This window comes from Typha angustifolia, chromosome 1 (assembly GCF_048772165.1).
Source record: "Typha angustifolia cultivar Huaian chromosome 1, ASM4877216v1, whole genome shotgun sequence".
Lineage (NCBI taxonomy): Eukaryota > Viridiplantae > Streptophyta > Magnoliopsida > Poales > Typhaceae > Typha > Typha angustifolia.
The window spans coordinates 10,007,660-10,063,513 of record NC_133239.1 but is presented as its reverse complement, the minus strand read 5'-3'; the positions used below and the strand labels follow the sequence as shown (position 1 = coordinate 10,063,513).

The window sequence follows — 55,854 nt, the reverse complement described above, 5'->3', positions numbered from 1 at the left end:
GTTCGATACGTCTTTAGAGAAGCTAATTGTACCGCTAATTGGCTAGCAAATCATGGTAGAACTATAAATCGTGGTTGTATTTAAGACGGGGGCTTTTTTTTTTTTTCTAATCTTTCACAGCTTTTGGTCTCATATTCTAATAGGGGATTTTGTAACTCGGGCTAGGCCTAATCCTATTCATATAGAGAAATTATTAGGGATTTATGGAAATAAATTAGCTATTAATCAGATGATGTCGAGATTCGAACCTAGAACATGAGATGACAGTCACATAGAAAGTAAAATTGAAATTGATTTTGGAATGAATTTTTGTGGATCCAATAAGGAAGGATAGATAGTGTTTTAACTGATTTTGGATTAGGCCCAACCCAAGTTATGCTACAAATTTGTAGGCCCAAACCTGATCCAATATGTTTGAATTTATACTATTGTTTGGTTAGGAGTATTGAGTAATATAATATTAAAAAATTTTAAGCTACTAGTTTAGCTCAATGGCGAGTCTTACCAACTAATGGCGGAGGTCATAATATTAAGTCCCTCGGTAGATATTAGGGTTAATATTTGATGGGTCTTTTTTCGGACCGTTGATTGCATCTTAGCTGTGACCCGATCTTCTTATGTTTTTTTACTTTAGATAAATTTAAACTAATTAATTCTGAACAAATCAGTATTTAAGAATGAATTCCCTTAGGGATACTAAAATTATCTTTTAAAATATTTAAAATAAATATCTAAAATACATGTCTTTCTTTCTCCCTTTCTCTTAACTTCTAAGCTGTGCTTGCCTAAATTTCCATCACAAAATCCAAATTAACATTTCTCTAAAAAAAAGAATTTTAGTAGATTTGGTTAGTGTCGTTCTAGGTTAGAAAGTGTCTGGAGGGTCTATTAGTAATTTCTAGTGGAGTTAGATAAATTATATACTAGGGTTAAAGGTGGTTAGCCAAGGTAATAATAAAGTGCTATAAAAATGGTTATTATAGGAAAAATAGAGGAATTGGATTATAAAACGATTCAGTATATATTGGCTCCACTCGTGATATTGGGTTCATTGGGATGAGCCTATTTATCCAGTTGATTTTCGTTTGAAGAAATAAAAAGATTTTGTGCGTTTGAACGCGTTCAAACGAGCCATGCGAATGCCTGCATGTGTTCACAAAAACAGAGAACGCAAATTGTGCGTTCAAACGCCTGCACACGTTTGCAATGACAGAGAACTGTAATTCTACGTTTGAACGCGATAAGGCGCGTTCGAACGTACAACGACAAAAATTGTTGGTTTATTAGGATTTTTAACTTATAAATCAAATAATCTGCATGTGGATATGATTTGCTAGTATTTTTACTCCTATAAATATGAGTAGATATGTGTTGATAATAATCATAGAATAAATCTAAGTTCGGCTAAATATTTCTTTTTATTTTTATCTTTTTCATATAGCTATTAGATCGTCATTATCTTTCTAAGAGTAAATCATAATCGTAAAAGCCTTCTTAGTTTTCAAACTCTCGCCACCATATGTTCCTCTAGCAGCTATCTTACCTTACTCTACCACCATTCTTGATCGTCTGTCACCCTCCGATGACTGCTGCAACTTTGAATATTTACTGTTTTATCCCATTCTAACCTTGTTCTACTATTTTATTTATATATTTTTATCGTGACATGCGATTTACATGAAAGGAAAACCAATCTATAACTCGTGAAGCTACCACCATGTAAATTTTCACAATTTTTTTTACTTCTTGATCTGTCCAAATCTAGTTTGTAATAGCAACTGAGTCACTAACTAGTCGGACTCTGTTATGGTCCGACGTCTGCTTCTCGATCTAGATTGATTGTAGGAAAGTAGCTCGCACAGTAGAGGAAGAATATTCACTAGATATTATTCTGTAGTCAAAATATTACGAAACTAAGGGTGGTCGATCCGTAGCTTTCTTATCTAGGTTTTTGGTATTTATGCCCTTTGCATATTTTGACTGAAACTGAGACAAAAATACACAAAAGTGGGGGGATGATGGTGGTGGTAATGATAAGGTTAGGGATGATAATGTCGATGAGGGTGAATGTTTTGTGGAGTTTAGATGATAAAGATGGAGGGTGAGAAGGGGCCGAGATCCCAAGGAGGGGGGAGGACTCGACAGACGAGGGAGGTTAGAAGATCACCGTCGTCAAGATAGCGCACAGTTAGGGCTTGGATGAAGAAGGAGAGATTAGGGTAGAGAGACAAGAGAGAGGATAGAACTCAATACTCATTCATCATAATCTTTTTGGTTGCCATCCATACCTTAATAGACTAACCAAATAAGCCAAAAAAGACAATTATTAACCCTAGAAATAATGAATTCTCACCAATCGCATTCAAACAGGGTCGAGCGCGTTCGAACGCATATTTCGCGTTTTTTGTCAATGCGAATGTATGTAGATGTTTGCACGCGGGCGTTCAAATGGAGTTTGCACGTTTGAATGCACAAATTGTGTTCTTTGTCGATGTGAACGCTTGTAGGTGTTCACAAGGGAGTTCGAACGCATCTCGTTCTGCGTTCGAATGCGACATACAAAATCCTTCTTTTTCTGAAATAAATAACTAAACACAATAAGAAAAGACTCTCATAGGGTGTTTCCATGCTCGAGACGACTTGGTGATGTCCGAATTACATCAGACTCGGCCATGAAGAGTACCTTTATTAGTGGGCTCAGACTTGACATTTAGGCTGTGGTCATGGTTTTGAGGCCTACTACTTCTAAAGAGGCATTCTCTTGGCAGTTCTGGTGGAGTTCAAATTGGAGCAGCTGAACTAGATTCGTAAGGAGAAGAAGGAAGATGGCCCGAGCTTACAACCTATTAGAGATTGCACCTACCTCGCTCTAGTTTGCACAGATGGCTTAGCCCAACTGCTAATAGATCTTACGTCGCTTTCTGCCCAATGACTTGGAGGAGCGTAGAAAGGCTTGTGTTTTTACTGTGATAACTATTTTACCCTAGCCATAAATACAAGTGTTAGCCAACCCACATTATGTTCTTAGGTGGTCTTGAAGAAGAAGACCAGAGTCTTCCAATTGATATGACAAGTTGTACAAGTACAAGAACGCGAGAGATTGCCACCTTGATAACAAGGTGTTAGAAGCGTGGTGGATTGATATGATCTGACTATGTGGGTCGAGTAAGTTGAGTTGAGTCTAGTTAGTCTAATTTACTTATTGCCTTAATTTTAAATTGAAGTGGATAATCCGCATCTATAAATGGGTTGACTATTATCGTGGAATGATTATTGAGTTTAGTCAACTTTATTATTTGTCTATATTTTTTTATTGTAGCCGTTATATTGTCCTTATCTTTGTAGAAGTAGACCATAACTCTAGATCCATTTAAAGCACCTGAAACCCTAGCCAACATCTTCCTCCACGAGCCACGCTACCTTGCTGTCCACCACCACCTTTGGCCGCCTGCCACCCTCCAACAATTGCTGCAAAGTCAAATATTTACAATTTGGTCCAAACTCGACATTTCCTCACTATTTTATCTTTAACTTTTCACCTTGAGCTCGGATTGACGTGAAACTAAAGTCATTAGATTCGTATTCGTGAGCCTACCGCCCATAAAAATCTCACAATTTTATTACGTCTGAATCAGTCCAAATCTAATTCGTAACATTCATTTTAAGTTTGCAATAATTTTTGGCCTAATACAATAAACTAACACAAACCTAAAAAACTTTAAATGAGTTTACATAAATGATCAGATTTCGGTCGTTTATTGACCCATTTAACCTGCTATATTAAATAGGTTTTGTTCATGTTTGTTCTTTCAACCCGTTAAGCTTAAGATCAATCTATCATCGTTAAACTTGGGTCGTGTCAACATATAACCTATTAATATTTAACTGATTTGATCTATTTATTAAACAAATTATATGAGCTATCTTATAACGGGCTTTTTTTGCAACTTAATTGCTTTTCTCTTTTAAATTGGAAGTATGAGATTTAAAATCCTTTGCGTGTATAGGCTTTTTTTTATTCTAAAATATAACTCCTTATTCTAGAATAACAATTAAATATTAAAAAATTCTATTATAAAATATAAATATTATTTATTAAAATTATATTTTATATTACAACCTAATTACTAATTTACTCTTGAAATTTATCGCAGTAATCTATTTTATATTAAATTAAAAAACATTTATTATAATTTTATAAAAAAGAAAAAATATTTTTCCTTGCGAAAAAGGCATAATTAGAAGAGTATAGCAATCAGGAAAATTCTAAAGCCTTGTTTACTTTAAGAATAATGTTAATTTTATCATTTTCAAAATGAGATTTTTATTCTAGGAATAATTATTTCTGTGTTTACTTATATTCTAGAATAAAAGTGTAATAGTTATTTTTGATGTGATAAAGTGAAGGAAAAGATGAGGAAAATGTGTTTTATTTTTTATGAAATTACTATGGATATCCTTTGATTTGATATAAAGTAGGTTAATGGGATAGATATCAAAGATAATTTAGTAATTAGGTTAGTATATAGTATAAGCTGTAATTTTGATGAATAGTATTTGTATTATAGAATATGATTATTATGTTGTTCTGTTGTTATTCTGGAATAAGAAATTATGTTTTAGAATAAGAAAAAATTATTCCTAAAGTGAATAAGGGCTACTATAGTAGTATCTTGATAGGAGTTACACAAAGGAGACCAGTGGACAAGTAATCAAACTTAGCAACTGAGAATGATGCACTCTGATCAAGTGGCTTAACAGGAGATGAGTAGTCCACACAATATATGAAAGATAAAGGATAAACACCAAAATCCATTGGATTAGTATATTAGTTGCATTTGAGTATTCAAGACACTTGTACCATTATAGAGATTTCCAAAACAATATAAAGTATAACTATACAACAAAACTAGGATATGGAATGATAAATTGCAAGAAAACCCTAGAAAATCGTCATAGTAATCATCAAACTTATAAACAAAAAAAGCTTATCCAAAACATAAATTCATTTATGACAAGCATATTGTAGCCATGATAAAATTTTTTGAGAAGCAAGATGGGATCAAGCGAAACCCCCTAGAGTAAAATGGTATTGTGGTTGGTCTCCTTCGTTCCTTTCCGCGTGCATAGCGACGCGACATTAGTAGCCCCGTTGGCCGGCAACCACTCGAAGATCCCACCAAAGTGCTCTATCCTATTGGATTCCACCAACCTCCTCCCTCATCTCCTCTGTCATACACTGGCTGCCAGCACCGGAGAAGTGACAACGCCAACAAGCAAGAATCCATCTTAAGAGCCTGATAATATTAAACAGGCAATTTGGACCCAAAAAATATCTTTGGCCGCTAGTGTCACCAATGCTGTTATCGAAAGCCAATGCTGTCCTTCCTTTCCTTCCCTGACTATCGAAAGCCATGAAAGTCCCGCATGTAGAAAAAAGTTTAGTCGCCGCGGCATGATCACCACCCAGAACAAGCCAAATTCTATTCTGAATTAAAAATAATAATTACATCCTTAATTTAAAATACATATATTGACATTATTTATAAATGAAAAAAAACATTATTTCTAAACTATGTTGATTTCAGAAAATTAGTTTATTGAAATCTGTCACTTTATTTCAACCAAATAAGTGCACAATATTTTTTTTAGGCTAAGTTGCTCCAAAATAGGCGAAGCCAAAGCAACGGCCAACTTGTGGATTGATCTCAGTGGCGGTTCAATTTCCCAAAAACACCCTTACCTTTTAGCTTTTATTCCTTTCTCGTCCTTCCCCAGCCTCGGACTCTCTCCAATCCGACTCCATCCACCTCCTTCTCCCCCATTTCGCATTAAAATAAAACCCTAGCTCTCCTCTCTTCTCCTCCTCCCTCGCAGGGAACCAACGGCGAAAGATGTACGCCGACCAGATCGCCACGGGCCGCAAGAGATCCATCAGGGACCGCCTCGACGGTGATCTGCCCGACGACTTGGGCCGGAGTAGAGCTGGGAGCGGGAAAAGGTCCGAACTTTTGTCTCTCTCCATCTATGCACTTCAATTCCTCGCTTAGGGTTTCGGATAGAGTTTTTTCTTTAGTTCATGAAGTAGCCCTTTTATGTATGGTTAAAAGGTTAGATTTGATCAGTTAGGAATAGTCAAGAATGTGGAAGATTGCTTAGTGACATGCACGGAGATGAATATTTCCGTCATCCAAAAGATAGTTCAGGGCGTTAAGTGATTTTCTTCCTCCCATACTTTCTTTTCACATTTAATGTCAATAAATGAGGTTCCTTTACTTTAGCTTGGTTCTGATTGCACGGTCTTGACACTTTTGGATCTGTCAAGAAAAATATTAGATTTAGGATTGGTCTACTATGTTTAAGTATGTTTACTATCCTGATATTTCCTTAACGTGAATATTATTTTACTAATTGGTTGGGGTACTTCTTAGTGATCAAATGATACATAAGAATGCATTGTTGATGTTCTTATATTAGCGAAGTGCTGGACATCTCAGTGTTAGTTCCATTTCCTACATAATTATCATTTTTTGATGTTCAGTTGTATGGGATAATAGAAACATAACAGTTGAAGTTTAAACACTGAAAGCTGTTATTATGTTGAATATTAATGCTTTAAGGGTTGCGAAGCAGTGTGATAAGAACACACCTTAGAAGCTCCTTTCTCTCCTCTTCGGTTTTTCATATGTTTCTATTATGTTTAAATGTGTGGACTGTAGAGATTGGCCTTTCTAGAAGGAGTTTTTTTTTTGGTAACCTTCAAGGAATCTACAGTTATATAGTTGGCCATGACCATGAGATAGAGACATCAAATGTGGAAAATCTAGTTTTATCTTTATTGAAATAAGTAGTACCTTGGTTAGTTGCTCTATATATTTCTCTTGTGGTGGGTAGAAATATGAGTTTAGATCCTCCCTAGTAATCAGGGATGTCTAGAGACTCCATCTAACAGCACCTCTATTTCTGCTACATGAGTGCGAGCTATGATAATGAGTAAGTGTGATGGGGTTGTCAGATGAAGTTTGACCTCTTCATATGAATGAAAATTTAGTTGGCAGCTCACTTTATCCTTTTATGTATTGTTTTACTAGGTGCTCGTCTGTATGAACTCGTTTATCCTTCACTCTTTGGTAATTGAAGGTCCTTTTTGGTGCAACTATTGATAGCCCTAGGCAAAAGAGCAAGAAATAATTTGGCTAAGTGATGTTGCTTGTTCCACTCAGTTGCCTGTGTTGCTGGCACTTCCATAGGCTAAGTTCTCATCTTATTGAAAGAATGCACTTATGCACATCTCTGATAATTTGTAAGTGGGTGGAGGCATGCAATGTGCCTAACATTTGGTTTTATTGTATTATAAACTTAAATCTCATAAAATTTATGGGCTGCTGGTATGTTGTCTCCTTTACTCTCCATTTCTTTATGTTTTTTTAATGGATATCTCTCTTCAATTTGCTCATCCATTCTCACTTATCGTCCAACTCTTTGGTTCTGCAATTAAGATCACGATAATAGAAAACAATGACTGTCAAACTAGTTGCTCTTTTACTTTTCAATTTATTATGATATGCTTTTGAAAGGACTCCTTTTCTTTTGTTTCTGTAGAAGCTAGGCTATTGGAGGTGTAAATCTATTAAAAGAAAAAGTGGACAAGAATGTAGTCTTAGATGTTTGCTGTAGTATTGACCTTCAATCTGCTTAACTTTGTTTTACAACAGAAAAGTTTAAGCTAAGTTTCTACTGCACTAGAGATTTCTGGAATATCTTTTAAATTTTTTAAGAGTGTCTTTTGATAGTCTTTGACTGTACCTTTCTCTATTCCTCTATGGTTTGATTCTTGATCGATTATATCTATCTTTCACATCTTTCACATCATACGCTATATCCTTCACTTGAAATGGTAATGTGGCAATTTGGGAATACTGGCCAGTTATAGATGCTATACTTGACTACCTTTTTGACTTTAATTAATTTTATTGTCCTGCAGGCAACGCCAGAGTGATGACAAGTGGAAACATGATCTCTATCAGGAGGATGGAGAACCTCAAGCTTCAAGTATAGATTGTTGAAGTATCTTCAATCATGATGAGAAATATGTCTCTATTTATTATGATTCCCTAATGACTTTTAATGTCTATGGCTCTATCTTAAGAATCCATTGGACCAAGAGATTTACGATTGAAGCTTCAGAGGAAAGGCTCACAGCAAGTAAATAGTGGTGGAAGGGCTCGAGGAGTCCGAGATCTTCGTGAGAAGTTATCAGGTACAATGCACACTCAACCGCCAAGTAAGGATATCACAAAAGCTAAGTCAGCATCACAGGTTGCCAAACCATTGAGATATGATCCTCCTATTGAAGCACCTATAGTAGAATCTAAAAAAATCTCCAAACCGACTTCTTCTAAGAAGTCTCAGCAGAAGGTAGTAACTTCTCTGTAGACAAATATTGCACAGTTTCCACTCTTGGTACTTCTATTTTTTGTATGGATTTGCATTACCATGAGCTTTAGCACTATAACTGTTGGCTAATGCTCACTGTAGATAAAATTACAATTGATTTGTTCTTTTTTAATCTTTGAACTTTTTTGCTTGCTTATTTTTTTAGGTATGATTACATTGATTTGCACTGTTTTGGAAGAGATTTACTATACACTATTTCTGTATGGTAACCCGTAGTGCAGTATATATATATACACGTGGTGCTAAATTGGCTTTCGCCCAGAGCGCTGTAAGCTCTTCTATATGGAAGATATTAATGTTTATGTAACCGGATGACAAAAAATTATGTACGTATAGGTGTGTAACATGTGTTCTAGCAATCACATAGGATCATGGTTGACACATTCTCCCATTAGTAGAGGTGGTAAATAGGTTAAAGAGGGCATACATTAACTATCCAAACTTAATTTCCCTTCACCAACAGTAACAATTTTAAAGAGACAACACAGTTTATTGAACGATACCTAGTTAATATTTGTAATTGTGATATTCATAAGCCCTTGATTCTCCTGATCTCAGTTCTATCTTCTTCCTGAGAAATCTCAGATGATATCAAACTCCGGTTATATTTCTTGTAGATGTCCTTATCCTTCTATAAGGGTAAGTGAAGAAATTACATAGCGCTTGATTTGAAATTGTTAAAGGTGGATTCTCTTTGCATAGGATGAATTTGTCATTGTGCAAGCATTTGTAGGATACTAGGATCACAAGTGTAATCCATTTGCAGGATCACACTTGTAGTACAGTTATGGGAAGCAGCCTTTCTAGCCAGGAAGGAAAACTAAATAAATTAGACTTGATATCTGATGTAATCCTAATTGGAGGAGCTTGAATGAAAAGTAAAGCCTTTATACTATAGAAGTCATGCTTATGTGAGGCTTGTAAAAGTGTAGATAGTGATAGTCTGGGATGGCTAGAGATTTAGCAGGAAAAAGGAAACTGAAATTTTTTATTGTTGGAAGAGACCTTTGAATATTACCTTAATCAGGTTAGAGTTCCTTGTTTAGCTTCATGTGTTGGAATAACTTGTATAAGATGGACCAAATAGTTGATTTACTCTAGTTGGACAAGAAAATCTGGAAATTCAGTCCGAGCAGGGCTTTCCAGATCATTGCCGTCTTTGCGATTTTTGACTCAATTTGACATCATAAGCTTTGTATGTCGAAAACATTTGTCTAGTAGACATACCTCACAATGATGGGACAATCCATAAATCAGCAGCCAATCATTTTGTGGCGATATAATTGCTTAACTTATCAGGCAACTTCATTTCCCTTTGTTTGATATATTGTATAGAGTATTAAAAGAATAGGCAAATGTTTTGCTGAAGCCCACAATGTTGCTGGCTTGCTGCACTATTTTAGCTTTGGAGCAAATTAAGAAACTAGAAATCTTTTTTCAAGAATATTATGGCTTCATCGTTGGTATATTTTAGTGCTTTTCGGAATAAAGCTCCAAAGTTCAAGTACTATAAGAACCAGTGAAATAGTATGCATAAGATGCTGAATTTTTTCTCATCGTTGGCTTTTGTTTTTTAATTGTGCCAGGATTAAGTTATGTCCTTCCATTAGAATAATGGTCATAGCGTACTCTTTATTATACATGTGCATACACCTGTCAGTGTGGATTAGATCTTGTAGTTTCTCAGAAACTATTCTTATCCTTGCTATAGTTCAACATGTTCGGATATCTAGTAAATGAGTTTGTTCTGTATGATCTGTCAGTTTTAGCATTATCCATTTTAAGGTCAAATTACAGAGGATGGACTATTTAGTCCTTCCTGGAACTCTTACTTTGCAATTACTTATTTATGGTTATGGAAATATTATGTATTCTCTTACAAGTACTTGCTATCCTATTTCCTTTTGGAAGCTTCTGAAGTATTTAAAATCTCAACATCTTCTTTTACACTGTGCAGCCTGAATCATCGGTTGATGGTTTCCTGAGGTCTCTAGGCCTTGAGAAGTATCTAATAATTTTCCAGGCAGAGGAGGTCTGGCTATTTTGTGATATATGCTCTTTCCTCTCCAGCATTATTTAGCTTTTGTTGTGTGACTATTTACAAACCTGATGCATTATCAGGTTGACATGACAGCTCTGATGCACATGACAGATGAGGATCTCAAGGCTCTAGGAGTTCCAATGGTATGCTTGTACCTCTTGAAATCTTCATTTTGCTTCCCTTAGGATCCCAAACAATGCTATATTGCAGCCAGTGAATTGAGTTTTAATGAAATACTTTTGCATAGCTTAACTCCCTTTCACCTTACCAAAGATTTCATGTAGTGGAACATTTTCTCCATCGCTTAGTATGTACATATATTTATATACATTTTCTAGGTAATCGGCCAGATAAGATTAATTTCAAAAATGACCTCTAGACCTACATTTCTATGAGATTATGAGATTAATTTTAATGAAGAATCACCCTGTTATGTGTTTGCTACTTGCAACCCAGAATTTTCGTGCTGGGGCCACTATAAAGTTTGGTTTCTTGTTCCAGTTTGACTGGTGGGGAACAACGTGGTTCAACATGCCTCAAACACTTCTTTCTAAATGTCCTTTTTAATTCACAATTATTATATAAAGCTAGCAGATGTGCTTTAACAAAAATACACTCTCATTTGATACTCTTACTTTTTCATTAGTTTATGCTGGTTGTTTTGCCAGTGCACTGTCAATTGAGAAGGTCCAGTTTTCCCATTTCATCTCAAGAGTTTTGCACAAATTAGACGGAATTTGTATTAGACATGGATATCGATCTACAAGATCCATTCTCTATGATCATCAAGTATAATTTCTTATGCTTCTGTTGGAATTTGGATTGGAGAATGACACATGGACATGGTCCTTGAGAAAAGCTTTCCTGCTTCTAGATGTTCCTTTTTAATGATACTGGTGCATGCCTGTTATTAAATAAAAAGGTATCCCAGTATCCCACTATACATGGTTCTGAGAGTTTTACTAGGACAAGAAATGACCAGCTTTAGACCCTTGTTACTGGAGAGGTTGCTTGCATCATATCATTATTAAATGTGAATTATCAATATACTATTAAGATGTCTAAAAGCATAACTCAGTTGCATTTAATTTCTTCATTTTAATTGTAGAAAAAATTTCTTCAGTCAAAGACAATATTATTCCTCTGTCTCTGTCTTTATTTTGTTATTTTGGGGGTTTTTTCAGGGTCCAAGGAAAAAGATACTTCTGGCACTGGAATCCAAGCCCTAGCATTTGACTGAATTAAACTAGCAAGAAGCTGAGAGTTATTAATTCTCATCTATGGAGCTTGACAGCTCCAATATGTTTGAGTAATGTCCGCCCTTAACTGGAGTATAAGATTAAGCTGCTGTTATTGCTGTTATCTCAGCTTATGCCTGGTATGCAATGCTGAGGGTTCTACTAATCAGTCATGAGATATTGCAGAAAGTGTTCATGTGCTAATGCAGCATTTTTTTTTTCTTTTTTCTTTTGCTTGGCAAAACACCTGTGGTTCATCCAACTGATCGAGTGACTTTTGCTTATGTAAATTTGACTTGACTGAGGTGGGTTAGATGTTCCCTGTTAGCAAGAAAACTGGTCTCTCTTTTCTTTTCCCTTTAGGAGTGCTATATTTATTGGCTTGTATGAAGGAAAACTACTTATTTAATGCTTTTATGCTCATAACTGCCAATACATGCAAATTCTAATTTTCATTTTTTGGGTATTTGAAAGGTATGCTTTTGTGGTTAGTGAAATACAAATGAATGAACTTGTGGAGATGGTGGGAAAGCAGGGCATGTTTTATGTTTAGATCATCAAAATGCCTCATATTTGCATGTATAGTCTTTAAAACCCATAAATTTTTGTGTATACCCCTCTAAACTTATACCTGCCCTTCGAGCATTTTGCATGGAGTTCGTTGTCATAATTCAAATTCTCATCAGTTGCATTTTTCATTACAGAATTACTCAATTGTATTGTTTTTCAGATCAAAGTGTCCTTGTTTTATTTTCTGGGAGAGAAACCTCTACTTTTTATAGTTCATCCTTTTAGAGAAGATTATCACTTTAAATCCAACGAATTAATTGTTTTTCATCTTCTCTTTCTATTATAATATTTTATCTAAATCAATTTGTAATTACTGTTTTACAACTCATATGCTCAGTTGCTCACTATTTTTTTTAACATATTAAATAAACTTATGTTTTTTTTATAGCAGCGGATCACAATACTCAAGAATATAAGTCTTTTTGGTGTTATAGTTCAAATCTTTATGATATGAACTTCCATTGGTATTATTTCAGATAGTTTACAATTTTGAATAACTTTATTTCTCACAATGATATTTACATTCAATCTTACTGAGGACTAACAATTATTCTGATCATATTTTTATTATCTCTAACTCGGGTCGATATTATTTAAGTGCCTAGTTCTCATTGTATGTGTCATAGTTGTGACCGGAGCCGGTGATCTTCCTCATCCTCCTTTTCGCTGGCTGAGGACCGCCGGCCGGCCAAAAATCCTTAGCTAAGGTGATGACAAGGGAAAACTAAAAAAAGTCACATAACTCGTTCCAAATGTAAAATTGATCAACTAAAGAGAGAAGGAGACCTCACCGACGGAAAAGGAGTATAAGGAACACCTATAGCTCCTATCACAGTCGAGGGAGAAAAATGAGAGAAGATAAATAGCATGGTGTGCGTGAACTATCTTTTTTGCGTGAACTATCTTTTTTTAAAGAACAATTTGCATATAACACTCTGTCTTTTAGTAAAATTATAAATTAAATATTATATTTTTACTATTTACGAATCATGCTGTATTTTAACGCTTAAGTTAACTATGCTAAAATTATTGTGCAAATATCCTTAGAAATAGAAAAATTTTAGTCATTTTAAAATTAAAATATGTCTACTTAATAGAATATTTTCTATGTACGTACATCTTTATTAAATTATAAAACTCGATTTATAAATAATAAAAATATAGGGTTTAGTCGTAAATTCGTTAAATGCAGGGTGTTATATGCAAATTTCCGTGGAATAAACTCTTCCTTCTTGACAAACGCCACCTTCGTTGGTACGACGTCGTCACTCCCCCACTTGGCGACCCACCCACCGTCAAGCTCTTTCCTCTTCTCTTCCTGTCCTCTCTCCTCCATCCCACTCCTTCCTCTCAAGTCTCATCCACCTCTAACCCTTGGAATTAGGGTTAGGGTGTTGGTTTCTGTAACGTTATGGCGTATATTCCACCCCACAAGCGCCACTCCAAGACCTCCGATACCGCCACACCCATCCCCGACTCCCTCTCTCCCCGCTTCAAGCAAACCCTAACTCTATCCGGCGGCAACCGCCGGAGAAACCACTCTGCCTCCTCCTCCTCCTCCGCGTCACCCCAAGCCGGCAAGATTCACTACGCCGCCCACTCCATCTCACGGTGGTGGTCTTCTCCCACCGGGATCCCGGAATCTTTCCGCTTGGAGCCCTTCTCCTGCGAGTTAATCGAGCGGAACAGTGGCGGGAAGCCTCTGATTCTTGCGTGCGGTGGTGGCGAAGCGGAATTTGGAGAGGAGGGGGAGATGCCGTGGGTGGAGATTGCGCGTAGGATTGAGACGGATATTGTTGCGGCTGCTAGGAGGGCGAGGGAGGAGGTGGTGGATTCGAGGGGCGAGGAGGTTAAGATGTCGTTTGTGGCTCGATTTGGTAAAGTTCTCTTTCATGGGTATGCGTCTTTCTTCTTTGCTAGTACTGTTGACTGTTGATAGACTAGTTTTGAAAGAAACGCCATTTCTTCAAGTTGGAAAGAGGCGCATTTTGTAGCTTTTAGGCATTTTTTTTTGGCTATGTTGATAGTCTTCTTCAGTTCAACTTACAGTTTGGTAGGTACTTTGATGTCAAATGTGCTTTCCCATAATATAGGGACTCTTCTGTTTGCTTAAACTCCATCAAAAAAGCTGCTTCAGCTGGAGAAGGTACGAAGAATCGAGTCCATAAAACATTCTATACAAATGTGTCTGATGAGTACGTGAAAGATATTGAGCGATTGGTTATAAAGAAAGTCGGACTTGAATTTGCGTTGGAGAAAGAGCATTACCACGTTAAGGTACTAAATTGCTTGCCAAGTTTTATATCCTCAATCTAGATGGAGAAAACTTATTTCATGTAGTTGCTTTCTCATCAGCGTTCACCTTTCTTTCTTTCAATATTAGGTACTTGACAAGCATCAACCTGATTCAACTATATCATGCAAGTGTACAGTGCAAAAAGATGGAAAACTTAAAGCTTATAAGGTACACACACTTTCTGTTAGATTACCAACGACTCTATTTCTTGCTTCTACTCTATATAGTAAACATATTAGTGGTATTAGGTATTCCAGTAAGCTAGTAGGTAGTGATTCGTATTTTCTTCTTTCAATATTACTGTTTTCTTCTTTCTACATGCTCTTGGAGAATCTGATGATATTTCTACCTAACTACCTACCGCTTTCCCCTTCGCTCGACTAGCTCCCTTCGTGAAAGGACCTCCGCTCGCCTACCGCGCAACGGCTTTCGCCTGAGACAAGACTTGACACCTTGGAATTCATGTCCCAACCAAGACCTTAAGAAGTTAGCAAACCCTAGTGGTCCATAACAATCCTTTTCCTTTTTTTACTTCAGCTTGACTTTCCATATGGGACTATTCCTCTTGCATGTGATATGTAATATGCCTTTTTCTTCAGCTTACTGTTTCTTATGTTAAATCAGTATTAGATGAAAGTAGTTCTGCTGCCTAGTAGGTGTTGATGGATCCTCACTCACTATAAGGGAATAATTATTGTTAATGTTATCCATTAATGGATATTTGTATCACTGGTGTTTATGGATCCTTATTCGTATCTATCTAAGAAAGTAAAAGTTCGTCTGTGCAATTGTTGTGAAGTGAAAATTGTTTGGCAAGGATAGCATAGATAAGTGCTTCATCCCACATTTACCTCATGAGTCATGCCTTGTAGGGCCTAACTGCCTATATCTACACTTGAATCTCTAGCATTCTTCATGATCGGAGTATCTACATATTGTTTGACCCATGGAATAAAATTTAAACTCATTATATTCACTGATTATACAGTGGTTTGTAAAATCTCATCCTTATGTTTACTTCTTTAATCACCTATAAGTTATTTCATCTTGTCCTTTATGCCCCACTTGCTTACAATCTTGAACATTGTTGTTTTGTAACATTAATCTGTATATTTATTGTAAACTGCATGTTCTTTATGTGAGGAAAAGGCAGATGTAGCAGTTTACCATTTTGTCCTTTATTAGTGTTCATTTCGTCCCGTATAAGTTCCTACCTTATCGACGTAGTTCTTTCTTGAATTTGTTTCATATACATTATTACACTTTCATTTTCTCAAGTAATTTATTGTACATTTAAGGAGCAAAATTACAGGACATCACTAATTACTTATTTATGCCCTTCTGGTTCTTTGTAGATTGAACTAAACCAAGTGCGACACATGGTGGTAGATATATCTTGTCTTTATAAGGACTTGGACCTCAGACTGATGTTGGTTACTAAGAAAATGTTGAAAAATTTGGATGTAAGTTCTCATGTATTGTACCTTAGATGTGTACTGTTCCATTTTTATTCTAACTTTTCTACTAAATACATTTTCTCCAGGATGAAGTGGAAAACGGCATGAATAAACTAATTTCTTCAGCAGTTATTGATTCAGATGTTAAAGGGGGGCTTCGATGGCCTTTGGGGCAGGAGTCTGCTACTGAAAGGTTCAACATTATTGGAGTATGGCATACAAAATATAAACTTTTTAGATGTCAAACATTGAAGCTTAAGGTGAGACATGCAGACCGATTTGACTATAGGACTTCGACTGGGGAAGTGGCCAATGAGGTTACATTGACGCCTACTGAGATAGGTGACCAATTAAGGGTAATTATCTTCTCTCTCGATAATACATTAAGATGTTATGAACTTTATCCAAGTTGGTCAAAATTAAATTGCAATTTTTTCCAGTACTGAGGTTATTTTTTATTCCATATAAGTTAAATGATATTTCCTATTAGTAGATATTTGCCTTTTGTTTTGTGAATTCAAAAGAGATGAATTTCCAGATGCATCAGGTGGCCTATTACTTTATTTATTCAGACAAGCTTATAAGAATAAAGTTTTATTATGAACGGCAACTAGAAAATAAACTGTTTGATTCAGTGTGATTTCTGGGCTTCTGATCATTGCAACTTGTCTTTTGAGAGATAATATTTTCGGCATGTGGCCATACACAAGGTTGCCAGTTTTGGCCCTTGATCCTATCTCAAAGCCAATCAGTTTTTGGTTGGTTTCGGCTGAATCAGTCGAAACCCAATCCGTATCGCATGCATTTTGGCAGAAACAAATTAATGTGGGTTATCTAAATAGATTGGAGACGGACCTTATGGTTGGACCTCATCCTCGATGAAGTCCCCTGACACTAGTCCTTAAAAATAGAAGGCCGGTGAGTTTGAATAGTGGGAGAGAGATAGAGAGTGAGTTTCCTTTTAGGCTTACTATTTAAATAATTAATAACTTATATTTTTTGTTATTTTGTAATTATAAGATTTTTCTGTATTTTAAAATAATGTTTAGAAGTTTTGGGTGATTAATTGAAATCCAATACTGGCAGCTGAAACAGATGTATACGACCAATTCCAATTCTGATTCTGATATTTTGAACCTTAGTCATACATAATTATCATAATTAGATCTGATATCTGGTCCTAATACTTCAATATTTGCCTGGTACTCAGTAACTATGTAATTTGTGCTTGCATTTCATTGCAGAGTGGCAATCTGGAGACAAGCAATCTTGCAGATATGGTTCAGGCAGCCTTAAAAATGATATGGGGTAATTTTCTGAGCTACACTATGACCCCTTAGCTGTTCATATATAGAAGCTTTCTTCTGTATCTTTCTGTAAACAATATTATCTTTGATTCAAGAGGCCAATTGCGTGTAAAATATGTGTGTGGTGCTTGTATTACATCCAATTGGATGTCTGGTACGTTTATATATTGTCATGTTATCCTGAAAGGAAAGAATAGAAGAAATTGCTTATGATGATTTCATTTTCCATTGTCTTTTCTGTTATCAATGGGCAATGGCTTGAGCGATTTTGAGTTTTTGACCAAAGTACTACTAAGAGAAAAATAATTCCTGCAGTATAGCACTGATCAAACTATTTTCAAAACTACTATAATTTTTGCCAGCTCAGTAAATCAGTGTTTGTATATATGTGTATTACATATGAACCATTTTTTTAGAAAGAGGTTTATAAATCACTTTCTAGGAGAGCAATTTTCTAATCGCTTTTCTTGACAGTTTTTTAGCATAGTGGCATAGTGATTAATCAAATAAGAATTGCTGTGGAAGATATTGATTTGTTGAGCTGGCAAAAGTTACATTAGATTGAGAAATAGATTAAATAGTGATGTACTGTGAGAATTATCTTCTCTGTAGTACTTTAGTCAAAAACTAGAGTGATTACCGAGTAGATTCTACTGTATAGGTAACAAAATTGAGTTTAGATTTATTTAATAACAATAAACAAACTATCCAATTATGCATTACATGTGTACTCATACATATTTTTATTTTTTGTGAAAATATATGTAAAATAGCAGATCTAATTAGAAAACAGGTTACAAATCGGCTAGCTTTCTGAAAGAATAGTCCATCTTAATATTTTGCTTCACAGATATTCCATTTTAAAATGAAATTGCATTACTTAAGAACTTTGAGTACAAAAGGAGCCGCTAACATTATCTTAATAGTAAGAGGGTAGAAACTTTTTCTCTCAATCTGTGTTAGCTAGCTAATCTGCACCATGGTAAACATGATTCATTATATATATATATATATATATACATATATATCTGAGTGTGTGTGTGTTGGTATTGATGTTTGCCTTTATGGACTTCCTCTCTTTTTACAGGGTTGGGCTATCAAAAGTATTTCGATTTAGTTTGAAATTATGCTCAGCTTGAATCTAAATAAGTCTAGGATATATATATATATATATATATATATATATATATTCATTTATTTATTTATATATAATATTCAGGGTTGGGCTGTCAATAGTATTTCGATTTAGTGTGACATTATGCTCAGCTTGAATCTAAATAAGTCTAGGCTTGATCAGTCTTCTCAAGCTCGAAAATATTTCTCGTCGTTATGCCACAGTTCTCCCCAAAGTTTTATTTACGTCACTTAACCTTTTCATATTTTTTAATTTATACGTAAGTAATTAATTTTAATCTACAAAATAGAATATCTTTTTCGGTTCTCAACAAAAAGTATAACAATATTATGTTTTATCTCCATCTCAATCTTCTTCACTTTTATATTTTAAACGTGACAATCTTAAAAAAAAAGAAGATAATATAAAGAGCAAATTGGTTAAGAGTTTAACAGCTTTAAATGTAGTGCTACCTTTATTGTTAGTTTTGAATTAAAAAAATTAATGATTGCAACTAGATCAAAACCATGGAGAGTAACACAAGTTAAAATTCAGAAGTGTACTTTAAATTTTAGCCAAAACTACTACGTAAAATATATATTATTAAAAGAGAAAACTTTACAACGATAAAATAATTATATATTGAGCAAGATTGAAGTCCAACCTTGGCACAAGTAGTTTGCTTTGGTTTCAACCTAAGTTCTAAGCCACTAATGTTACACCCGTTGTGGCATTATCTACCCAAATAGCCCACCAAATTAAACCAAACTTGTCGATCACCCCCAACTCTACTTCATGGCTCCCTACATAAACCTATCCATTCGCTTCTCTTCCATGCAAATATAGTCTTGGTCAATATTAATAGCCGATCGGGTCAAATTATATCTAACAACCTACCTCTCAAGTTGCTCGACCTCAAAGTTTACCGACAGAGGATTGGCGATCGATTAAAAATCCCTAACTAAGACAGCAACAAGTGAAAACAAAAAAAATTAGTTTACGTAACTCAGTTCAAACGTAAAACCAACCAAATAAAAGGAATAAGATCTCACTAATAAAGGGGAGGATGAGAAAAATCACTAGCTCCGATCGTAACAATGATGCAAATAGAGGAGAGAGAATTAGTGAGAGCTTGCGCGAAGAAGAATACATTGAGTGAGATAGAAGAGAGGGAGAAGATAAAAGAGTGAGGGGTAGGGCATATACACTAACATGCGCCAACCTTTCCCTTTTCTTTCTTTGTGTATGTAATAAAATTACTTATAAATTTACTATTTTATTAATAGGTACAATAAAATGGGCTGTTTCGTAATTAAGTTTGAGGTGAGGTCCATTTGTATAAATAAAGTTTGCGAGAACGCTAGTTCTTAGTGAAGAAGAGCTCAGTATGCACCACCTTCCTTCGTTCGACGTCGTCACTCCCAACTCAACGACCCATCGTCAAGCTCCTCCCTCTGCTGCTCTCTCCTCCTCTCTCTCATCCACCTCTAACCCTTAGAACTAGGGTTAGGGTTTCGGTTTCTGTAATGCTATGGCGTACATTCCACCCCACAAACGCCACTCCAAGAACTCCGATACCCCCACACCCATCCCCGACTCCCTCTCTCCCCACTTCAAGCAAACCCTAACTCTAACCGGCGGCAACCGCCGGAGAAAGTACTCTGCCTCCCCCTCCTCCGCATCACCCCAAGGCGGCAAGATTCGCTACGCCGCCCACTCCATCTCACGGTGGTTGTCTTATCCCGCCGCGATCCCTGAATCTTTCCGCTTGGAGCCCTTCTCCTGCGAGTTAATCGAGCGGAAGAGTGGAGGGAAGCCTCTGATTCTTGCCTGCGGTGGTGGCAAAGCGGAAATTGGCGAGGAGGATGATGGGGAGATGCCGTGGGTGGAGATTGCGCGTAGGATTGAGACAGATATTGTTGTGGCTGCTTGGAGTGCGAGGGAGGAGGTGGTGGATTCGGTGGGCGAGGAGGCTAAGATGTCATTTGTGGCTCGATTTGGTAAAGTTCTCTTTCATGGGTATGGGTCTTTCTTCTTTGCTAGTACTGTTGACTGTTGATAGACTAGTTTTGAAAGAAACCCCATTTCTTCTTTTAGGCATTTTTTTTGGCTATATTGATGGTCTTCTTCAATTCTTCATAATATAGGGACTCTTCTGCTAGCTTAAACTCCATTAGAAAGGCTGCTTCAGCTGAAGAAGGTGCGAAGAATCAAGTCCATAAGACATTCTATGCAAATGTTCCTGATGAGTACATGAAAGAGATTGAGCTATTGGTTGTAAAGAAAGTTGGACTTGAATTTGCGTTCGAGAAAGAGCATTACCACGTTGAGGTACTAAATTGCTTGCCATAGGTGTATTTCCTCCAGTAGATGGAGAAAACTTATTGCATGTAGCTGCTTTCGCATCAGCGTTCACCTTTTTTTTTTCTTTCAATATTAGTTACTTGACAAGCATCAACCGGATTCAACTATATCATGCAAGTGTTCAGTGCAAAGAGATGGAAAACTTCAAGTTTATAAGGTACACACTTTCTGTTAGATTACTAATGACTCTATTTCTTGCTTCTACTCTATATTTTTGACATATCAGTAGTATAGGTATTCTAGTAAGCTGTTACGATCCGACCATATGGATTAGGTTTAGTCAAATCGAGTCGAGTCAAGTTACTTAGTTAGATTTATCTTATTGCTTTGAATTTTAAATAAATTAGATATTTTGCATGTGGATCCGATCCGCTAGATTGGACCTATCTAGCGGAGTAGTTTTTTATGTACCATGGCACGCTCGACCACTAGAAGGTCTAGCTAGTTTCATTCTACTTGGAGAGTGTGGCGATTAGATGGTACCAGTTGGCTGAGCGGACTCGACCATTTAAGTCTTGGCAGGACTTTGCGGATGCAATCTGTGCTTGGTTTGATCCGACCCAATACGAAGATTTTTAGGCCATGGTGACTAAGTTGACTTAGTCAACAACAGTTTGAGCTTATTAGGAGGAGTTCGGGCGGAATTACACCCGAGTCACTAACTGGTCTGACTCGGCTCTAAAGAGTACCTTCATTAGTGGGTTCATGCCTAATATTCAAGTTAAGGTCAAGACTTTGAGGCCCACTACTTTTGACGAGTTATTCTCTTTAGTTGTTCTAACGGAGTCCAAGTTGGATTAGTTAAACCAAATCTACAAAGAGGAGAGAAGAAGATGGCCCAAGCCCACGGCCTACTCGAGATGGCATCTGCCTTGACTTAGCCTACGCCGACGGTTTAGCCTAACCGACAGATGATCTCGCGTCGCTTTGTACTTAATGACTTAGATGAGTGTCGAAGAAAAGACTTGTTTTTTTACTGTGACTACCAATTTATCCCCGGTTATAAATGCAGGCGCCAACCATCCCACATTATATTTCTAGGTAGACTCAAGGAGGATAAACTTGAATTCACTGATTGGCACGACAAACTGTACGAGTACAATGATGTAAGAGAGTAGTTACCTTGAAAGTAAGGTATCAGAGCCGTGGTGGATTGTGACGATCCAACCATATGAGTCAAATCGAGTCGAGTCAAGTTAGTTAGTTAGATTTATCTTATTGTTTTGAATTTTAAATACGGATAATTCGCATGGGATCCGATTCGTTAGGGATTTTTAGTCCTATAAATAGGAGGGGACATGTGTTGATAATTATCATGGAATAAATATGAGTTTATCAAGTTAATATTTTCGTTTTTATCTTTTACCGTAGCCGTTAGATTGCCTTTATCTTTCTAAGAGTAGATTATAGCCCTAGAAGCATTCTGACCTTTCAAACTTTAACCATCTTCCTCCACCAGTAGCCACCCTACCTTATGGCCGTCCACCATTACTCTTGGCCAACTGCCACAACATCAGATATTTCTTGTTTTGCCCTATTTTACACTACTCTACTATTTTACTAATATCTTTTCATTCAGACATCAAATTCGCGTGAAACCAGATCTATTAGAATCCTAACTTCCGAGACTAGCTCCATATAAATTTTCGTAATTTTCTTACATTTAGATCGGTCCAGATCGGGTTTGTAACATAAGCTTGTAGGTAGTGATTCTTATTTTCTTCTTTTAATATTACTGCTTTCTTCTTTCTACATGCTCTTGGAGATTCCGATGATATTTCTATATCAAAGTTGGTTCCTGGATTAACCATTGTATTCTTCAGTTCTCCTTTCAGATTTTTGACAACTACTAAGGTGATCAATTTTCTTTGTCAATTGAATCCCTTAGGAGAGTAGCCTGGGATCTTCAGTTTATTAATTTGATACCGATTTTTAGAAAGATAAGAGTTCATTCCATGGAGAAAAGACATGACACCTTGGAATTCATGTCCCAACCAAGACCTTAAGAAATAAGCAAATTCTAGTGGTCCATAGCAATCCTTTTTCTTTTTTTACTTCAGCTTGCATTTCCACGTGGGATATTCCTCTTGCATATGATATGTAACATTCATTTTCTTCATCTTCCTGTTTCTTATGTTAAACTAATATTAGATGAAAGTAGTTCTGCTGCCTACTAGATGTCGACGGATCCTCACTCATTATACAAGAATAAGTAATGTTATCCAGTAACAGATATTTGTATCACTGGTGTTTATGGATCCTTATTCCTATCTAAGAATGTAAAAGTTCGTTTGTGCAATTGTTGTGAACTGAAACTTGCTTAGCAAGGATAGCATAGATAAGTACATTCATCTCACATTTACCTCATGACTCATGCCTTGTAGGGCGTAACCATCTATATCTATGCTTGAATCTCTGGCATTCATGATTGGAGTATCTATCATTTCAAATTGTTTGACCCATTGATTAAAAAATTTAAACTCATTATATTCACTGATTGTACAGTGGTTTGTAAAATCTCATGCTTATGTGTACTTCGTTAATCACCTACTTAGAATCTTGAATATTGTTGTTTTGTAACTACAATTATGTATTGTAAATTGCATGTTCTTTAAATGAGGAAAAGGCAGCCGTAGTAGTTTTACCATTTTGTCCCTTATTAGTGTTCATGTATGTTCTTTATATGAGGAAAAGGTAGACATAGTAATCTACCATTTTGTCCCTTATTAGTGTTCATGGAAGTAGAGACTTGACTTCCTAGTTCCTACTTTACCAACATAGTTTTTTCTTGAATTTGGTTCATATACATTTTCATTTTATCATGTAACTTATTGTACCTTGAAGGAGCAAAAATACAGGACATCACTAAGTACGTATTTCTGTCCTGGTTCTTTGTAGATTGAACTAAACCAAGTGCGACACATGGTGGTAGATGTATCTTGTCTTTATAAGGACTTGGACCTGAGAATGATGTTGGGTACCAAGAAAATGTTGAAAAATTTGGATGTAAGTTCTCATGTATTATACTTTATACTGTTCCTTCTTTTTTTTTCCAACTTTCCAACTGAAATACATTTTCTCCAGGATGAAGTGGAAAATGGCATAAATAAACTAATTTCTTCAGCAGTTATTGATTCAGATGTTAAAGGAGGGCTTCGTTGGCCTTTGGGACAGGAGTCTGCTACTGAAAGGTTCAATATCATTGGAGTGTGGCATACAAAATATAAATCTTTTAGATGTCAAACATTGAGGCTTAGGGTGAGACATGCAGACCGATTTAACTATAGGACTTTGACTGGGGAAGTGGCCAATGAGGTTACATTGAAGCTGACTGAGATAGGTGACCATTTAAGGGTAATTATCTTCTTTCTCGATGTTACATTAAGATGTTATGAACTTTATCCAAGTTGGTCAAAATTAAATTGCAGTCTTCTTCCAACGGTGAGGTTATTTATTATTCCATATAAGTCAAACGATATTTCCTATTTGTAGATATTTGCCTTTTGTTTTGTGAATTCAAAAGAGATGAAATTTGCAGGTGCATCAGGTGGCCTATTACATTATTTATTGTCAGACAAGCTTATTGAAATGAAAGTTTTTTTTATTATGAATGGCAATTAGAAAATGAACTGTTTGATTCAGTCTGATTTCTGGGCTTCTGATCATTTGCAACTTGTCTTCTGAGAGAAGTGCCAGCAGCCATGGAAAAGGCAACATTCATTGTGGATGATATTTGTCTGCATGTTGTCATACACAAGATTAAGGTTTTCAGTTTCGGCTGATCTCGATTCTGATCCTAATATTTCGAACCTTAGTCATACATAATTATTATAATTAGATCTGATATCCCGATTCTGATACTTCAATATTTGCCTCATGCTCATTACCTATGCAATTTGTGCTTGCATTTCTTTGCAGAGTTGCAATCTGGAGACAAGCAGTCTTGCAGATATGGTTCAGGCAGCCTTAAAAATGATATGGGGTAATTTTCTGAGCTACACCATTGCCTCAGCTGTTCATATATAGAAGCTGTTTTCTGTATCTTTCTGTAAACAGTATTATCTTTTGATTCAAGAGTCCAATTGCATGTAAAGTGTGAGCTGCTCGTATTACAATTGGAGGTCTTGTTGCCATTTTATCCGGAGAGGGAAAGGCTAAAAGAAATTGCTCCTGATGCTTTCATTTTCCATTCTCTTTTCTGTTATCATGGGCAAAGGCTCCACTGATTAGTGAGTATAAAGTGCTGTCTACAGGAAAAATAATTTCTACAGCATGACACTGTTCAAATAATTTCAAGTACTGGGTATCATTTGCTTTAGAAATAAGATTAATTCTAGAATATGTAATCCAATTTATTATTTCTAAAATAAGGTCTTTATTCTATGAATAATTATTTTTATGTTTAGTTATATAAAAGTATAAAGTGAAAAAAAAGATAGAAAAAAGAGTTTTATTTTTTATGAAATTATTATGAATACTTTTTGATTTGATATAAATTAGGTTGGTGTGATAGATATTAATGGTAAATTAGTAATCAGATTAATGTGATATAATTTTGATGAATAGTATTTATATTCTAGAATAAAGTTATTATTATATTAGTTGTTATTATAAAACAAAGAGCTCTATTTCAGAATAAAAAAAAATTATATTCCTAAAATGAATAGGGCTTATGCTTTTTGATCGCAGTCACAGCAATTTACTGAACCATCTTATTTTTCATCTCAATAAATATCGTAATAGTGTTTTGTTTTTTCTTTTCATCTCAATCTTTTTCACTTTTATATTTTAGACGTGACAAATATTAAGAAAGAAAAGATAATATAAAGAGAAAATTGGTTGAGAGTTTAACTGTTTTAATGTAATGCTACCTTTGTGTTAGTTTTGGATAGAAAAATTAATGATCGCATTAGATCGTTACTAGGGTTAAGTAACACGAATTAAAATTCAGAAATGTACTTTAAATTTCGGCCAAATCACTACGTAAATTCAGAAATGCATTAGCTACCCAACTAGCCTACCAAATTGAACCCAAATTCAACGTTTAACCCTAACCCTACCTCATGGCTCCCGATATAAACCCATCCATATACTTCGCTATCACTCCCTTTTATTCCTTCCCTTCCCTTTCCTTCCCTTTCCTTCTCGCATCTCTGCAATCTGAAGCTGGTAAAGCGGCGCCGGCGGTATCCTCCATCGCCGAACGCCTCCTGAGGCCAGCCAGATCAGAGCCGTCGATCATCCGACCGAGCAGATCCCTAATCCTCCCACGGATCCCGCTCTTGTCAAGATCCGATACATCTTACTTCCCCGTTATTCTTATTCTCCTTCTTCTCTTAGTTTATTCATTCCTTTCCCGTATAAAAATCCTGCTTTTCCGAGATCGCTGGTGATGTGGTGCTGAGAATTGTTTCTAGGGTTTCTTTGCACCTCCCATAACCAGCAAGATCGATTCTAGCCTTACGCTAGCGGGTGGTTTTGGTTGGATTCTTCACCCCGTATCACCCATGCCCAGGTTAGAACAAAATCATATATATATATATATATATATATATATATATATATATATAGATATATATATTGCTGATTACCTGAGAAATTATAGAAATTTCAATGGTGTTTGTTATTCTTATTTTTACCAATTTATTTGGGGGTACCAGGCATAGTCAGGTGTCTGCCCTAGATCCGATGGCTGATACAGTTACATGCCTGGGAGATCAACGGTGGCTATCGTTACGCGCGCTGCGTACCTCAATCATGGCTCGCGTACATCATGGCCTCACATTCTGAGTAATAAAAATATATATAGGAAAAAAAATTATTTTACCCCCTTTTTTTTGGTATTATTTTTATAGTTTATCCTCTGTTTATTTGGGCTAATCCAATGCATTCTTGTTTTTTTATTGTGTCATATTGAACTTTCAATAGTACCAAATAATCTAGCTAAAATTAGATCACAGTAACTAATGGAGACAAACAAAATTTTAATTATTGAATCTTGTTTGGTTGCTAATGACCATTGGTTTTGAACAATATATGTGTTAAAGATCTCCTTCCCTTCTTCGTGGTGTCCATGACCACGAATCTTGTCACTCAAAAAACGGGGATGTAAGAAAGTCCTTACTCCTAAGGAGTAAAAAAAGAAAACTAGAGAATTCTGAATTCTAAGAAACTTCTTTTAGAGGTCGTCACATACCTAATATTTTCTAGGTAAATTACATTTTATCTTGTTTGGTTTAGATTAATTTTATAAAATCTGTGTACTTTCAATTTAAAATTTTAATATTTTTTAGTGTTAATTAAAGAACGATTGTTGTATTTTCTTATCATAATTGTTCATACCATTAGTTGAATTTAAAAATCTTTATTAGAGATAAAATTTTAGAAGATTATGTAAGTTCTTTTAGATTGATTTTCGATAAAATTATAAGAAAAATTTTGAATGTATATATGTTTTTATTATATTTTTTGTTATTTAAAATTTGATTGATATTATTTAGATATGTTAGAAAGTCATATCTAATTTTTTATAATTGTCTCTAATTAGGATTTTAAAATTTGACCAATAATTTTATAAACCATTATGAAAAAGATAATAATTTTATTTTAGTTAAGAACATATTCGTGTTAAGTGCTTAAGTTGAAAATATATATAAAGTTTTCATTAAAATAATAAGAGATTTATTGTATTTGTAATAATGTCTTCTCTTAGTGTCTTTCTTAAGTTTTAGGTTGCACTTCTTTCTATTTAATGTTTTCATTGTAAATTCTCCATATTTTACTATTTTTTGATCAATTTGCACTCGTCTTTCTTTTTAAAAGTTTTGATAATTTTGTTTTTAAAATTTTTTCAATAACTAAGAAATATGTTGGTCTAACAACAAGTTACATTGGTGTAATGAAATGAATAAGTTTTCTAACGTATATAAAATAATATAGATTAGAGTTTATACGAAAAAGATACGAGTTAAATAATATTATTTAATATTTTACTTATTTTTTTATATAATTTTGATAAATAATATTTTATGTTTGTTGGAAAACTTCAGTTAAAATTTGAATTTCTTCGGTTAAAGTATTATCAAATTGATCATTTCTAGCCTTTATATAATTTCAGTTAAATTTTTTTTATATAATTTAAGTTAAAAATTGTTTGTAAAATATTATTGTTCGAAGTTAATATGAAAACATTTATATGAAAGAGTGAATAAAATAATTTTGTTCATATCTTTTTAGTATAAACTTTGATTGACATTATTTTATATGCGTTAGAGAATTTATTCAGAAATTTATAATTTTATCTATAATGAGTATATTTGAATTCAATCATTTTGATAAATTAAAATTATTTTAAACATTATAACTTAAAAAAAGGTCTCTTTTATCGGTGTCCTCATCCTCATCCTTTTTCATCCTCCTCCGGCCTTTGCAACCTTTATCAAGAAATCGTCGTTGTTGCCTCCTCCTTTATCACCTACAAGCTGGTGTTATCGCTGCCACCTCCTCTAATTGGGCTCAGCTCGGGCTAGGTTTGGCTTAGCTCAAACTCGACTCAAGATAAGCTGAGCTTAAATCCCAAACTCGCTCAAAATTAATTACAAATTGAGCTTGAGCTAAAGCTGGCTCACTCGAGCTCGCTCGGTTGGACTCACACTCTTAGTGAAAATATCATTTTAATGCCCTTCCATTTAATAAACTTGTAAATTCATAGAATTTGAGCTTTGGGAAAGAGAAATAAAAGATGGGGACCAGCGACAAACTCAAAATTTATAAGCTTAGCTAAATTGATATACAAGTATGTTTCATATACATTGCTGTACGACTACGATATTACATGATCATATTAATTATATGAAGTGAGGATAGGAGGTATCTAGAGAGTGGAGAGTGGATAGCTGTTGAGATACATGTTGCATTGTTTGCATTTTTGGTCGACTTAGTGGATTAGCTTTTAAACATTGAAGGGTTATATTGATTATAAGTAAGATTTAACTTACAACTTCAATTGTAGGTAGTGATAGACGTGGATCTAAAATATTCTCCAGAAGTGTGAGTTCAATGGCCGCAGATGATAATAGATGTAATCAAATCTTGAGGATGAGCTCCCACAAGCACGATAAGTGCGATCACTCCAAAACTTTACATGTTGCATTTCTCGATCACCATCATTGTATAGGCAAACTTTATAGAGTATCATAACATAAAGTTTCAGCAAATTAAACCTAATCATATTAAAACCCATAAGAAAAAAGTTTTGAAATATGATAGATAGTTTTACCCAACAACAATTATGATAACAACTTTAAGAATTAGGTTATGACACACAATTATATATTAATATTTTTAAGCTATAATATATGGGTCAAATAATAAATATTCATATGATAGAATAAATGACACATTACTTGTATCTTCATACTATGGAAAAGAAGTGACATATGATAATACATGGACTGTCTTAATTAGAATAAAATACAGCTATTTACCTGGTGAAATGTATCCCGCTGTTCCTACAACCATGGTCCAATTGGTTGAGTTAGACTTCAAAATTCTAGCTATTCCAAAGTCCGAACACAAGATCTAAATTTTGAATCAAGTAAAATATTGTTGCTTGTGATATCTTGATGAACTATGGAAGGATAACAATTGTGATGCAGGTAAGATAAAGCATGAGCTATGGTAAGACAATTGTATCCCGCTGTTCCTACAACCATGGTCCAATTGGTTGAGTTAGACTTCAAAATTCTAGATATTCTAAAGTCTTGACACACAAGCTCTAAATTTTGAATCAAGTAAAATATTGTTGCTTGTGATATCTTGATGAACTATGGGAGGACAACAATTGTGATGCAGGTAAGATAAAGCATGAGCAACATCTCTAATAATATTCAACTTTATAATCCATTCTAACTCAATGGCATATGCATAGACTTTCTCTCTCCAAGTGCTCACTAACAATAAGCTTGTATTGATCTATTGAACAATAGCTAGAAAGCTTCACAATATTCCGATGTTGCGTTTCAGATAGTATTTATATCTCATGATGAAAAGATTGGTTATCTATGGATCTTTCTTCTTTTATTTTATGGATTTTCTTCAGAGTAATTATTTTTCCTGTTGGTAGTGTAACTTCTCCTACTCTTACTTGTCTTAGTAGGGTGATTTTGTAGACAATTCCATATGCACTAGTGCAAATGCAAAACTTGTCATCAAAATTTTCTGTTGTCTCAATGACATTTTTATACAAATTTTTTCCATCAATGTTTCCTAGCAGAATATTATGAGTTTGTTTACTTTTAAAATCCTTCAATGTAGTTGAAGGGCTTGAACTCAAGGAGTCAAGCCAGGTAGCTCGTCGTATAGACCTTTATTATGGGTGAGCCACTCTATCGGTGCTTTCTTGAAAAGTTGGCTATCAGGAAGAGAGTTCCAAATCATTATATGATAAGTCTATCAATGATAAGCTAATCATATATTGAAAAGATGTTGGGATAGATCCGATTAATGCATTATGTGAGAGATTCAGAGCTTATAGCATAATTAGTCTACTTAATTGGGATGGTATACTTCTAGAAAATGAATTATAACTAAGATCTAGTAATTCTTGTAGATTTACTAGATCACCGATTTGAAGGGGGATGCTTCCATTTAAATGATTGTTGCTTAATTTTAAAAGCCAAAGTTTATAACAACCTCCAAATTTGCTATGAATCGGTCCACTTAGGTTGTTAGCTAATAGGTCTAAAATCTCTCTGACCTTTTCGTCTAATAAACTTGTAGATTTAAAGAATATGACATTCACCCTTTGGGAAAAAGAAATAAAAGATGGGGACTAGCAACAAACTTAAAATTTATAAGCTTAGCTAAATTGATATATAAGTATGTTTCCTATACATTGCTGTAGAATTACAATATTACATGATCATATTATTATATGAGCTATTCGGAGAGTAGATGGCTGCCGAGATACATGTTGCATTGTTGGTCGACTTGAAGGATTAGCTTCTAAACATTGAAGGATTATAATGTAAGATAAAGTTTTAGCAAATTAAGCCTAATTATATTAAAACCCATAAGAAAAATATTTTGAAATATTTTAGACAGTAATACCTAATGGCAAATATGACAATAACTTAAAATTTAGGATATGGCATTCAATTATATCTTAACATTTTTAAGCTATAATATATGGATCAAATGATAAATATCAGAATGGTAGAATAAATGACGTATTACTTGTATCTTCATACTATAGAAAAGAAATATATGACATATGATAATACACTTTAGAAAATATCAATGCAAAAATTTCTTAATTAGAATAAAATACAACCATTTACCTAGTGTGACGTGTCCCTTCGTTCGTGCAACCATGGTCCAATTGGATGAGTCAGGCTTTAAAATTCTAGCTATTCTAAAGTCTAACACATAAGCTCTAAATTCTAAATCAAGTAAAACATTATTGCTTGTGATATCTCAATGAACTATGGGAAGAGAATTGGAGTGAACAGATATAATCAAAATTGTGGAGGAAGGTTAGAACTGGATAAATTGGTAATTATCCGAGGTTGCGACGGTCGTTGGAGGATGTCAGACAGCTAAGGATGGTGGAGGATGACCATAAGATAGGGTGGCTTGTGGAGGAGAATGGTGGCTAGGGTTTGGAAAGATTTTAAAGTTAAGATCTACTCCTAAGATAAAGACGATCTAACAGCTACGGTAAAAAATAAAGGCAGAATAATAAATCAGCTAAACTCAATATTTATTCCACACCTAGAAATTGCCCTATTGTGCTCACATTCGTTTTATTTGAATTAAAAATAATAAGCAAATCTAACTAACTAATCGACTCAACTCGTCTCAACTTAACTCGATTGGCTCAACTCCATGTGATTGGATCATATTAATCTACCATGCTAGCGACACCTTATCCTCAAGGTAACTAATCCCCAAAGTCCTTATACTTGTCGGGTCGATTGTGCAAATTAGTGGACTCAAGTTCATCCTTTTCAAGCCTACCCAGGAACATGACGTAGGATGGCTGGCTTTCTGCATTTATGATTAGGGGTAAAACAGTCATTACATTAAAAACACAAGCATTTCTTTCTATACTCCAAGTCATTGGGTATAAAGCGAGCACGTGATCTGCAGGTGGTTAGGCTAAGTCGCTTGTGCAGGATGAGCTGGAACAAGGGAAGTTAGCTCAAGTGGGTCCTTGGTGTGAGTCGCCTTCCTTATCTCTTCTTCACAAAGCCTGTTTAGCTGGTGTTGTGACAAATTAAGTAATATTTATAAGTGCACGAATCTATGGAATAGATCGGCAAGTAAGATATCAATCCCACGAGGACTTGTTTGAAATTTTAAGTGCTTGAAAATCTTGAAAGTAATTTTAACATACTTGGAAAACGGGTTTAGGAGATTTATAGAAAAGGAAAATCTTTTTGTAGATTTTTTTTTAACAAGCATGAGACAAATAAGGTGTTGAAATTTACTTTGTAGACAACACATTCTATTTGGCTAACCTAAATCTCTTCTTTTCTATAATTCACCAAGAAATCAATCACCGGTGGATTGAAAGATTATCTTTGAATAAATAATTAAGTTATTCATTCATTTTTAGAAAATTTAGAGTAAGAATTTTAAATCATTAGATATATTCTTTTTAAGAAAAACAACTAATATCCAAATTCTAAATAACAAATTTAGGCTTTGTCCACGCTAGGAATAGAGTGAAATAGGAATAACAAAGTTTCTTCCTAAAATTTTTAGCTTGATAGAGATTTGATTGCTAAAAATTTATTGTTCGATAGAAAAAGAAAAGAATTTTGACATATTTTGATTTAGATATGGAAGAAAGTAATAGTAGATGTTGGTTTGATATAAGCATGACTTAAGAGATGCGAGGCAATTTGAGGTTAGTATTAACGAATTAAGTTAAGTGGCTAAGCCCAAATATAATTTGAGCCAAAATTTGACTATTTTTAGTGACTAAATGTGAGATTCAATTGATGACAACATATAACTAAATATTTTAATTAGTTAAAATAAAATATTAATAGTTCTAATGGCTACGGTAAAAGATAAAACCAAAATAATAAATTTACTAAACTTAATATTAATTGCACACCTAAAAATTGGCATATTGGGCTTACATCCATTTTATTTGAAATTGAAAACAAGTAACTCAGTCGACTCGACTTGACTCGATTGACTCAACCCCACCTGGAATTATCATATCATTTTTATATTTTTTTCTTTTAGACAAATAAAATTCAATCGGCTTCATGAATTGAAATATGAAAATATTTACATAATATAAGTATTTTTTAAAAATATTTGAGCATAATTTCATTGGTAGGTTCCAATGTCGAGATGGATGAAAAGAAGTCAATTCTCATGCGTGCGCTCGAGTGAGCCGATGTTAGCTCGAGCTTGGCTCGCTTTTCAAACGAGCTTGATTTTTGAGTTCGAGCTCAGTTCCATTATTGTGATTCGAGCACTACAAATGAGCCGGCATGCATGTCCAAGATAACAAAGTCAATTTGTTATTTCTGTCTACTCCTTCAAAACATCTAATGTAGATCCAAATAATATGACATTCATCCTTTGGGAAAAAGAAATAAAAGGTGGGGAGACCAGCAACAAACTCAAAATTTATAAACTTAGCTAAATTGATATACAAGACTGTTTCCTATACACTGCTGTAGGTCTACAATATTACATGATCATATTAATTATATCAACTGAGGATAGGAGGTATCCGGAGAGTAGATAGCTGTTGAGATACATGTTGCATTGTTGGTCGACTTAATGGATTAGCTTCTAAACATTGAAGGGTTATATTGACTACGAGTAAGATTTCCCTTGCAACTTCAATTGTAGGTAGTGTTAGACGTGGATCTAAAATGTCCTTCAGTAGTGTGAGTTCGATGGCAGCAGATGATAAAGATGTAATCAAATCTCCAGGATGAGCTCCCACAAGCACTTCAAGTGCCACAACTCCAAAACTATAAACGTCGCATTTCTCGGTCACTATCATTGTATACGCAAACTCTACATAGTATCATAAGATAAAGTTTTAGCAAATGAAGCCTAATTATATTAAAACCCATAAGAAAAATGTTTTGAAATATGATAGACAGTTATATTTAATGGCAAATATGACAACAACTTAAAAATTAGGTTATGGCATGCAATAAATATCCATAAGATAGAGTAAATGACATATCACTTATATCTTTATACTATAGAAAAGAAATATATGACATGAAAATATACTTTTGAAAATATCAATGCAAACTTTCTTAATTAGAATAAAATACAGCCATTTACCTGGTGCGACATATCCCTTTGTTCCTGCAACCATGGTCCAATTGGACGAGTCGGGCTTCAAAATTCTAGTTATTCCAAAGTCTGACACATAAGCTCTAAATTTTGAATCAAGTAAAACATTGTTGCTTGTGATATCTCGATGAACTATGGGAGGAGAACAATTGTGATGCAGGTAAGATAAAGCATGAGCAACATCTCTAATAACGTTCAACCTTCTGATCCATTCTAACTCAACGGCATAAGCATTATTTGTAAGAATGGCTGCTAGACTTCCTCTCTCCAAGTACTCACAAACAATAAGCCTATGTTGATCAGTTGAATAATAGCCATAAAGCTTCACAATATTTCGATGTTTGGTTTGAGATAGTGTTTGTATCTCGTGATGAAAAAGCTGGTTGTCTATCAATCTTTCTTCTTCCGTTTGATGAATTTTCTTCACAACAATTGTTTTTCCGATTGGTAGTGTAACTTCTCCTACTCTTACTCCTCTTGGTAAGGTAATTTTGTAAACACTTCCATGTGCACCGGTGCCAATGCAAAACTTGTCATCAAAATTCTTTGTTGTTTTAATGATATCCTTATATAAATCTTTTCCAACAATGTTTCCTAACAAGAACCCATTTTTATCAATCTCACTTGTATTGTGTTTAGAGTTTTTTTTCCTCTTCCATATGAATAAAGCAAACCCCACAAAAATAAGCAAGGATCCAAGAATAGGAAGAACAACTAACAAAATAATGTGACTTCGTTTACTTATAGAACCTCTCTTTGAAGGGCTTGAACTACATAAAATCAAGCCAGGCACCACGCCGCACAGATCTTTATTATGGGTGAACCACTCCATTGGAGCTTTCTTGAAAACTTGGCTATCAGGAAGAGGCCCCTCCAATTCATTATAAGATAAGTCTATCTTTGTTAAGCTAGCCATATCTTGAAAAGATGAGGGGATAGATCCAATCAATGCATTGTGTGAGAGATTTAGAACTTGTAGCATACTTAGTCTACTTAGTTGGGATGGTATGCTTCCAGAAAAAGAATTATGACTAAGATCTAGTAAATCTTGTAGATTCACTAGATCACCGATTTGAAGGGGGATGCTTCCATTTAAATGATTGTTGCTTAATTTTAAAGACCAAAGTTTATGATGGCCCCCAAACTTGCCTTCAATTGATCCACTCAGGTTGTTAGCTGATAGATCCAAAATCTCTATGTTGGGTAGGTTTCCAAGCTCTTGAGGTATCTCACCAGAGAGAAAGTTATTACTCAGACTCAAGTAGTACAATTGAGGTGACTTGCCTAATTCCTTTGGAATCTCCCCTTCCAGATTATTCGACGAAAGATCAAGCAGTCGCAGTTGAGATAATTGCCCAATGCTATGAGGTATTTCTCCGTTGAGCTTGTTGTTAGAGATTCTTAGGCTTGTCAAATTGTGGCATTGTCCCCAATACTGCGAGAGAGTACCAGAGAGCCTATTGAAGCTCAAATCAATGTATACCAAGTTGGGATACGCTCCGAAGTCAGAGATATCTCCCTCAAGCTGATTCCCATCAAGTCGAATTCTGACAAAGCTTGTGATATTTGCAAGTCCATGAGGTAAAGAACCACTTAAATGATTATTGTATAGTATAAAGTACTGGATGTTTCTCAAATTTCCAAATGATAGAGGGATGGGCCCAGAGAGCTGATTATCCCAAAGGATTAAGATAGTGAGCTTGGTCAAGTTTCCAAGGCTAGGTGGAATCTGGTTTGCTAGCCTATTATTGGAGATACTTCAATTAACCAGATTTGTTAACTTCCCTATTTCATGAGGAATAGAACCAGAGAGCTGATTACCCCAAAGGTTTAAGGTAGTGAGCTTGGTCAAGTTTCCAATACTTGGTGGAATATGGCTTGCTAGGCTATTATTGGAGATACTTAAAATAACCAGATTTGTTAACTTCCCTATTTCATGAGGAATGGAACCAGAGAGCTGATTACCCCAAACGTATAAATAATTGAGCTTGGTCAAGTTCCCCAAACTTGAAGGTATTGAACCTACTAGGCTATTGTCGTTGACTTCGAACTCAACCATATTTGTTAACTTTCCTATTTCATGAGGAATAGAACCAGAGAGCTGATTACCTCAAAGGTATAAATAATTGAGCTTGGTCAAGTTCCCTAAACTTCTTGGGATGGGACCTATAAGATAATTATGAGATAGGTCTAAGATTCTAAGTTTGGTCATGCTACCAAGAGAAGGAGATATGAAGCCACTTATTTGATTCATAGAAAGATCAAGAGCGGTGAGCTTAAAAAGAGCAATGATGGAAGCTGGAATGGATCCATGCAATTGGTTGAGGGTGAGGTTTAGACTTTTTACCGTTGCTAATTGCGAGAAATCGAGGACGTCGAGAGTCCCTACAAGACCCATCTGCGACAGAGATATCGTCGTGATTATGCTTCGCCCTCCATGATGCATGGCACTACTGCATGTGATGCCAGTCCAGTTGCATGGACTAGTCGTAAGATTCCATGAAGCTATGGCTTCATGGCTCTTAAGACTGGTTCTCCAATGGAGGAGAGCTCTCCCTTGTGAATCAAGTGATGCCAGTTTTGCACCACTTGGGAGAATTGGGAGTAGCAGTAGAACCGACAAGAGGAACGTTAGGACAGACAACAAAGAATTCATAGCTAGCTCTAACTGAAGACCAAAGGCAAAGCTTATTTTGTTGTTCTTAACCTAAAGTGTTCTATTGGTTTATATAGAAACTTTTTGTCACGACACACTTAGGGCATTATCCAACACTAATCGAATATTTTATTTTGTGTGTTCATATTGTCATAAACCTTCCGATACAAGTTGTGTGGTTAACAAGATGTCACACAATGTTACCAATAACCTATTCTATACATGTTATCTACGATGTTTTTGATAGTGAAGTGCTTTGGAATTCTCTAGTTTTGCCGAGAGAATTTCTGCACACTCCACCACACAATTAAGAGAAGACTTGTGTTGAGTCCCCAATTTCCACATGACTTAAGAGTTATCTCTCTACTCCATATAAAAAAGACCTTTCAATTCACCACAAACTTCTCTATTCATGATAAATCCAGAGAAGAGAAGATATTCATCCGTTGGAAAACCAGCAATAAGATTCAATAGTCGACATGTTAAAGTCATTCCCTCTAAATATATTGTAAAGGTGAGGATTAAATAACCCAGATGAGTCCAGCACTATTTCCAAATACTCTTACATTAGAGGATTTTAGTTATTTTAAAAATAAAATATCTTTAGTTAACAGTATATTCTCACGATGTTAGTTCTAAATCGTATGGTTTTATTTTGTAAATAGTAAAAATATAGAATATAAATCATAATTACATTATTATATACAAATTCCTTACACAAGTGAAATAAAATTAGGATATTTTACAAATCACACCATATATTTTATCTATTTTTTGATTTACGTGTCTTTGAGGTTTTTACAACCCAACTATTTTTTTTTCTTATAATCCTCATTTAACACCCTCTGTCAATTTAAACCATACTAGCAAAAATATCTTTCGTTATAATCTATGAACTAATTTATAAATATCTAATCTACTCATGCCTTTCTTCAAAGGAGGGATACTGAGGAGGAAAAATAGGTAAAATAAATATCTGAATAACGTCAGAGTGTCAAATAAAAATTATAGAGAAAAAGTAGGGATCAGATTATAAAATCATTAAACATAGGATGTGAATCACAAAATAGGTAAAAATATACGGTGTGATTTAATGAAACTATGGAGACATGTTCTTAGTGTAGAGTAAAACAATTTCTAGAAAATCCCATACATTATCAATGCATAAGTTGATATCTACATTAGGATATTTTTCTTTGTCTGATAATAAATTGTAGGTTTATAACTTTTAATCTGCAAGCCCGAACTCAATAAAACTTTATGTACATGCTATTGATATAGAGGATAATCATCTTCATATAATTTCATAAATTATCAATGACAAACAGATCTATATGAATGGATCTTTTCCTATGTCTGATAATAATTTACAGCAGGAATTCTGGGATAGCAGATTTCAAGGTCATATAACCTTTAGTCAGTAATTCCAAAATTGATGCCAACTTCACTAACATATTTTCGTCATAGAGAATAATCATCTTCAAAGAATTTCATAAATTATTTAGATCTATATTAATCTACATAATTAGATCTTTTACTATACTTGACAATGATAGTCTGTAACAGAAATTATAGAACAACGTATTTGATTCCTGAATATAAAACTGATCTTAGATATAACCCGTAATAATAAAATCATTATAAGAATTTTTAGATAATGATCTCCATGAAGTTCTCTTTTAGATACAGTAAAGTGTCTAAGAGTTATTGTTAATATCCATATCACTTATTTAAATGAATGGATTATTTGTAATAAGAAAACCATCTTAATCGTAGTCTCATTTGACATGTAATTTACTAGAATCTTTAAAAATTCTACAAAAGGGGGAATGTATAATCTCTTGTTCCTTAATTTATTTCCTATCGTTGATGAAAAAATATTTTCCTCTTAAAAGGTATATCTTTGCAAGGCGATCTTAGGGTTTCAAAGCGATGATTTAAGTACATATATATTTATGAGTGAATATTAGTTCATTCTCACTCTATACATCTTTTTTTTTCAATCCATAGAGCAAATCCTGGACCTCTTGAGATGGTGATGCTTAACAGATAGTAAAGCCCTGGACCTCTTGAGATGGCTTATGTAAAGCCCTTCTTGAATGGCTATTAGTAAAGCTCTCCTAGATTGAGATGTTTTGTTTTTGTCTCTTATACTAATTTACCTCAACTAGTTCCAAAAGATAAATTCAAAGCGAAAAAGACACTTTGAGAAAGTTATTTAAGTAATTCCGTTTGCCATTTAAATAACATTTTTTCCTTTATAAAAATGAAAATTTAACGGTGTCTCAACTAAACCTACGCTGAAAATTCAAATGAGCATATTCATATAAGATGAGGCTCTTTGACCATCTCAGCATAACCTCGCTGGTGGATCAATTTTGAGATGGATCGGCCCAATCTGATAAAACTCGTGATATCTGATGCACTAATATAGCTCATGCTTCTCTTTTGGTAGGCTTTATCATCATATCTAAGACATTTGTCATTGTGGACATTCTCAATATAAAATAAATTTCTTTCAAACACATCCCCTATTTAATGGTATCTCACATCAATATGCTTGATAGAACAATAGAAACTTGTATGCTTGCACAGACAATTTGACTAAAGCAGTGAAACTCTTCATCTAAAGCAACTCTTTATAAACTTCAGCGACAACAATGAATTCTGCTTCTATAGTAGGTCAAGACTATACACTTTTGCAACTTTGATTGCTATGAAATGGCTCTTCTTGCAAAAGTAATCAAGAAACTCAAAGTTTCTAGCCATATTCAAATAAGTTAGGTTTTTAGTGTTAGCAAATAACTATAAATATTCTAAGTATTTTTATTTATGTATATGAGCATATCTGCAAATTTTGATAAAATTTAGTTTAAAGAATTTCAAAATTTTGAAGACCTTAAATTTGCGCATTTAAATGCACCTTGGAAAGCATTTGAAGTCATTCATAAATATAGAAATAAGTTTAAAGTGCGACTATTCGAATACACTCTAGAAAGCTTTCAAAGATACAGAGAGGTGTTTCTGACCATTTGAAATGCACCTAGAATTCAAGTCAGGGCAGTTGGGACGAGAGGTCACCAAATAAAGCATAAAATTTTTACAAAATCTGAGATTCGGTGAAATCTGATTTGACTTGAATCTGTTCTTATCTTTACCAGCTATATAAGAATTAGGATGCCTTATTCCTAAGGATCATCGGTCATTGATTTGAAGAGAAGTCTTGAAGATATAATATTTTTTCACCAATAAGGGTTTAGCTCATCTTCTACATTGAAAGGATTCATCTTAAAATTCACCATCATGAAAGATCAATCTCGAGGGTTATTGAGATTGGAGATCAATCACGAGAAACAATAAATAGTGGGGTTTAGCAATAAAGATTATGTCAATCAAAGTCATGAAAATCGACGAGTTGTTTTATAAGTTGGTCTTATAAACTGCTGTGTTTTTTAGTGATTGATTTTATCTGAGTTTTGATTCATGGTGTTTTATCTGTTTGAGACTTTTTTATATAAAAATCTTTGTGTTCATCTTTGCTTTACTTGTTGGCTATTATTCCGTAATTTTTCTTAAGCAAGGGTTAGGAATCAGGTATAAGATTTAGATGCGTACGCGTACTAAGTATTTTCATAATATGTGTAACCTTCTAGTAAAGAATATCCTCCTCTGAAAGACAAACACATCCTATATGACCTTTTACGAGATCTAAGAATCCATTTTATCACCACTCAATGCTTTTTTTCCTAGATTTGAGAGATATTAACTAACAATGGCAACCACATCAGTGATATCGTGCCATGGCGTACATCAAACTTTCCATATTAGAAATAGAAGGAGTCTTCTTCATTTCAACCTTCTCTTTTTGACTTGAAGGACTTTATTTGGTACTTAATTTGAAATGAGTTGCTAATGGTGATCCAACAAATTTGGCAATGTAGATCCTAAATTTTTCTAGAACTTTTTCAATATATCTTTGTTGTGACAAATATAGCTTTCTAGCTTTCCGATCATGAAAGATCTTTCCTTGCTATCACGACATCATTCATATATAATAAAAGAATATGAAAATTTTCATTACCAAACACTTGTACATAGATAAAAAAATTTGAGGTAGATTTTTTGTAGCCATGATCCATTATGAAGGCATCAAACTTTTTATACCATTGTCTTGCTATTTGCTTCAAGCCGTAGAGACTTCTCCAATTTATAGACCAAATGTTCATTTGCTTTGATATTGAAATCTTCGTGTTGCTCTATATAGATCTCTTTTATCCAAATTTCCATGAAGAAAATTGTATTTATCTCTAATTGTTCAATGTGCAAATTCATAGTAGCTACTAACCCTAAGAGAATTTCTTCAAAGTATTTATATCTAATTGTTGAATGATATCTTCACTATGGATTAGAGAATTTCTTCAAAGTATGATTGTCATGCAAGGCATGAATTTTCTTTTGCATGGGTTCCATCCACTCCTTTTTTCACTTCACACAACCTCATGGTAGTTTTCCGACTCTCTCCCACCAATAAGTATTTAAAAATTTATTTTAATGAAACACAACTGAAAATAACATTTATTGCCTTGCTATTCCAGCCAACCTTTTTATAATTTGACTTTTCCTAAGCTAATCATATCTTAAAAAGATATAAAGATTGATCCATTCAATGCGTTGTGTGAGAGATTCAGAATTTGTAGCATAACTAGTCCACTTAGTAGGGTGGTATGGTTCTAGAAAATGAATTATGACTAAGATCTAATAATTCTTGTAGGTTTGTTAGATCTTCAATTTGAAGGGCGACGTTTACATTTAAATGTTTGTTGCTTAACTTAAAAAGAAAAGTTTATGACAACCCGAAACTTGCCATGAATCTATCCACTTAGGTTTTCAAGCTCTATGTTGTGTAGGTTTTCAAGCTTTTGAGGTATCTCACCAAAAAGTAAGTTATTACTAAGATTTAAGTTATACAATTGAGATGTCCTGTCTAATTCTCTTAGAATCTCCCCTTCCAAGTTATTGGACGAAAGATCAAGCAGCCGTAGCTAAGATAATTGTTCAATGCTATGAGATATTTCTCCATTGAGCTTATTATTAGAGAACTCAGTGATAAGAAACTTCTTTTAGAGGTCGTCACATACCTAATATTTTCTAGCTAAATTATATTTTATCTTGTTTGGTTTAGATTAATTTTATAAAATCTATGTACTTTCAATTTAAAATTTTAATATTTTTTAGTGTTAATTAAAGAATGATTGTTATATTTTCTTATCATAATTGATCATACCATTAGTTGAATTTAAAAATCTTTATTAGAGATAAAATTTTAGAAGATTATATAAGTTCTTTTAGATTGATTTTCAAATGATAAAATTATAACAAATATATTGAATGTATATATGTTTTTATTATATTTTTGTTATCTAAAATTTGATTGATATTATTTAGATATGTTAGAAAGTCATATCTAATTTTTTATAATCGTCTCTAATTAGGATTTTAAAATTTGACCAATAATTTTATAAACCATTATGGAAAAGATAATAATTTTATTTTAGTTAAGATCACATTCGTGTTAAATACTTAAGTTGAAAATATATATAAAGTTTTCATAAAAATAATTAGAGATTTATTGTATTTGTAATAATATCTTCTATTAGTGTCTTTCTTAAGTTTTAGGTTGCACTTCTTTCTATTTAACGTTTTCATTGTAAATTCTCCATATTTTACTACTTTTTTGATCAATTTGCACTCGTCTTTCTTTTTAAAAGTTTTGATAATTTTGTTTTTTAAATTTTTTCAATAACTAAGAAATATGTTGGTCTAACAACAAGTTACATTGGTGTAATGAAATGAATAAGTTTTCTAACGTATATACAATAATATATATTACAGTTGATACGAAAAAGATATGAGTAAAATAGTATTATTTAATATTTTACTTATTTTTTATATAATTTTGATAAATAATATTTTATATTCGTTGGAAAACTTCTTCAGTTAAAGTATATTCAAATTCGATCATTTCTAGCCCTTAAAATTCAGTTAAACATTATAACTTTAAAAATTTGTTTGTAAAATATTATTGTTCGAAGTTAATATGAAAACATTTATATGAAAGTGTGAATAAAATTATTTTGTTCATATCTTTTTAGTATAAACTTTGATTGACATTATTTTATATGCATTAGAAAATTTATTCAGTGATTTATAATTTTATCTATAATGAGTATATTTTAATTCAATTATTTTGATAAATTAAAATTATTTTAAACATTATAACATTAAAAAAGGTCTCTTTTATCGACGTCCTCATCCTCATCCTTTTTCATCCTCCTTCGGCCTCTACATCCTTTATCAAGAAACTGTCGTTGCCGCCACCTCCTTTATCACCTGCAAGCCGCTGTCACCGTCATCACCTCCTCTAATTGGGCTAAGCTCGGGCTAGGTTTGGCTTAGCTCAAGCTCGACTCAAGATAAGCTAAGCTTAAATCCCAAACTCGCTCAAAATTAATTACAAATCTAGATTGAGCTAGAGCTAGCTCGCTCAAGCTCAGCTCGGTTAGACTCATTTACACTCTTAGTGAAAATATCATTTGTAATGCCCTTCCATTTAATAAACTTGTAAATTCATAGAATTTGACATTCATCCTTTGGGAAAGAAAAATAAAAGGTGGGGATCAGCAACAAACTAAAAATTTATAAGCTTAGCTAAATTGATATACAAGTATATTTTATATACATTGCTGTACGACTACCATATTACATGATCATATTAATTATATCAACTGAGGATAGGAGGTACTTAGAGAGTGGAGGGTGGATAGCTGTTGAGATACATGTTGCATTGTTTGCATTTTTGGTCGACTTAATGAATTAGCTTCTAAACATTGAAGGGTTATATTGACTAGATAAGATTTAATTTGCAACTTCAATTGTAGGTAGTGATAGACGTGGATCTAAAATATTCTCCAGAAGTGTGAGTTCGATGGCTGCAGATGATAAAGATGTAATCAAATCTCCAGGATGAGCTCCCACAAGCACGTTAAGTGCCATCACTCCAAAACTTTACATGTTGCATTTCTTGATCACTATCATTGTATAGGCAAACTCTATAGAGTATCATAAGATAAAGTTTCAGCAAATTAAACCTAATCATATTAAAACCCATAAGAAAAAAGTTTTGAAATATGATAGACGGTTATACCCAAAGGCAATTATGGTAACAACTTTAAGAATTAGTTTATGGCACACAACTCATATGCTTTACCTTATTAGCTGTTGTAATTAATAGTAGGTGCTAAGCTTAAATTTTTTATTTTAATCAATTATACTATTTTTAGATAGTCTAGGTTATCTTCGTTGCTTCACGCATAGTATTTTTACTCTTGGGTTTATAAACTAGCAGTTACTACTTTTATTAATAATGTATATTATAATAATGGTAAAGGTAAAGGAAATTATTATTAAGAATTTTCGGATAATGTCTAAGAGTTATTGTCAATGTCTATATCGCTTATTTAAATGAATGAATTATTTGTAATAAGAAAAACCAGCTTAATCAGAGGTGGTCTCATTGAGATGTAATTAACTAGAATCTTTTAAGATCATAGGGAATGAGGAATGTATAGTCAATCTCCTGATCATTAAAATTTATTTCGTTTTGTTCATCAGACGAGGATAAAAAAATTTCCTCCTCAAACCAGTATATCTCTGCAAGGTTATGTAATGGTTCCATAGCAATGATTTGTGTACACATAGTTTTGTTACGAATCAGATTTGAAGTGGTCCATTTGTAAGAAAATTATAAAAATTTAGGTGGAGATAGCTCGTAAGTTCGAGTTCTAATCGCTCTAGTTTCACTTAAATTGGAGGTTGGGATGAAAATTTAAAAATAAAATAGTTGAGATAGGTCAGAGAGGGTAGAACGGTAGCGGTCGTCGGAGGGTGGCGGATGGCCAGGGTGTATTGTAAAGTGGCTGCTGGAGGTAGAAGGCGACTAAGGTAAAAAGATAAGGACGAAAATAATTACCGACTAAAAATCAGATTTCTCCCAATGATAATTATCAAGACCTGTCCACCCCTATTTATAGGAGTAAAATTTCTAACAGATCAAATCCACATACGTATTATCTTATTTATTTAAAATTTAAAATAGAAAGATAAAATTAAGTAACTAATTTGACTCGATTTGACTCAACTTAACATATGTAATCGAATAATAACAAGTTCCCTATTTTATGTTATTTTTAATTCATTCTCTCTATTTTACGTCTATTTCAATCCATACAGCAAAACCTGGACCTCTAGAGATAGCGATGTTTCTTATGCTAATTTACTTCCTCATTTACTACAACTAGTTCCAAAAAGAAAATTGAAGCGAATAGGTCACTTTGAGAAGGTTATTAAGTGATTCCACTTAACCTTTAAATAACATTTCTTTTCTTTAGACAAATTAAAACATTACAGTTCTAGCACAAGTCTCAATTTCATCTATCTGAGGGATCTTAATAGGTAACTCTATTAAGAAAATAAATCTTCGTTGCCTATACACAATCAAATTTGAGACAATAATTTCTTATAAAAAGCTAATGTGGAAGCAATCAATACAATGGAACAATAGCATCCCAAGAAAATAATCACTGAGAATTTTATGTGAAAAACCCAAAGTGGGTAAAACCATGGAGCCTTGCCCTAGCAAATTTCTTCACTATATGTAACGAAATATATATCTTCTCTAGATTATACTAAATGCAAGCACACTGATGCGAACCAGGTTAGATCAGATCGCATCATGAGGACATTGGGTTGGATGGATCGAGTTTATTTATATTTTAATTGATTAATATTTATCTCTTATGTAAGCTCTTAAAATAAGTCTAGTTAAGTCATGTAAGTCACTAAAGTAAGTTCAATTAAGTCACGTAAGCTACTAAGACAAGTCCTAGTTTAAGTCGTATAAGCCTTCAAGGCTAAATCTGAATATAACTCATTGTACCCAATCTCTATATATAGAGGAGCTAGGTTTCTTTGTTTATTCATCTAAGTATCTAGTGAAAAATTAAAAATTATATTTTAGCTATAGACTATCTTAAGAGTAAGAGTAAGATAATTAAGGAGTAGAAGTAAATTAATCATAGTCGTTTATTATCTTAGGAGTAGATCTAACCTAGAACCCTTATTTTACCTCTAACACATGGCCATCGTCTACCTCCATAAGCCACCTATTCATACTGCTGACTGCTACCATTCCACGGTTGTCCGCCACCCTCTAACGACCGCCACAACATTAAATATGTACCGTTCTGATATTGCTCCACTCTTTCATTTATATGTTTTTATTTCGACCTCCAATTTAGGTAAAATAAGAGCCATTAGAACCCCAAGTCAAGAGTTTACCATCACCTAAATTTTTATAATTTTCTCACTTTCGGATTGGTCAAGATCTGGTTCGTAAAATTGGTATTAGAGTAGACCCTCCGACTTTCATCCACTTTCCTGAAGATATCTTCTAATCTAGCCATCCGATCTTGTGATATCAGATTCATTAGAAAGATCTTTTTTAGGGCTATGACCTATCAATATTCCATATCAATCGAAAGCCAGATTTGACGAAAATTCTCTTGAAAGGTCCATACAAATTTCTGTCCAAAAACTGATTTGAATCAGGTGTAGCCAATTCATATCAAATTATAACATTGGTATCAGAGCCATTGTTTCTTAGTTGTTGGTGAACACGTGATCCAAGACAAATCCTAAACAAATCGCTGCCATAGAGGACCCAAGAACTCATCTCTCTACCGACTAGGTCTTCTCCAATGCCATCATCACCAACAACTATCGACGATGAACCATTCACGTGGACGAAGGCATTGATAGAATCATTGAAAGACGGCTTCGAATGGATCGAGAAGGATCTCCAAGGCTTGATGGTAGCTATCTGGGCTCGTTACCACACACCTACATCACCAATGCTATCAGCCATGTCGGAACTAGCTCAGCCATGACTAGATGGTTCCATCCATGAAGTAGATGGAGGAGAGCTTCAAATCGCCACAACCACTCCTCCTCCGGCTATAGTGGAGATCCCTCCACCTCTGCAAACTAAGCCCTCCTCCATAGCAACATTGGAGCATCCCCCAACGACGGCTCCGACGTGATGCAAATTAGGTTAGGCCGGATAGCATCATGAGAACATTGGGTTTGATGGATCGAGTCTATTTTTCTTTTAATTGATTTATGTTTATCTCTTATGTAAACCTTTAAAGCAAGTCTAGTTAAGTCATGTAAACTACTAAGGCAAGTTTAATTAAGTCACATAAGTCACTAAGGCGAGTTCAATTAAGTAATGTAAACCTCTAAGGCAAGTCCTAGTTCGAGTCGTATAAGCCTTTAGAGTTAAATCCGAGTAGGTTCATTATACCCGACTTTTATATATAGAGCGGCTAAGCTTCTTTGTTTATTTTATCCAAGTATCCAATGAAGAATTAAGAATTACGTTTAAGGGGTATGATTAAAGGGTAACATTGCAATGCCCGATTAGTTTAGGAGGTCTAATTACAACATTTTATATGATGGAAGGTCACTGCAATATTAGCCTATAGTTCAAGGGGTGTTAATGTAATTAATTTTTTTATAAATTATCAATGCCTAAATAGATCTTTATAATTGGATCATTTTCGATGTTCGACTATAATTTACAGCAAGAATTATATGATAGCAGATTTCAAGGGCTTATAAGTTTTAATTAGTAATTCTAAATGGCTTGCATGTTAAGAAGTTCTCAAAGGATCAGTAATGCATTGCAGAAAGAAAATTCTTAATATAACTTATATTAAGTAAATCACTGTAAGAATTTTTGAAGAATGATCTTCATAAAGTTCTCTTTTAGGTCTAGTAAACTGTTAAGAGTTGTTGTCAATATGTCTATATTGATAATGGATTATTTGTAATAAAAATATTAGCTTGATTGGAGAGAGTATCATTTCATATTGAGATTAAGGGAAATTTTGGATAGCTATTTTAGAGTTTTTATTCCTAAAATTATACATCTAATATAGATTTGGGTATTCTAATAATTACCTATAATCTAGAGTGTGGTGTAATAATTACTTTTAGTGTGATATTATGTTGAGGTAAAAATTGACTAGAATATCTTTGATTTGATATATAAATTAAAATTAAAGTATTCTTAATTATTTTAGGTATGCAATACATGTAGATATATAATAAAATATATAAATGGCAAGAGAGAATAGATAGATGAAATATTTTAAATACAACTTTTTGGTTTGTGGAATGAGATAAAATGAGCAGTGCTTAGAGAGGAGTGAGAATTTTTTTAAATTATAATTGGGCTTATATAGAATAATTTGAATAGTATCTCTAATCTAGAATAGAGATAATTTGATATTTATTTTCTTATTTGATACAGAAAGAAAAAATTAATGATTTCCCAATTAAATAATTCAATATTTATTTTCTAATTTAGAATATTATTTTCTAATCTAGAATAGGGAAAAAAATAATCCTGAAAGTGAATGGGATGCTTAGGGAATGAGAAACTTATAATCTTATAATCCTTAATTATTTCCTTGCGGTTCATCAGATTAATCTTAGTTTAAACTCATAAACTCTAACCTTATATCCAACTAATCCAAATAAGTTAAGTCTGAAATTTCGATTCCAAGTTAAGTTAATCAAATGTTAATCAAATGGTCAAAGACTTTGGTATACCTGATTACTGAGTTTTTGACCAAACTAGCCCTGATTCAATTTATTTTTACTGAAATTGTATAGTGATAAAAATGCTAAATTTATTAACGTTTTTTAAAATATTGATTAGTTTAATATTTTTGTTAGGGCTATAATAAATTAGACCCATTTGTTAATGAATTTAAGAGATAATCTATTTTGATAAAAAAAAAACCCTAATTACTTTTGCCTACTTTGGAGGAGACTAGTGTTGAGTCAATTCCACAAGACTCGAGTCAGCCACTAAGGGTATATATCCGACGTTGTGGCGATCGTCGAAGGGTGGCACATAGCCAAGGGTGATGGTGAACAGTCGTATTGTAGGGTAGTTGCTGGAGGTAGGGGTGGCTAGGGTTTGAATGCTTGAAAGGGACCTACGGTTATGATATACTCCTATGTAGATAAAGATAATCTAACAGCTAAGGTAAAAAGATAAGGACGAAAATAATAACTGGCTAAACTCAGATTTCTCTCAATGATCAATGATCATGATTAACATATGTCCACTCCTATTTATATGAGTAAAATCCCTAGCAGATCGGATCCACATGTGAATTATCCGATTTATTTAAAATTCAAAACAATAAGATAAACCTAAGTAACTAACTTGACTCGACTTAACCCATGTGGTTGGATTGTAACAAATCTGTCAAGCCCTATGTCATCATGAAGGTCTCGCTCACGTCGTGCTCAAGTTGCATGCTAGTCCAACTCAATCGATTAACATGGGCCCACCATATCATTCCAACAATCATTCTTAGGCTTGTACTTGGGCCCAAGGTCATGCACATGGGACCAAAACTGATTTGCATCATTGGCTAACAATGGGGCCGAGGAAGCCAGCCATGGCCATTAGTGGTCATAAAAGCATTGGAGAAACCATCGACTGATGAAAAGAGGCTCTGATACCACTGTTATAAACTAGATCTCGACCGATCTATTCATAAAAAAATTACAAAATTTTTATAGGTTGTATCATTAAAAGTGATCTTTTGGCTTTAGATTCACGTTAATCCGAAGTTGGAGTGAACCGATATAATCGAAATTGTGGAGGAAGGTTAGAATTGGACAAATTGGTAATTATCCGATGTTGATACGGTCGTCGGAGGATGGCAGACGGCTAAGGGTGGTGGAGGATGACCATAAGATAGGGTGGCTTGTGGAGGAAGATGGTGGCTAGGGTTTGGAAGGATTCTAGAGTTAAGATCTACTTCTACGAAGATAAAGACGATCTAATAGCTACGGTAAAAGATAAAGGCAGAATAATAAATCAACTAAACTCAATATTTATTTCACACCTAGAAATTGCCCTATTGTGCTCACATGCGCTTTATTTGAATTAAAAATAATAAGCAAATCTAACTAACTAATTGACTCAACTCGACTCAACTTAACTTGACTTGCTCAACTCCATGTGATTGGATCATATTAATCCACCATGCTAGCGACATCTTGTCCTCAAATTGACTAATCCCCGAAGTCCCTATACTTGCAGGGTCGATCGTGCAAATTAGTGAACTCAAGTTCATCCTTTTCAAGCCCACCCAAGAACACGACGTAGGCTGGCTAGCTTTCTACATTTATGATCAGGGGTAAAACAATCATCACATTAAAAACACAAGCATTTCTTTCTATACTCCTCCAAGTCACTAGGTATAAAGCGGACACGTGATCTGCAGGCGGTTAGGGTGAGTCGCTTGTGCAGGATGAGCTAGAACAAGAGAAGTTAGCTCAAGTGGTTCCTTGGTGTGAGTCGCCTTCCTTATCTCTACTTCACGAAGCTTGTTCAGCTGGTGTTGTGACAAATTAAGTAACATTTATAAGTGCATGAATCTATAGAATAGATCGGCAAGCAAGGTATCGATCTCACGAGGACTTGTTTGAAACTTTAAGTGCTTAAAAATCTTAAAAGTAATTTTAACATACTTGGAAAACGGGTTTAGGAGATTTATAGAAAAGGAAAATCATTTTGTAGATTTTTTTTTAACAAGCATGATAAATAAGGTCTTAAAATTCACTTTGTAGACAACACATTCTATTTGGCTAACCTAAATCTCTTCTTTTCTACAATTCACCAAGAAATCAATTACCGGTGCATTGAAAGATTATCTTTAAATAAATAATTCAATTTTTATAAAAATTAAGTTATTCATTCATTTTTAGAAAATTTGGAGTAACAATTTTAAATCATTAGATATATTCTTTTTAAGAAAAACAACTAATATCCAAATTCTAAACAACAAATTTAGACTTTGTCCACGCTGGGAATAGAGTGAAATAGGAATAACAAAGTTTCTTCCTAAAATTTTTAGCTTGATAGAGATTTGATTACTAAAAATTTGTTGCTCGATAGAAAAGAAAAGAATTTTGACATATTTTGATTTAGATAAGGAAGAAAGTAATAGTAGATCTTGGTTTGATATAAGCATGACTTGAGAGATGTGAGGTAATTTGAGGTTAGTATTGACGAATTAAGTTAAGTGGCCAAGCCCAAATATAATTTGAGCCAAAATTTGACTATTTTTAGTGACTAAATAAGATTCAATTGATCAAACGACTTCATATAACTAAACATATTAATTAGTTAAAATAAAATATTAATAGTTTTAACGGCTACGGTAAAAGATAAAGCCAAAATAATAAATTTACTAAACTCAGTGTAAATTCCACACCTAAAAATTACCATATTGGGCTTACATCTTTTTATTTGAAATTGAAAACAAGTAACTCAAGACAACTCGACTTGACTACATTGACTCAACCCCACCTAGAATTATCATATCATTTTAATACTTTTTCTTTTAGACAAATAAAAATTCAACCGGCTTCATGAATTGAAATATGAAAATATTTACATAATATAAGTCTTTTTTTAAAATATGTGAGCATAATTTCATTGGCAAGTTCCAATGTCGAGATGGATGAAAAGAAGTCAATCTCGTGCGTGCGCTCGAGTGAGCCGATGTTAGCTCGAGCTTGGCTCGCTTTTCAAACAAGCTTGATTTTTGAGTTTGAGCTCGGTTCGATTATTGTGATTCGAGCACTACAAATGAGTCGGCATGCATGTCCAAGATAACAAAGTCAATTTGTTATTTCTGTCTGACTCCTTCAAAACATCAAATGTAGATCCAAAGAATATGACATTCATCCTTTGGGAAAAAGAAATAAAAGGTGGGGGGACCAGTAACAAACTCAAAATTTATAAACTTAGCTAAATTGATATACAAGATTGTTTCCTATACATTGCTGTTGGTCTACAATATTACATGATCATATTAATTATATCAACTGAGGATAGGCGGTATCCGGAGAGTAGATAGCTGTTGAGATACATGTTGCATTGTTGGTCGACTTGATGGATTAGCTTCTAAACATTGAAGGGTTATATGGACTACGAGTAAGATTTCACTTGCAACTTCAATTGTAGGTAGTGTTAGACGTGGATCTAAAATATCCTTCAGTAGTGTGAGTTCGATGGCAGTTGATGATAAAGATGTAATCAAATTTCCAGGATGAGCTCCCACAAGCACTTCAAGTGCCACAACTCCAAAACTATATACGTCGCATTTCTCGGTCACTATCATTATATATGCAAACTCTACAGAGTATCATAAGATAAAGTTTTAGAAATGAAGCCTAATTATATTAAAACCCATAAAAAATATTTTTGAAATATGATAGACAGTTATACCTAATGGCAAATATGACAACAACTTAAAAATTAGGTTATGGCATGCAATTATCTCTTCACATTTTTAAACGATAATATATGGACCAAATGATAAATATCCATAAGGTAGAATAAATGAAATATCACTTATATCTTCATACTATAGAAAAGAAATATATGACATGAAAATACACTTTTGAAAATATCAATGCAAACTTTCTTAATTAGAATAAAATACATCCATTTACCTGGTGCGACGTATCCCTTTGTTCCAGCAACCATGGTCCAATTGGATGAGTCAGGCTTCAAAATTCTAGCTATTCCAAAGTCTGACACATAAGCTCTAAATTCTGAATCAAGTAAAACGTTGTTGCTTGTGATATCTCGATGAACTATGGGAGGAGAACAATTATGATGCAGGTAAGATAAAGCATGAGCAACATCTCTAATAACGCTCAACCTTCTGATCCATTCTAACTCAACGGCATAAGCATTATTTGTAAGAATGCTTGCTAGACTTCCTCTCTCCAAGTACTCACAAACAATAAGCCTATGTTGATCAGTTGAACAATAGCCATAAAGCTTCACAATATTCCGATGTTTGGTTTGAGATAGTGTTTGTATCTCGTGATGAAAAAGCTGGTTGTCTATCAATCTTTCTTCTTCCGTTTGATGAATTTTCTTCACAGCAATTGTTTTTCCGATTGGTAGTGTAATTTCTCCTACTCTTACTCCTCTTGGTAAGGTAATTTTGTAAACACTTCCATATGCACCGGTGCCAATGCAAAACTTGTCATCAAAATTCTCTGTTGTTTCAATGATATCCTTATATAAATCTTTTCCATCAATGTTTCCTAACAAGAACCCATTTTTATCAATCTCACTTGTATTGTGTTTAGTGTTTTTTTTCCTCTTCCATATGATTAAAGCAAACCCCACAAAAAGAAGCAAGGATCCAAGAATAGGAAGAACAACTAACAGAATAATGTGACTTCGTTTACTTGTAGAACCTCTCCTTGAAAAGCTTGAACTACATGGAGTCAAGCCAGGCACCTCGCCGCACAGATCTTTATTATGGGTGAACCACTCCATTGGAGCTTTCTTGAAAACCTGGCTACCAGGAAGAGGCCCCTCCAATTCATTATAGGATAAGTCTATCTTTATTAAGCTAGCCATATCTTGAAAAGAAGGGGGGATAGATCTAGTCAATGCATTGTGTGAGAGATTCAGAACTTGTAGCATAATTAGTCCACTTAGTTGGGATGGGATACTTCCAGAAAATGAATTATGACTAAGATCTAATTCTTGTAGATTCACTAGATCACCGATTTGAAGGGGGATGCTTCCATTTAAATGATTGTTGCTTAACTTTAAAAACCAAAGTTTATGATAGCCCCCAAACTTGCCTTCAATTGATCCACCCAGGTTGTTAGCTGATAGATCCAAAATCTCTATGTTGGGTAGGTTTCCAAGCTCTTGAGGTATCTCACCAGAGAGTAAGTTATTACTTAGACTCAAGTTATATAATTGAGATGACTTGCCTAATTCCTTTGGAATCTCCCCTTCCAGATTATTCGACGAAAGATCAAGCAGTTGCAGCTGAGATAATTGCCCAATGCTATGAGGTATTTCTCCGTTGAGCTTGTTGTTAGAGATTTTTAGGCTTGTCAAATTGTGGCATTGTCCCCAATAGTGTGAGAGAGTACCAGAGAGCCTATTGAAGCTCAAATCAATGTATACTAAGTTGGGATACGCTCCGAAATTAGAGATATCTCCCTCAAGCTGATTCCCATCAAGTTGAATTCTGACAAAGCTTGTGATATTTGCAAGTCCATGAGGTAAAGAACCACTTAAATGATTGTTATATATTAGAAGGTACTGGATGTTACTCAAATTTCCAAATGATAGAGGGATGGGCCCAGAGAGCTGATTATCCCAAAGGTTTAACAAAATGAGCTTGGTCAAGTTCCCTAGACTTGGTGGAATATGGCTTGCTAGGTTATTATTGGAGATACTTAAAATAATCAGATTTGTTAACTTCCCTATTTCATGAGGAATGGAACCAGAGAGCTGATTACCCCAAAGGTTTAACAAAATGAGGTTGGTCAAGTTCCCTAGACTTGGTGGAATATGGCTTGCTAGGTTATTATTGGAGATACTTAAAATAATCAGATTTGTTAACTTCCCTATTTCATGAGGAATAGAACCAGAGAGCTGATTACCCCAAAGAAGTAAGATATTGAGCTTGGTCAAGTTCCCAAAACTTCTCGGGATGGGTCCAGAGAGTTGATTGTTGTTGAATTCTAATTTGACCATATTTACCAACAGTCCTATTTCATGAGGAATGGAACCAGAGAGCTGATTACCCCAAAGAAGTAAGATATTGAGCTTGGTCAAGTTTCCTAAACTTCTTGGGATGGGACCTATAAGATAATTATGATATAGGTCTAAGATTCTAAGTTTGGTCATGCTAGCAAGAGAAGGAGGTATGAAGCCACTTATTTGATTCATAGAAAGATCAAGAGCGGTGAGCTTAAAAAGAGCAATGATGGAAGCTGGAATGGATCCATGCAATTGGTTGAGGGCGAGGTTAAGACTTTTTACCGTTGCTAATTGCGAGAAGTCGAGGACGTCGAGAGTCCCTACAAGACCCATCTGCGACAGAGATATCGCCGTGATTATGCTTCGCCCTCCATGATGCATGGCACTACTACATTTGATGCCAGTCCAATTGCATGGACTAATTGTAAGATTCCATGAAGTTATGGCTTCATGGCTCTTAAGACTGGTTCTCCAATGGAGGAGAGCTCTCCCTTGTGAATCAAGTGATGCCAGTTTTGCACCACTTGGGAGAATTGGGAGTAGCAGTAGAATCGACAAGAGGAACGTTAGGACAGACAACAAAGAATTCATAGCTAGCTCTAACTGAAGACCAAAGGCAGAGCTTATTTTGTTGTTCTTAACCTAAAGTGTTCAAGGGTTTATATAGAAACTTTTTGTCACGACACACTTAGGGCATTATCCAACACTAATCGAACATTTTATTTTGTGTGCTCATATTGTGATAAACCTTCGGATACAAGTTGTGTGGCTAACAAGAAGTCACACAATGTTACTAATAACCTCTTCTATACGTGTTATCTACGATGTTTTTGATAGTGAAATGCTGTGGAATTCTCTAGTTTTGCCAAGAGAATTTCTGCACACTCCACCACACAATTAAGAGAAGACTTGTGTTGAGTCCCCAATTTCCACATGACTCAAGAGTTATCTCTCTACTCCATATAAAAAAGACCTTTCAATTCACCACAAACTTCTCAATTCACATTCATCCGTGGTGGACACCACCAATAAGATTCAATAGTCTCCATGTTAAAGTCATTCCCTCTAAATATATTGTAAAGGTGAGGATTAAATAACCCAGACGAGTCCAGCACTATTTCCAAATACTCTTACATAAGAGTATTTTTGTTATTTTAAAAATAAAATATCTTTAGTTAACAGTATATTCTCACGATGTTAATTCTAAATCGTAATATTTTGTAAATAATAAAAATATACAATATAAATCATAATTATGTTATTATAT

The 55,854-nt window shown here is 34.2% G+C and overlaps 4 protein-coding genes and 1 pseudogene across 7 annotated transcripts; 3 read left to right on the top strand and 2 right to left on the bottom strand.

Annotated features, from left to right (window-relative positions):
- Positions 1–5,776: 5,776 nt before the first annotated feature.
- LOC140766768 (uncharacterized) lies at positions 5,777–12,145 on the top strand. The gene is made up of 6 exons (XM_073106408.1): positions 5,777–6,001; positions 7,985–8,052; positions 8,150–8,418; positions 10,415–10,489; positions 10,579–10,641; positions 11,683–12,145. The coding sequence occupies exons 1-6, from the start codon at positions 5,895–5,897 to the stop codon at positions 11,725–11,727; spliced, it is 627 nt and encodes a 208-aa protein (XP_072962509.1). The 5' UTR covers positions 5,777–5,894; the 3' UTR covers positions 11,728–12,145.
- A 1,424-nt stretch (positions 12,146–13,569) lies between these two features.
- On the top strand, positions 13,570–17,582 carry LOC140767067 (uncharacterized). Of its 2 annotated transcripts, XM_073106834.1 has the most exons (6): positions 13,570–14,202; positions 14,400–14,583; positions 14,690–14,770; positions 15,958–16,065; positions 16,146–16,415; positions 17,304–17,582. In XM_073106834.1, exons 1-6 carry the CDS (start codon positions 13,718–13,720, stop codon positions 17,397–17,399), a joined length of 1,224 nt encoding a protein of 407 aa, XP_072962935.1. In that variant the 5' UTR covers positions 13,570–13,717; the 3' UTR covers positions 17,400–17,582. The 2 variants fall into 2 exon arrangements, with proteins under 2 accessions (XP_072962935.1, XP_072962945.1); XM_073106844.1 differs by lacking the exon at positions 15,958–16,065.
- A 2,317-nt stretch (positions 17,583–19,899) lies between these two features.
- Positions 19,900–25,125, top strand: LOC140764559 (uncharacterized). Of its 3 annotated transcripts, XM_073103193.1 has the most exons (7): positions 19,900–20,499; positions 20,628–20,811; positions 20,921–21,001; positions 23,743–23,850; positions 23,929–24,198; positions 24,763–24,826; positions 24,920–25,125. In XM_073103193.1, exons 1-7 carry the CDS (start codon positions 20,012–20,014, stop codon positions 24,934–24,936), a joined length of 1,212 nt encoding a protein of 403 aa, XP_072959294.1. In that variant the 5' UTR covers positions 19,900–20,011; the 3' UTR covers positions 24,937–25,125. The 3 variants fall into 3 exon arrangements, with proteins under 3 accessions (XP_072959294.1, XP_072959286.1, XP_072959280.1); XM_073103185.1 differs by having other exon boundaries at positions 24,763–25,125; XM_073103179.1 differs by lacking the exons at positions 24,763–24,826; positions 24,920–25,125 and having other exon boundaries at positions 23,929–24,460.
- An 8,352-nt stretch (positions 25,126–33,477) lies between these two features.
- LOC140770120 (uncharacterized) lies at positions 33,478–36,894 on the bottom strand (annotated as a pseudogene).
- Positions 36,895–51,692: 14,798 nt separating this feature from the next.
- LOC140767134 (uncharacterized) lies at positions 51,693–55,207 on the bottom strand. The gene is made up of 2 exons (XM_073106942.1): positions 52,514–55,207; positions 51,693–52,193 (listed from the first exon to the last, which is right to left on the bottom strand). The coding sequence occupies exons 1-2, from the start codon at positions 55,176–55,178 to the stop codon at positions 51,880–51,882; spliced, it is 2,979 nt and encodes a 992-aa protein (XP_072963043.1). The 5' UTR covers positions 55,179–55,207; the 3' UTR covers positions 51,693–51,879.
- Between the last annotated feature and the right edge of the window lie 647 nt (positions 55,208–55,854).

Coding starts and splice junctions, on each gene's coding strand:
- LOC140766768 (XM_073106408.1), top strand. CDS start 5,895: ATGTACGCCGACCAGATCGCCACGGGCCGCAAGAGATCCATCAGGGAC. Junction 8,053..8,149: donor TGGAGAACCTCAAGCTTCAA/GTATAGATTGTT, acceptor CTCTATCTTAAG/AATCCATTGGACCAAGAGAT. Junction 10,490..10,578: donor TAATTTTCCAGGCAGAGGAG/GTCTGGCTATTT, acceptor ATGCATTATCAG/GTTGACATGACAGCTCTGAT.
- LOC140767067 (XM_073106834.1), top strand. CDS start 13,718: ATGGCGTATATTCCACCCCACAAGCGCCACTCCAAGACCTCCGATACC. Junction 14,771..15,957: donor GAAAACTTAAAGCTTATAAG/GTACACACACTT, acceptor GGTTCTTTGTAG/ATTGAACTAAACCAAGTGCG. Junction 16,416..17,303: donor AGATAGGTGACCAATTAAGG/GTAATTATCTTC, acceptor ATTTCATTGCAG/AGTGGCAATCTGGAGACAAG.
- LOC140764559 (XM_073103179.1), top strand. CDS start 20,012: ATGGCGTACATTCCACCCCACAAACGCCACTCCAAGAACTCCGATACC. Junction 21,002..23,742: donor GAAAACTTCAAGTTTATAAG/GTACACACTTTC, acceptor GGTTCTTTGTAG/ATTGAACTAAACCAAGTGCG. Junction 23,851..23,928: donor AAATGTTGAAAAATTTGGAT/GTAAGTTCTCAT, acceptor CATTTTCTCCAG/GATGAAGTGGAAAATGGCAT.
- LOC140767134 (XM_073106942.1), bottom strand. CDS start 55,178: ATGAATTCTTTGTTGTCTGTCCTAACGTTCCTCTTGTCGATTCTACTG. Junction 52,194..52,513: donor AAAGGGATACGTCGCACCAG/GTAAATGGATGT, acceptor GATACTCTGTAG/AGTTTGCATATATAATGATA.